At 38.2% G+C, this 68876-nt stretch overlaps 3 protein-coding genes and 1 pseudogene across 10 annotated transcripts in view; 2 read left to right on the plus strand and 2 right to left on the minus strand.

Annotated features, from left to right (window-relative positions):
• The window catches only part of PDCD1LG2 (programmed cell death 1 ligand 2), a 49202-nt gene extending 35406 nt beyond the window's left edge, over nt 1-13796 (minus strand). The window contains exons 1-2 of one of the 2 annotated variants that reach the window (XM_011376644.2): nt 13504-13796; nt 1098-1166 (exon numbers count right to left, since the gene is read on the minus strand). In XM_011376644.2, coding sequence (XP_011374946.1) covers nt 1098-1152 — 55 coding nt within the window. In that variant the 5' untranslated portion in view covers nt 1153-1166; nt 13504-13796. Of the gene's footprint in view, nt 1-1097; nt 1242-13503 lie in introns of both variants that reach the window. The other variant, XM_011376642.2, reaches the window with a different exon arrangement.
• Nucleotides 10679-10797, plus strand: LOC111730113 (annotated as a pseudogene).
• A 21024-nt stretch (nt 13797-34820) lies between the features above and the next one.
• Nucleotides 34821-54927, minus strand: CD274 (CD274 molecule). Of its 3 annotated transcripts, XM_023521269.1 has the most exons (8): nt 54799-54879; nt 50516-50641; nt 49787-49852; nt 47949-48290; nt 41852-42136; nt 40119-40226; nt 38596-38655; nt 34821-37512 (listed from the first exon to the last, which is right to left on the minus strand). In XM_023521269.1, exons 3-8 carry the CDS (start codon nt 49836-49838, stop codon nt 37490-37492), a joined length of 870 nt encoding a protein of 289 aa, XP_023377037.1. In that variant the 5' UTR covers nt 49839-49852; nt 50516-50641; nt 54799-54879; the 3' UTR covers nt 34821-37489. The 3 variants fall into 3 exon arrangements, with proteins under 3 accessions (XP_023377037.1, XP_011374947.1, XP_023377038.1); XM_011376645.2 differs by lacking the exon at nt 50516-50641 and having other exon boundaries at nt 54799-54927; XM_023521270.1 differs by lacking the exons at nt 47949-48290; nt 50516-50641 and having other exon boundaries at nt 54799-54927.
• A 4638-nt stretch (nt 54928-59565) lies between these two features.
• PLGRKT (plasminogen receptor with a C-terminal lysine) overlaps nt 59566-68876 on the plus strand; it is a 30649-nt gene continuing 21338 nt past the window's right edge. Inside the window, exons 1-4 of one of the 5 annotated variants that reach the window (XM_023521272.1) lie at nt 59566-59718; nt 60863-60990; nt 62791-62877; nt 68330-68407. In XM_023521272.1, the coding sequence (XP_023377040.1) occupies nt 68375-68407 (33 nt within the window). In that variant the 5' untranslated portion in view covers nt 59566-59718; nt 60863-60990; nt 62791-62877; nt 68330-68374. Of the gene's footprint in view, nt 59719-59849; nt 59936-60862; nt 60991-62790; nt 62878-68317; nt 68408-68876 lie in introns of those variants that run through there. The other 4 variants (XM_011376646.2, XM_023521271.1, XM_011376647.2 and 1 more) reach the window with 4 other exon arrangements.

Consider the following 68876-nt stretch of genomic DNA (forward strand, 5'->3'; position numbering starts at 1 on the left):
AATCTTTAATGCAGAAATAATTTAAGATATTAAATTAAGTACAATGAAGATATACTTATCAGTGCTTACTAAAACCTACCACCTACCCTAAGAACTGGAACATTACAAATGATATATATCTACTGCCTCCGCCAAAGGTAATCACCATCCTAAATATTGTATTTAGCATTCTCTTGCTTATTTTTTAGCTTTATCATATATACATGTATGCTTAAGCAACATATTGTTTATTAAAAGGACACTGTGCTTATGTCATCCTCTGTGCTTGATTTTTTGTTTTTCCCTCAACATTATGCTGATAAAATTCCTAGATGCAGTTGCATGCTTTTGTAATTAATTTATTTGCATGCTGTATAATACTCTATTCTACGAATACAAGGTATGCATTCTCTTGTTGATGGGCTTTGGGTTATTTTGTTTTTTTGTTTTTTGTTTTGCAATGACTAGCAGTTCTGCTAAGAGCATCATTTTTAAAATTTTAAAATAGAAATTTACACAGAAAGGGTAATAAGGAACTATATTGATCTAATTTGTATATCTTTTTTTCCCCTCTCTTTTTAATGAAGAGTGCAGGTCTAGGCATGCACAAGAACAATTAGAGAAGTGAGGTCATCAGTTTGGTCACCCTGATAGCCATGGCTCCCTTTGGGCACTGGATGCTGTAGCCTGATTATTCTCATGTGCTTTTTAAAAGATACTTACACTTTAAAAATTATATTTTAATTATACAAGTAATATCTCTTGTAGATTTCTTTTAATATGCAAGTAAATGCATACTTCTTATTTAAAAAAACCTAGTAAACATGCTAAATAAGATTTTCCTTTTTATCCTCATCCCAGGTCTCTTACCCTCTCCAAACTGATCTTTAGATCTGTTAGTTGTTTTCTTTTTCTTTCTTTCTTTCTCAGGTAACCTTTATAAAAAATCTTTGAAATTAAAACTCTTTAATGAGGGAGACATATGCTTGTAACAGCCAGTAATCACATTACCTCTTAAAGAAAAATTTCATCCTAAAAACCACATCCTCATCCTTGGCTTCAAGTAGGGACCATCAACTGCTCCTTTTTCACAGGCCCCTCCCTTTGTCTGTTCTTACCTGCTGTCTGTTGAAGCTGCATTCCCAGGCTGAAAATTAGCAGTAGGAGGAACATATTCTGTACCGGATCTGAACGAGAAAATTGAAAGTCTCAGGGCCTTCTGAAATGTTGCTGGGTCTCAGAATTTGGTGATTTGCTCGCTCCTGCAAACAGGGAAATGACTCATAAACAAATCTTTGGGTGAGGCGGTGGACTATGGTAGAGTGGAGCTGGGAAGAAAAGTTATATAGATTGATTGTCTAGAAGAAAGGGAAGATAGGGTGAGAGGAAGCAAGACACTCTTTATCCATATAAATTAGAAGCTCTTCTTCCTTTACTAACGGCCTCTTCTGATTATGAACCAGTCCTCTGAATCATTCACACTGGTGGTTATGTGTGTCTCTTAATCTCTTCCACGAAACCCCCATAGTTTCAGTAGTAGACCGCTGAAAACCAATCTTGTTTGTCAAACGAATAACCCACACTATCCCTTTCAGCTGGACCGGAACTCTGGGCGTCAGATACTCATAATGCTTAGTGGAACAGAGCTAGATTCTCTATAAATACTTGATAAGTTGACCGCGCAGGTAAAGTAATGAAGCTCTTTTGAGTGCTGTGATGAAGTTTGCTCATTACCTGAACTACCTGTTACCAAAAGGTTTAGACAGGGAAAGCAGAGAAATGGCTTTGTTGAGTGGGTGCCCAACCTTAGTCCTGCTCCACCTCCTATGGTCCCTGTTTTTTCCCCACCCAAGAACTTCTCATGGTTGAAGACAAAAGTACAAGATACATGACTGTCACTATTATGTATTCCAAGAGGCTTTCAAAATTGTATTAGCCATGGAACCAATTCATCAAGGGAAATTGACTGGAGTCATACATCTAAGTCAGGTCAAAGAAGAACTGCTCTGAATATAATGGAAAGCGAGTGGAGGATATGGATGAGAATGACATAATCTCATTTACACTTTTAAAAGAAGACTCAGCTTTGGCGTAGACAACAGACTATTGTTGGGAAGGAGAGTGGGTTGGGCTAGATTAGAAGCAGGATGATCAGTGAGAAATGTTTTTGCAGAGATGATGATAGTTTGGATCAGAGTAATAGGGCTAGTGGAGGTAAGAAGTGGGCTGTTCAAGGCTTTTCATATTTTTTTCTTTGTCCTTTAAATTTATTAAATTTTTATGGGCTCTCAATTCTGTTCCATTAGTCTGTGCATCTGTTTTTCTGCCAATACCATGCCGTTTTGATTATTGTTGCTTTGTAATATAATTTGAAGTCAGGCAGTGTGATACCTCTGGCTTTGTTCTTTTTTCTCAGGATTGTGTTGCCTATTTGGGGTCTTTTGTGATTCCATACAAATCTGATGATTTTTTGTTCTATTTCTTCAAAAGCTGCCATTGGTATTTTGATGGAGATTGCATTAAATCTATTTATTGTTTGGGTAATATAGTCAATGATTTTTGACAAAGGAGCCAAAAATATACAATAGAGAAAAGAAAGCCTCTTTGATAAATGGTACTGGGAAAATTGGAAAGCCACATGCAGAACAATGGAACTAGACTGCTATCTGTCACCATTTGCCAAAATTAACTCAAGATGGATCAAAGATCTAAATATAAGACCTGAAACAATAAATTGCATAGAAGAAAACATACATACTAAACTCATAGACCTTTGAGTTAGATAGGATTTTATGAACTTGACCTCAAAGGCAAGGCAAGTAAAAGCAAAAATAAATAAATGGAACTATATCAAACTAAAAAGGTTCTGCACAACAAAAGAAACTATCAACAAAACAAAGAGGCAATCAACTGAATGGGAGATGATATTTCAAACAAAGTCTCTGATAATGAGCTAATATCCAAAATATATAAAGAATTCATGCAACTCAACAACAACAAAAAACAATCCAATAAAAAAATGGGCAGAGGACCTGACCAGACAATTCTCCCAAGAAGACATACAAATAGCCAACAGACATATGAAAAGATGCTCAACTTCACTAGCTATTAGGGAAATGCAAAACAAAATCACAATGAGATACCACCTCACACTTGTTTGAATGACTTTCATCAATAAGATAAGTATTAACAAGGATTGGAGAGGCTGTGGGGAAAAAGGAATCCTCATACACTGCTGGTGAGAATGTAAATTGGTAAAGCTGCTATGGAAAACAGTATGGAGGTTCCTCAAAAAACTAAGAATAGAATTACCATATGACTCAGCAATCCTTCTTCTGGGTTTCTACCTAAAAGTTTTGAAAACATTTGTCTGTAAAGATATATGCACCCCAATGTTCATGGCAGCATCATTCACGATGGTCAAGACATGGAAACAACCAAAGTGCTCTTTGATAGATAACTGGATAAAGAAGATGTGGTACATATGAACAATGGAATATTATTCAGCCATAAGAAAAGATGAAACCCTGCCATTTTTGACAACATAGATAGATCTTGAGATAATCATGCTAAGTGAAATAAGTCAGACAGAAAAAGTTGAAAACCATATGATTTCACTTACATGTGGGATACAAAACTGAAAGTAACAAATGGACGAGACAAAAACCTATAGACACATACAACAGTTTAGTGGTCACCAGAAGGAAAGGGGGGAAATGGGGTGGTAGATAAAGGTAAAAGGGGTCAAATATATGGTGAGAGAAGGAAATTTGACTTTGGGTGGTGAACACACAATGTAATATACAAATGACTGTATTATTGAACTGTACACTTGAAACCTGTATAATTTTATTAAACAATGTCACCCCAATAAACTTAATTTAAAAAAAAAAGGAAAAATCTAGGAAAATTTCTAGGTTTGGGGATTGTGTCATTAGGGCAATGCAGGTACTACTTATTAAAATAGAAAAGACTGAGAGAGAAGCAGATTAGGGAGCAGAAATCAAGGACTGTGTTTGGAATATGTCTGTTTGAGATGCCTATTAGACATCCAAGCGAAAATGTTTAGTAGGCAGTTAGGTAACAAGTGGTCTAGAGTTTGGGGGTAGAGATATGAAATTGGGAGTCATCGAAATATAGTATTACTTAAAGCCATGGGGCTGCATGACATCACCTAAAGAGCGAAAGAGAAGAGAAAGCGTCGAAGGACTGAGATGAGGGGCATTCCAACATTTATTGATTTTTGAGCGGGAGGCCACTAGCAAAGAGGATTGAGAGGAAAAGTAAAAAGGCAAATTAGCTAAGTCCTTTATTTTTCTTTATTCAAATGCTTTGTCATCTGGGGTCTTGCTGACCATGGACGGATTGCCCTCCCAGGATTAAACAATTCCAATCCAGAGTTTACACCTCCAACCACCTTTAATGGACTCTCAACTCTGTGCCACTACCCACCTGCCTTTCATCACCCCAGTGCCAGGTACCAGACAGTAAGGGACAACTCCTATGTCCCAGAGCCTGCTAAATTATTCAATCTAGCCAATTCTAAGCCTGCTCACCCACTTTACCCATTCCTTCCAGTGCAAAACACAATAAAGGCTCCTGCCCAGATTTTCCCCTTCTCCCTCTGTCTCCTGTCTGACTCTGGCGCATCCCTGTATGGCCCCCTGTGGTGTGACATGCCCTTTTCTTTTGGGATCTATGAGTATAAAAAAAATATTTTTTCAATGACAGTCATAGCTAAATAACAATAAAACCTAGAATTTAAGACAAAGTGTTACAGAGGGAGTGGTCAGTGAGCCAAAAGCTCCTGAGAGTCAGACTTAGCAGTATGGAATTCATGGATAATCTGGTTAAGTTGGTATCAGTGGATTTGGTGATAATGAAAGCCTGTGTGGATTCAAAAGAAAATAAGAGGTAAGGATGTGGAAGACAACAGAATATAGGCAATTTTTTAGAGAAGAATGCTAAAAAAGGAGATGAGAAATGTGGCCATAGCTAGAAGAGAAGGCGAGGTCCACAGTGGGCTGTATCCTTGCTTTTATTTTAAGGAGGAAGATATTACAGCAGGTAACAACTGGGAACAGAATCGAGTGCTTTCTATCCAGAAATGCTCAAGGCACACCTTAGCTAGACCTGAAGATCCTCTTTCTTATCAAAAATGCAGATGTATCCAGAAAAGATATCTTAAGTGGCACCTGCAGGCCTAGTACTAGTCTAGCATTCTCATTTCTAGAGCACAAAAGGATAGCATATAATATGTAGTTTTGGCAACAGAAAGGACTTTCAGCTCACCCATCACTGGCATTAACTTCCCCTTCTTCCTTGCCCATCCAAAGGGACTTCCCTTGCACACTGCCCGCTTGAGTCAATTGAGAGACAGACAATGTTGTAAAGGTACTTTCCAACCAGCGGCCTTCTTTCTTCTGGAAATACTGTGCCCCATGCAATGGTTAAGAGCTCAAGCTCTAGAGCCAGAACATCTAAGTTCAAATCCTGGGTCTACAAATTATTAGCCTCTAAATCTTTGGTCAGTTTATGCAAACTCTTTATGCCCCATTTGCCTATAATGACAATAATAACACCTACTTCGAGCCAGAATCGTGGGTGTCATCTTAAACCTACTCAACTCTCATCTTGCAAATCCAGTCCATCCCCCAGTTCTGTTAATTCTACTTCTTGGATGATACTTCCTCTTTCCAAAATCCCACTGCCATTGCCTTAATTCAGCTTCTTGTCATTTCTCTTTATACCATAGCACAGTCTCCTCACTGCCATTTTTACCCTCTAGTTTTGCTTCCCTCTGCTCCATCTTCTGCTTGATGAGGTAGAGAACCTTGGCATCATCCTCAACTCTTTTCTTCTCTCACCTGTATCTGATTCATTAACAAATCCTATAGTCCCTTCCTTTAAATATATATGGAATCTGACCACTTCTCATCACTTCCATATCAGCCTGAGCCATTACCATCTCTTATGCTGATTCCTGTAATAGCCAGATGACTGGACTCTATGATTCTGACCTTGCCTTCCTACAGTTGATCCTCAACACAGTGACCAGAATAATTCTTTAAAAATATAAGTCAAATCATGCTCAAAACCTTTTGATGACTCACTATTTCACTGAGAGTAAAAATTCTGAGTCCTTCCAAAAGCTCAGGTAAGAGGGGCCTATTTGTACACCCACATACTTTCTTTGCTCTTTCTGGTTGAGATTACCTATGTAAAATTGTGACAGACCCACCCCTCCAGCATCCCCAATTCTCTTTACCTGTCTCTCTTTTTCAAAGCATTCTAACATACCACATAAACGTACTTGTTTATTATTTTATTGCCTGCCATCTTCCATAAGAATATAATCACTAAAATCAGGGATCTTTGTCTGTTTTGCTTTCTACTGTGCCTTCAGCCCCTAGAATATTGTCTGGCATTAGGTAAGGACTCTGTTAATATTTGTTAAATAAATTATCCCTTTACTTAGCAGGCAGAATAATCTCCTAAATACTGATTAATCAAATCTCACCATATCACTTCTACTTAAAAGACTTCGGTAGCTCCTGTTATTTACAAGATCAAATTCTCCTTAGTGTGGCCTTCGAAATCTAAATCCTTCTCTTATCTGGCCTCCCCTTGCCTTAGCCACAGAAAAATACATGACCTTTTCATGACTAGGACTTCACAGGGGCTTTGAGAATTCTAATCTCTCACATCCGATCTCATCTTATTTTTTTCTCTATCTCGATCTCTTCATGTGCTTAAAAAAATAGTATCGCCTCTTAAATATCTCCTTAAGTAGCCTCACATTCTTACACATTCAACACAAATGGATAAGAATTTCAGAAGTGTCTTAAGCTGTTCCTTCTACTTCAATTGTATCTGCTACTCACTTCTAGTGTTAGCACTTAACTCATTCCTAGTATGTTAATTTGCTGCATTTCTGTCTTTCCTGCTAAAACGAGAGCTCTTTGTACTTTATTAGGTCCTCATAATGGACAAATGAGTAAGTGCTTGCTTGCACACTTGACAATTTAGCGTCATGCTCAGGAATCTGAGACTACTGGCTTCCAGTTGGCTCCTTTTCTCTACTGGAGAAACAGAAGCCTTATTTTGGTTGTTTATTTTAGCCCCAAATAAGAAAGAAATTTCCATTAGAGCCACTCATAATGGAATGGGCTATTAATAGGGTGGGGAGGTCATCATCCCTGGAATTGTTTAAGCAAACAGAATACTTAGAAGCCAGAGTTTCCACAAGAGGTGGAAGGCGATCCCTTTTTAACGCTAAGATTACGTATAAGGTTATCTACCAAAAGAATGTTTCCACAGGTATCTCAAGCCCCTCACCAACCTCTCTCAAAATGTGACTCAATCTTGATAAGATCCCTGCCCTCTGGGTTCTTTAGGAGAACTCCATTTTCTGAAAGAGCAAGTTCTTGGAAACTTTAATGTTAGGGAAGTATGGACTCTTTATACTCAGGCAGGCAAGACCTGAGAGAGTTTATTTAGAGAACTTACAGAGTGCATTGCCAAAATTAATAACTCAATGCAGCATTTACAGAGTATCCACATGTAAGACACTCCTTCAGCTAAATGAGCATTGCCCTCTACATGAGATGAAATCCAACTGTTCAAACAACCATGCTTCCCCTTTAGTCTTCCCTTTTAAAATTTATCTTTGTTTTGGACATGAATATCTTACTGTCTATGCCTGTATGGCCATTCATTTTTATCTTCATTATATAGTCCTTATGTACATGTTCATTTTTGCTAGTTTCCAGAACAGAGGATGCTCACTGTAGCTACCTTTTATCAGGCAAGGTGATCTTTAATGAATACTTTGGAATGTGAGTAGAAAAGTAGTTTTTTAATCAATGATCAGTAGAGCTGAATTTTTTAAGTTCTGGGTAATTCTTAATGAATTTCTGGGTAATTCTTAGCAATTCTGCCTATGAATACGATATAGTAGTTGTGGTCAAATCATGATCTGAAACAGCAGAATGGCATAGGATATAAGATTGGAGAACCTGTTTTGGAGGCTCCAGGAGGAGCCAAGAAGGGCCCTCTCAAGTCAAGAGATGCTCAGGCTTGAGAGTGAGAAGAAGCAAAAACTATTCTTTTTACATTTATGAAAAGTCCTGCTCAGATTGCTGCCCTGACTTTGCTCTCCCCCAGGCCACTAAGCAAGCTGGAGAAGACTCCGAGCTAAGCATCAGGAAACACTAATTCTAGTCCTTGCTCTATTCCTAATGCTTTGGGAACTCACTCTTCCCTGTCCACAAAAGAAGAAGTGAACTAGGTGATTTCCAAGGTCCCTTCCATGTACCGTGTATGCAACTATTGATCTTCGCAACCAGTCTCAACCATTTCGTTTCAACACAATAGGTAATATTCAAGTATGTAACATCCCAAGATTTTTAATGAACCATGAACATTTTTATTTTCTTAAGATATTAAAGCATGATTCCACTTGTAACTACCACAACTGTTGCTGGCATGCTGGTAACAGTTGATCACTTAAACAGGACTTAAAGTAAATTAACATATATAAGATTTGCCTTATTCTTTTACTCCTCCTCTCTAAAAGGCGTTTTAGAAGGTGAGTGAAAATAATATCATGGAGATAATAAGTGAAATATAAATTCCAACTTATAAATATGTGTATTTATATATGTGTATGTAAATATGAAGCCAAATTTTGATAATTTAAGCACTTTCTTGTTAGTGACACAAAACAATGCAGGGATTTGCATAACCTTTGTTGCCTAGGTTTTGTCAGAGCAAGTGGCCAGAAACGTGACGTTCTGCCGGCCATGTTCTCAGCTAGGGAGGAAAAGATACGGAGAAATCCTCAAGAGTCTATACATATCATCAAGGGGAAGAGTTCTACTTCTATGAACATCTTTTTTTCTTTTTCCTTTGTTTCTCTACACTGACCAAGAGATTAAGTTCCACAAGAGCAGCGATTTCTATCTGTTTTTGTTTCTTGCTATTTCTCAGCACCCTAAACAGCTCCTGATACATGATGGGTCCTCATTAATACTTGTTGAATGACCAAATACTGTTCCTAAGAGTCACAAGTGGCACTTCCGATGTGGTGCTTTGGGAGGGGTGGAAACTGGAAATCATCAAGTTCTCTAATATCTGAAGCTCGTGGCCAAACCGCAGGCAGTGAATAGAATGCTTGTGGGTCCTGGGAGAAGGTATGTGAAAAAATACTTTGTAAATGGAAAGCATTCTTCACATTCATTCTTATCATCATTTATGATGGTGACTGGTGATCTTTGCTCTAAAATTCCATGATTTCTTAACATGACCACTCCTTTCACTACCCATGAAGATCTCACTTGGTAAAAGGCTACCCAATCTTTAAGTCTCACTCAGAGCCACTTCCTTCATAAATCTTTCTTCTGAGCCTCCTAAACAAATGCTTCCTGAACTGTTGTACTTCTTGTCAATTTATATTTAGTACTTCTTGTCAATTTATATTTAATGGTTTATGTCCATCTTTCTCCTTAGTAGATGTTTAGACCTTATTCTGTTTACTTCTATATAAGAAGTACTAATAACAATTTATTCAATGATATTGGGAAGTTGTATCTTTCCAGAAAAATCAAGAAAACTTTTATAATTCTGAGACGTTTGTAAGCAGAAAACAAGGAAAACTTTCCAAAGCAAAATTTGCAAGAGGATCAAAAATCATTGTAGGTACTAGAAATTTCATTTTCTGACAATTCACCTATCTGCCAAAATCTATTTGTGAACTGATAGATGAAATGAAATGTATGGTGCTGCAATAACGTAGAGAAGTTTTCATTACTTCTTTCTTTTTTTTTTTTCCAAAATATTTACTCTATATTTACTATGTGCCAAGCTCTGGTATGCAAAGATAAATATGACAGTCAGAACCAATGCTTACAAGAATTCTCTGATCGTAGAATAACCAAGGCATAGACATTTTATGGAAATATCTCAAGAAATCTAGCAAATAATTCCTTTTTGGAACAATAACCAGCACAAAAGATCGTGTTTGTATAACACTTTATTCTTTGCTGAACATCGTCAGTCTTATCTCATTTGACTCCTCCCTCTCCTTAAGTGTCTAGCACAGCCCTGGGTATCTACAACCTCAATAAATACCAAACTGAGTTGAAATATTTGAATTAATCACTGTTTTTGAAGCAAAGTGTCTAAGAGAGGAACGGTAGTTAGCAATGTTTTAAAAATTTCCATTTGAATGACTTTGGGCAAGTAATGCAGTTTGCCTCAGGTCCTACCACTCCCTATTGTATTACATCCAGCTGGATTCATACATTTTTATTACCTACGAGTCCCTACTGGACATTTGAGTCATATTAGCCATAGTGGCTCTGCTTTCAGAGGTGCATGAGTAACCTTTCAGTATAATTATTGCATCTCTAAACCATCTGCAGCATGGATAAACTACCTGTAGCCTTAAAATGTTATTCGAGTCAATTTAACTTTAGTTCAAATTTAACTTAAATTCACATTGCCTCTCAACTCTTTAGCCAATAAATATTTTACTCTCACTTTTTGCAAGTCTTTGAATTAGACTGGAGAATCAATAGAAGGATTCATCTAAGAAAGAGTCCCTGCCCTTAAAAACATTATAACACAGCCAGACAGTTAAAACTTGTACACAAAAAAAATACTAATAAGTGATGTAAAAAGTTTTGCAAAAACCCTGGTCTATGGCCATGCCACCCTGAACAAGCCCCATCCCATCTGATCTCGGAAGCTAAGCAGGGTTGGGCCTGGTTAATACTTGGATGGGAGACCACTTAGGAACACTAGGTGGTGTAGGCATAAAAAAAATAAATAAAAAATAAGGGATCGTAAACTGACAAGGTCCTTGCAATCTGTGAGGTCAACTAAGGGTTGCCTCACCTAAAAAAATTTTTAAAAGTGCAGAAACCATGAAAGTTGACTGGAAGATGAGAGACTGACCAGATGGGTGGAATTTGAACTGAGTCTTAGAAGCACTGGTAGTATTCACAGAGTTGGAGCTACTCTTGTGGGCACTGCAGATGGCCCAGAAGCAAAGCCTCAGAGGTGCGAACACACAGGGCATATTAAGGGAGAAAATGAACAGCATAATTTGGCTGGAAATATAATTGAGAAGAGAATGTTGAGGGGTTAATGCCAGGTAGAGCTGCCAATAGAGGACAGTGATAGTCACTAAAAAACCAAGTGACAATAATACAGGAGTGTTTGAAAAACATTAACTCTGTTTTTTGTTTTTGTTTTGTTTGTTTTTTAGTATGAATAAAGGGAGAATGGAATTGAAAACCAACCACCCAAATAGGGGCTTATTGTATTCAACCTGCTATTTGATAAAGCCCTTGATATAGAGACAGAAAAAGGGAAGAAAGGGAAAGGAAGGAAAAATTGAATAAAACAATTGACAGAACCACTGACAAAACAATTGATAAGGGATCAGCCATTCAGGAAAGAAAGAGAAACAACAAGTTGACTTGCAATTTTGAGACCAGACTATCAAAACAATATTGCTATCGTGGGGGGCAGGGCAGAAAATACAACAGCAAGAGCTGATGTTTAGAGGAAAGACAATGAGTTGGGTTTGAGTTGTGAAGTAATGCAAGGCCTTCAAGGAAAATGTACGTGTAGAGTTTGGAACAAAATTCAGGGCTAGAGATAAGGATAAAGAAGTTATTCCCACTATGGAGATGGTGGTTGACAATGAGGAATAAATTAACTCTTTGAATGGGGAGAATTTAAAGAGATGAGAAACGAAAGGTCTGAACTTTGAGGAATGCTCCAAAATTTGGAGAGTAAAATTTAGGAAGAAGAGGGCAGAGAAGAATTGGTCCCCCATAACAGTGTCTCTGACCCAAGGGAGGAAAATCCCAAAGAACAGAGGTAGTTGATAATAGAGAGGTCTGGAGAATAAGAACTGGGAATGGTCCCTAGGGGTGTTAGAGAGGATTAGAAGGCATTGAGGTGATTGGATTGGATAATCTTTCACATTCCTTTATCTATCCCGCAGTTCTGTGAGTTGATTTGAAAACTAGGGAAACACAATTAACCTAAAGGAGCCCTGCTGCAGCAGAGCAGGATGTGACAGAATAGGAGGCCAAGCTGCAGCCGTCTCATTATAGGGTAACCCAAGTATGCAGCAGTCGAGGCAAATGTTATATTTGGACATTGCCATATGGAAAAAGTTAATACACAACAATCTATGTATCACTGTCCAATGCATTGTAAAGCAAGTCAACCCTAAAACATGACCTGTAAGAGCATCTCTGAAGATACCTGCACCATCTTCTCAAATCAATCCCCTGTATATTACACAAACTCTACCTCCAGTGATTCACCTGCAGTTTCATCAAATCAATTAATTCGACAATTTAATAAGCACCCAAAGAGCACCTGTGTGTGTTGTGAGGTACTGTGCCAGGCACTAGGGATTCAGAGAACCTAAAAGGTGTGGCCCTTGCCTATGAGGAGCTCGAGTTTGATAGAAAGGCTCACAGACTAGAGAAACCCAGGGAAAAGACCCCTTGAGGTAGCAGACCAGGAAGATCCTGCTGATAGCAAGCGTTCAGGCAATGAAGGTGAATAAACCAGTTCAGAGTGGCAAGAGCAATATGATTCATCTATTCATAGTATCTTAGGCTTGGGAGGGAGCTCAGAGAACACTGGCATATGACTCCTGATACCATTGTGTGTTTACTGCTCACATCGAATATTCTTACTGTGCATTTTGTCAATTTATGTCTATCATTCCCTTCCACCAAACCATAGAATTCCAGGGTTAGAAGACCTTATTAATAGGCAATTTCGCTCAAGCCTCACCTCCCCATTTCAACCCTCTCTCACATGAATCCACTGTTATCTCTTTTCTACCATGTGCACCCAAGTGGGAAGCAATAAATAGCAATAGTTGCAATTTTCCTTCATTTTGCTAATCTTTCTCTTATCATTTTATATTTAAAAAATAAGCCTTTTAGTAGGCCCCAAGTCACACTTTTGTTAAATAATGATTGCCTACGGTATAAGTTAATGTAATTATACTTTTGATTCTTTTTAAAAACAGCTTACCTTAGAGCATAGCTTATAAACACTGGCTAGACTAGAATGTTGACTGTCTGCCAAAAGGATGATCACAAATAGATGTCATATGTAGGAAAAAAAAATTTTTAAGTTTCATTAACCCACCAAAAATTCTAAGCTGAAAGACAATCTCAAAAATAGTCCTTTTTTTTTTTTTTCAGTACACATTTACTTTGTGCAGAAAAAATATCTTACCTCATAAAACTGCCCAACAAGAATAATAAGCATAGGTACGGGCAAGAGAAATCTTACTATTTGGGGGACAGGAAGAAGTTAGCTTATTTGTGCCCCTGAGCACAATTTTTGAGGCAAAATTTCTCCTGCCTCCAATGACGTGGAAAGAAAATGTGCTCCTACTTACCCCACTGTGACAGCCTCCTCATGTTCTAAAATACCAACTCAGAGTACCAGAAAAATCTCAACCCACTCAGTACTTACATCAGGACGTGGCGCTGGTCCTCAGGCAAAGACACAAAAGGAAATAAAACAACAAAAAGTTGCTCTTTAAATCAGATTCCTTTATAGAAGCCAACAAAAACAAACAAGAAAACAAAACAAAAGTAAACTGAAACAAAAATCAAAAATACTCTGCTGCCTAGATCACTGCAACAACCAGTAGCTCCAAGCCAGGATTCCTTTTAGCTGGCAGACGGATATACAAGGATGAATAACGAAAAGACATTGGAGTAAGTACATTAAGCAAGAGAAGAAAAGCTCAGGCTCCCTTGTAACGTGACGGTAATTAAAACCAGAGTTGTGACGGAAGCCCAGCCTGCTGAGACTTTCCTGGTTTTGCTTTCACATTTGCCTCTTAGAATGCAGCTGTTGAACTGTGGGCCAGGGTTTGTTTTTAGGAAGAAGGAGATCCAGGCTCATTTTCTGAAAGAAACTCAGATGAAAGGGAGGTTGTAAGCTACAGATTAAGTACTTTTCCTGCCCCACCTCCCCACCATGTCACTAAATAGGAAAGAAATAACTGGTGAGATGGTTTCTTATTGAGAAAAAAGTTACCGAAGACGCAAAGCTCAAATTTCAGTAAGGCCTAATTCCTCAAGTGGGTCTCTCAGGTGCAGGACTGGGTCAGGAAATGAGAGTGGAGGAGGTGGAGAGTGGGAGAGGTGGAATTGGTCCACCTTAACAACAAACGATAAAAGAGGGGGATTAGGGGTGAGAAGGAGGTTCTGGGGGCCTAGAGGGAACATATGCTGTCCTCTTCTCATCTCATTTGTGGGGAGAAGAGGACGCTGGACACGTGTCCTTGAAGTTTGAGAGTGCCCTCACATAGAGATTACCACCTGCTTCTTGCCTGATGTCTCTGGAGGGGGAAGGTTCACTGGAGCATCCCCTGCCTGGGTGGGGGCTCTTTTCAGGGATGAAGAAAATGGGGGCACCCCTCATCCCAGGCCCTTGAGCCCTCAGTGACCACTGAAGACCTCAACAGTTACTGTGACTTCAGACGCCCCAGAAGGGAGGGAAATCAGAGGCACAAGAGTCCTAGGTCCTTAACAGGACACTGACTTTAGACTGAACCACCTGGAGCCTGGCAGCGGGTGTGTGTGTGTGTGTGTGTGTGTGTGTGTGTGTGTGTGTGTGTGGAGGGGGTGGAGGTGGGTAATAATCTCTTCCCCCACTCCAAGATGGCAGAGCCAAAAGTTTAGCCTGTTCTGAGAGAGGGCAGGAAGATTTGAAAGGGACATATGATTGGACCTTCATGTGAGACTGAACTCGAGCATAAAGTTACTGTATGACCCAGCATTCTACTCCAAAGTATAGAAATAAAAATATATGTCTACACAAAAACCTGTACATGAATGGTTACAGCAGCGTTGTTCATAATAGCCGAAAAGTAGAGAAAGAACTCAACTGTCCAGCCACTTATGAATAAACTTTGGTATATTCATCACAGTGGAAAATAATTCAGCCTTGAAAAGGAATGATGTACTGATACATGCTACATTATAGACAAACCTTAAAAACATTATGCTAAGTAAAAGAAGCCAGTCACAAAGACCACATATTATATCATTCCATTTATATTAAATGTCTGTAATAGACACATGCTATTTGTCTGGGGGTATGGGGTGAGATAGAAGGGTGCCTGATAAAGGGTATGGGGTTTCATTTCGGTATGACGAAAATGTTTTTAAATTGATTGTAGTGATTGTTACACAACTCTGCACATATACCGAAAACCATTGAGTGGTACACTTTAAACGAGTGAATTGTATGGTATGTGAATTATATCTCACAAAGCTATTAGGACACATGGGATTAGACTGGGTCATAACAAGTGACCTGTACATTATAACCTCTACATTATGGACTGAGATAATGATGAAGGTCACTCTCTACCTAGCTGGCCAGGAGCTTTGACAGAATATTGTTGACAATAGTTATTAGAAAAATAAAACAATCAAATTGGTGACATAAGGATGGCTGAGCATTTGAAGTGGGTCTAAGAGATATTAAGTTAGTTACCTCACGTGAGAGAGTGCAGAATGTAACTGTGGGAGCTGATGTGTATGTGGGGAGGCAGAGAGCATCTTCAACCATGTAGCCCAAAGAAGTTAAGAGAGTGCCTGAAGAAAGAAGCAAACGAGAGAGACAGCCCTAACTAGAATCCTGGTCCTTGTTCCAGGCGCTTCTTCAGTCTGGGTTGTGGTCTTAGCCTCAGGTTTAGCTAGATACTTGTGTGGAATTATGCTTTTTGCTCAAGTGGGTCTCTGTTCCTGCAGACAGTTCTAAAACACAAAAAAAAGCATAAGTGTCTGAGATTTATTTATTGCTGCATGCTGACCCAGGCCTGACTTCGTTTTTAAGGTGGATGGGGGGTGGGATGGGGGTGGTGAAGGACAAGGTAGACTCAAGGAACTAAATAATCTATGTACTTCCCAAAGTCTCTTATTTTTCTTGATCCTGGCTCATCTCTGGGAGACAAGACTATTGGACCCAGACATCTGGGCTGGCTGTAAAATGAACCTGGTGTGGTCCTAGCAACTTGGGACTAAAGGATCCCCAGAGTCAGCCTAAAATTCTGCACCCAATTTCAGTGTCTGTGTGTGGGGTGGGTTTTTTCCCACACCAGCCAAACAATTCTAGGACACCAGCTGCATGTCTTACAATTCAAAGTCAACTCATTTCTGACATTATCTTCCTGGAAATACAATCAGATTCTGTAGGTTGAGGACTCAGTGTCACAAGACTGAGTTTTAGATGCTCATCTCTCCAGTTTAGATGCTAATCGCAAATCCAGATTGTGATCTGTGCTTCTGATTGGTCAGCTACAGATAGAAGGTTCTCATGACCACTTGCTTGGGCTCAGTTAATTTGCTAGAGCAGCTGACAGAACTCAGGAAAACTGTTTACTCACTAGATTGTTGATTTATTACAAAGGATACTGAAGGATAAGAATCATCAGCCAAATCAAGAGATACATAGGGCGAGATCCCTAACAAAGGAGCTTCCCAAACAAAGGAGTCTGGGCTCAGCACAGTGGCACAAAGTGTTCTGGTTCCCCAACCTGGAAGCTCTCTGAAACCTTTCCTTTTATGTTTTTGTGGAGGCTTCTTTAATAGGCATGATTGATTAAATCATTGGCTGTTGGTGATTGATCTGATTCAACTTCCCCCTACCTCCTCCCAGGAGGTCAGGGAGGTGGAACTGACAGTTCCAACCCTCTAATCTCTTGGTTGGCTTTCCTGGCAACTAGCCCTCAATCTTTGATGTGTCCAACTGCTACTTCATTAAAATAAGAAAAGACACCTTTATAGCTCTCAGAGGGAATTCCAAGGGCTTTAGGAGCTACATTCTAGAAATGGATAAAAAGACCAAATAATGTATTTTTTACTACAGATCACAATGTCACAGCTGGTTCACCCAGGGACTTCCTTCCTAACGGGGGCTGATCAGGTCAATATGTTCCCAGGACTAAATGGAGGAGGAAGTCTATCTCCTGAAACCTGGACCAATATCCTTTGGTCTTAAGATTTGGGGAAGCAGATGCATTGCTTGGTCCAAGTGGATGGGACATCTGAACTCAGTCTCAGGTAAAGGAAATCAGAGGTTCTCACATTGACTCTTTGGTTTCAACTTGGTTCTTTTTTTAAAAAATGAAATGATGATTCATCTCTTCAAATACAGTCAGAGGAAGGAGACAGCTGACTCATGTTTTGTAGTCAGATTATTGATTCCCAAACGTGCCTGCACATCACAGTCCCCTGGGGAACTTTAAAATATAGACACCACCACAGACTTTCTGATTTAAAATCTCCAGGGGAGGGGCCAAGAAATCTGCATTTTTTAAAACTCTGTAGTAACCACCTGATCCGAGAGAATCCTTTAGGGAATCCCTGGGTTTGATGACGTTGGTCACAGTAATCCTAGTAAAGAAAAGTGAGTAAAAGGGAGAAAAAAAAGGTTAGAACCCAAAGACAAAATAGTGGCTATTTCAATATGTGATTATGTTGGTGATAAAATGCTTGAACTAAGAGAAGGAGTTTGACATGTTATAACTTATATAGAAGGCCTAGAATTTTTTGAATTAGGTAATTAACATAAAATAGGGCCTGCTGGTCCCTTTTGCTTAAGTGACAAGTGTGGACAAAAAAGGGGCTACATACCAAACCTGACAAGCTCAGGGGAGGCCTGCATGGAGGGCCTTGGAAACTCGGAAACCGAAAGTAACCACACAGGATGACCTGAACATAAAAATTCTTAACTAAATCCTAGCCCTGTGGCTTCCTTGACTTAAAAAGGTCACTCTTTAAGTGAGCCTGTGTATTATCTTCTTGTTTCTAAGAGGACCCATCTTTGAAATGTCAGAATAATCTTTTCCAGCCCCTCAGGGCACAACTGCTGCATTAGAGCAAGAGAACTCAGAGCCCCTCATTGTTATCTTGTTCTGTGCACACCATCTCTGTGTGCTGCAAATGTTAATTAGTAACTCTCTTGTACCCACCAATGTAAAAGAAGTCTGTGTTTCTCCATTTCGCCTTTTTATCTAACCCCAGAGATTTCCCTGCTTTGCTTTCTCCCCGCTCCCTTAATCCACCATCAATAGATTTCATGTAACCTCCCCCCCGCACCCGCCGCCCCCAATGTCTCTTCCTTTATTTCTAATGTATAAAATAAGCTGCAAACCTACAATTCTCTGGAGCATTTTCTCAATCCATTAAGATTTTGTTTCCCAGCAACTGTCATCAGTTCGGCTCAAATAAACTAACAAACTCATAAAAATTCTCTACAGGTTTGGGCATTTCTCACGTCAACACATGTTAAAAATCAGTGACTTCTTTCTTTGATAACTATTTTTACTCTAAACTTGTTGCCAGATGAGATGGAAAACAGAAAACAAAAAATAAAGAAATTAATATGAAAGCATTGCTTTCCCTAAATATTACTCTGGAATCATAAGCACATGGCTGTAATTCTCAGTTATTCAGTTCACGAAGGATGTTTATTAACTGAACAACATTATGTTGCAGGCACTGAGGATGCAGAGGTTCACAAGACATTGTCTCTGCCTTGAGGGGCTCATGTCAAGTGTAAGGGGATGACAAATGAACAGAATTATCATACAAAGTGGTAAATGGAGGCACAGAGAATGCCCAACTGTCTTCCAGCCTGCTCTGACACTGGCCCACTGGGGGGCACTGGAGCCTGTCTCTCAGCCTGAGACAGTGGAAGGGGGGCAGTATAGGTGCCACAATACAAGTTAGTATTAGGTCCATGTGTGATGTAGAGAGGGGACTAATTAATTCTAAACTGAGTGGCTTAGAAGGCTTCCTCGTTTTATAAAATAAGAAACTGAAGCTTAGAGGGGTCAAGTAAACAGTTGGCCAGCAGGAGGCTGAAGAGCCTTCAGGAACAGTAGGGAGAAGAGGACCGGGTCCTGCTCCAGTCCCTCCCTTGCTCCTTCTCATACCTTAACCCCTTCCCTGAAGATAAGGAGCAGGCAAAATGTATGTGGAGCAGCGCAGGGGTCATGATCAGAGGCCTCTGTTCAAATCTCTGTTTCATCTTATACCAGCCCTGAGAACTTGAGCAATGGACTCTCTCTTTTGGTGCCTGTTTCATTATCTGTAAATAGAGATCATCAAAGGCCTGCCTCATAGCATCATTGTATAAATAGTTCAAGACATAGAAAGTACTTAGAACAAGGCCTGTTGGCACATAGTAAATGCTCAATAAATGTTAGTTATATTATTTGTATGTTAGTACCTGGTTGGTGTGGCCAAACCCAAAATCTCATTTCCAAAACATGATTAAAACCTAGCTCATCTTTCTCCCAGAATTAAAATATTCGTGGGAGGGCAAGTAGGCCAACGGTCAGTTTGTGGGAAGGCAAATATTTGGAGCCGTCCTGCCAACAGGTTTCAAACATGGTTCTATGCTAGCAGATAAATTTTGAGGCCTAAGAAGGGACTCCGTGAGAAAATGTACTGACCTCTTTGTTAGTCCACCAGTAGTACCCTATCTGGCTTTTCTAGGAAATCCGGTGAGGGAAGTTTAATTGGTTGTAAAATGTTACTTAACTGTCAAATGTTACTTAACTTTGAGGAACCTTCTTTTAAAAATTTTTTTCAATTATAATTGGCATACAATATTATATTAGTTTCAGGTGTATAACATAGTGATTAGACATTTATATAACTTATGAAGAAATCACCCTGATAAATCTAGTATCCATCTGACACTGTGCAGTTAATACAATATTATTCTACATCTAAGTAAAATCATAGGGCATTCATCTTTCTCTATCTGATTTACTCCACTCAGCACAATATCCTCTATGTCCCTCCATGTTGTTGCGGATGTTATTTATTTATTTATATGGCCGAGTAATATTCCATTGTATATATGTACCACCTCTTCTTTATCCATTCATCTATTGATGGACACCAAGGTTGCCTTCATATCTTGGCAATTGTAAACAATGCTGCAACAAACATATGGATGCACATGTTCCTTCAAAGTAGTAGTTTCGGTTTGTTCAGATAAATACTCAGAAATGAGATTACTGGGTCCTTCTTTGTCTCTTGTTATAGCCTTTGTTTTAAAGTCTATTTTGTCTGGTGTAAGTATTGCAACCCCAGATTTTTTTTTTTCATTTCCATTTTCATGAAATATCTTTTTCCATCCCATTACTTTCATTCTCTGTGTGTCTTTCAGTATGAAGTGAGTCTCTTGTAGTCTTATGTAAGAGTCTTGTTTTCTGATCCATTCAGTCACACTATCTTTTGAGTGGAGCATTTAATTTTTTCATTTGAAGCAATTATAGATAGATATGTAGTTGTTGCCATTTTATTATTCATATTTTTGATACATATTTTTATCTTCTTCTTAAAGAAGTTCTTCCAACATTTCTTGTAATATTGGCTTGGTGCCAGGGCAGTTCTAAGTGCTTTATGTGTATTAACTCACTTTATTCTTATAACAATCCTAGGAGGTAGCTATGCTCCTTGGTTCCATTTTATAAAGAGGGAAAGTGAGGCGCAAAGACAGTAGATAATTTGCTGATGATCACGTTGAGTAAATAAGAGAACTGAGATTTAACCCCATCGTCTAGCTCTGGGTTTCCTTTATTTACTATTGTTTCTCTTCATGTCTGTAGTAATGGGCATCTGTGATTATATCTTCAACCAGACACTCCTGAAGTAATGTGTGTGTGTGTGTGTTGGGGTAGCCTTAGAGAAGCTAATGAGAGTTTTTGAGACTGTTGTAAAAAGTGAAACCTCTTAAGAGTGATCAAAAGCTGATAAATAAGAGGATTGAATGAAGCCTCTCCAGGCCTGGGAATGGGAAAGAGAACAACATCTTTAGTGGCAGAACCCTGGGGATTCTAACTGGGAGATTTGTGACATTATCTGACAGAGATATGTTTTGCATTAAAAGTAGGTATGTAAGCATCTTTGCTTTTACTCTTTGTCAACTCTAGTTCCTTTACTTTTTCCCTGTTTCTTCTCTCCCTTCCTCATAGGCTGCAACTGCTTTGCATAGACATACACACGCTCTCTCTCTTGCATGTACATGTTCTGTGTGTATATGTCTATATATTTATATCTAGATCTATCTATGTATACATACATATGTATTTTATACATATATAATTTGTCTCTACAAATTAGTAATTTTCTAAAAATGTTATTAAGTAATCAGATTTGATAAACATTTTACTCTATGTACTCCACATCCAAGTTCATGAAATTATGATCTCATTGCTCAAGAAAACAGAAAAATCGTTGTGTCAAACAAGGTACTAAAGACTGCCAGAGGCCCCGTCAAAAGGTCTGAGCCATAACATGATACAAAGAATGAAGAGACAGGGATGCCAGAAAAAGTGACAGAAAAGTGGACAGAATCAACAAGTCGTCATGCAGTGGATGCAAAGGAAAGAGACTGGGAAGGCTGGAAGGGCTAGCTTGAAGTGGGGTGGGCAGCACATTTCCATTATGGATGTAACAGCCAAGATATTCACTCTCTGTCCATACCTATAACCAGCAGGCAACACCCCTTCTCTCCTAGCAAGAGATTTTAAGGATACTCATGGTACTTTAACTTTCCACAAGCTCACTTGTAAAAGACATTTGTTATGCCTTTTCAATAGGTGTGTGTGCACGCAGGCATATATGTGAAATTACTCATTTCCAGTAACTTCAAGTTCAAACCAGAGCATTTTTATTACCATCCTGATTTTGAGAAAGTCGTCTACTATCTTAAATTCACTCCTTGATTCCGAGTTGTAACTCCTCTCTTCATAGTCACCAAACTCTAGGCTTCCCTGACTGTCCACAGAATTTCCCAGTGTCTCCCTTTCACATAATCCAGGAGAAATATCAAAAAGAAATTTTTTTCAAGCTCTATGACCTACATTCATAAATTGTTCTTAGTAGTAATTTAGATTCTCTGGACCCACTTTCTTCTAAAGTCCCAATTGTCTTCACAACTTAATCCTCTTAATTAATCTACCAAGAAACACCAACCCTCTTGTGAAAAAATAAGAAATAATATCTCTTCTTTTTAGGCAATATAACGAAATCATTTTGGAACAAAGAGGGATCTGTTTCTTTGGATTCTATGACTATCCAAGATATCTAGAAAGGATTTAATGCTATTTACAAGGGTCTCTAACCTATAACAAAAGAGCACAAATGAGAGTGGGCCAAGAAAGGGGAAGGAAATAAAAATAGAGACCAAACCCCAGAGTTTCTTCTTCTTCAGCACACAGCAGGAACATATATGCTCCCTGTCACAAAGCAAGGCAAGAATGTCTGCTCATATCACTTTTATTTGACATTGTATTGGAAGTTCTAGCCAGAGAAATGAGGCAAGAAAAAGAAATAAAAAGTACCAAAATTGGAAAGGAAGAAATAAAATTATCTCTGTTCACAGATGATATAATCTCGTATGTAGAAAACCTTAAAGATTCCACAAAAAAATCCTGTTAAAACTAGCAAATGAGCTCAGCAAAGTAGCAGAATACAAAGTCAATGCACAAAAATTGGTTGCATTTGTATACATTAACAATATACAATCTTAAAAGAAAATCATTTTTAAAAATCCCGTTTACAATAGCATCAAAAAGTATAAAGTATTTAGGAATTAACTTAACCAAGAAGGCGAAAGACTCATACAATTAAAACTACCAAATGTTGCTGAAAGACATGAAAGAAGACATAAATAAATGGAAACACATCCCACTTTCATGGATCAGAAGGCTTAGTATTGTTAAGGTGTCAATACTACCCTAAGTGATCTACGGATTCAATTAAATCTCTATCAAAATCTTGGTGATTTTTTTTTTTTGCGAACTAAAAAAATTTGTCCTAAAATTCAGACAGAATATCAAGGGACCTCAAATAGCCAAGGCAATCATGAAAAAGAAGGACAAAGCTGAAGGATTCAAACTTCCTGATGTCAAAGCTTACTACAAAGCTACAGTAATCAAAACAGTATGGTATAGGAATAAAGGCAGACATGTAGGCCAATTGGATAGAATAGAGAGCCTAGAAATAAACCCTTGCATATATGGTCAAATGAGAAAAAGGACAGTCTTTTTGATAAATAGTGTTGGGGAAACTGGATATCCACATGTAAAGGAATAAATTTGGACACTTACCTAATACTATATACAAAATTAACTCAAAATAGGTATACATTGTTAAATGAAAGAGGTAAAATTATAAAATTCTTAAAAGAAAATAGGGCAAAAGTTTCACAACATTGGATATGGCAGTGATTTCTTGGTTATGACACCAAAGGCACAGACAACAAATTGGACTTTGTGAAAATTTTTAAATTTTGTTCATCAAAAGACAATGTCACAATAGTAACAAGGAAACCCACAGAACAGGAGAAAATATTTGCAAATCATATATTTAATAAAAGACTAATATCTATAACTGCTAAAACTCAACAAGAACAAAACCAACCTGATTAAAAATTGGACAAAGGACTTGAATAGACATTTCTCCAAAGAAGAAAGAGATGGGAGTATCTTTTGCATTGCATAAATACCTACAGGATGGAAGCCTTCGTGGGTGCCATCACATGACTAGGGCTGCAGATAAAAAAATTACAATCTCAAGTGTCCTAGCCCCAAGACGCAAATTTCAAACTCATTGATACTGCTTTAACAAAATTTTCTAGATGTAAAAACAAATGAGCTAATCAATGTAATAGAACAGAGTCCATAGATAAATAGATATAGATAGATAGATAGATAGATAGGTAGATAGATAGATAGATAGATAGATAGATAGATAGATAGATAGATAGATACATTCATACATACATACATACATACATACGTACATACATACATACATATATACAGATTCAGTCACTTGATTTATGTTAAAGGTGACACTTTGATGCAGTGATGGAAAGGATGGCCTTTCTAATAAATGGTGTAGGAACAATTCGTTATTCATGTAAAAAGATGTATTTTTACCCCTACCTCACATGATATGCAAAAAGTTAATTCTGGAAGGATTGCAGGTCTAAATGAAAAAAAATTAAAACAATATAAATTTTAGAAGGAAATATGGAAGAGATTTTCATGACTTTGAAGTAGGCAAAGTTTGCTTAAATGGAACACACAAAAAAGTGCTAGCCATAGAGGGAAAAAATTTTAAATCGAACTATGTAAAATTAAGAACTTTTGTTCGTCAAAAAAATCCACCAAGAGAGGGAATAGACAACCCACAGAGTATAAGATATTTTCAATTCATATATTTGACAAAGGACTTATATCTAGAATCTGTTAAGAATTCCTACAAAATCTATCTTGGTAACCTAATAGAAAAATGGACAAAATGTTTAAAAAGACAATTCGTGAAAGTTTATTGCCAAATGGCTGATGAACATATGAAAAGGAGCTCAACTCTATCTGTCATTAGGGCAATGCAACTTAAAATCATAATATGATACCTCTACAGATCCACCAGAATGCCTAAAACAAAAGAAATAAAATACCAAATGTTGGTGAGAATGTGGGGCAACTGGAATTCCCATCAGTTCCAATTGATGCTGGGAATTCAAATTGCTACATTTTCCAGCAATTTTGCACTACAGTCCAGAAATTCCATTTATATATATATATATATACCAATGATTCAACAATTGAACTTACCAGGTATACGTTGAACAGAAATGAGTTCAAAGATTTCATCACAGATGCATGCTAGAATATCTATAGCACTAGTCAGATTAGCCTCCATTGCTTGGAAAAACAAAAATATACAAGCAAACAAATGTCATATTGCTTCTGGAGTTGTCCAACCCAGGCATCTATCGGTATATACTGTATGACTCCAAAAGCATTAAATTTTGAAACCTCTTAATTATCAGATTCAATCAATTATCAGGTGTAGCGTAGTGTAGAGTTTAAGAGCATGAAGCCAAACTGTGTTTGCATAGCTTACTAGGCACATGATTTTGATCAAATTACCTAAACTTTCTGTTCCTCCATTTCTTTATCTGTCAAGAGTAGATGATTATGACAATATTTTCCTGATAGAGTTTTTAGAAAGACTAAATGAATTAGTAAAGTACTCAAAACATTGCCCAGCATATAGTAAATATTTTTTAAAAATTACTACTATTTATTAAATATCCTCCATATGTTCTAGTGCTGACGTGGCACCAGAGCAGATGGAACTATAAAAGTAACCATATCTGGATTAGAATCAATGAGGCACAGAAATACATGAACTAACTCTTAAGGATTTGATAAAATCTAACTCAAGTAATAGCGAGTGTAGAGATTAAGTTCAAATTGCTTTAATTATTTTTAAATGTTTGTGTCTGTATTTCTGACAAATACTGTTATTAATGTCTTTTGTTTGTTTTGGAAGGAAGAGGAGTTATGCCCATAACTCCTGATAATATGTTTCAATTTTTGTATTTTTAAGGGCAGTGTGAACGTCTGGGTCATCTCTGTATTCCCCATAATGCCTTCAGGGTACGGTAAGTACTCAACGAATGTTCAATAAAAAAAGTAAACTCTCATTTATGGTGTGCTCATTTCTATGTAGTTAGAAACCAAGTTGGGTCATTATTTTGTTATGTTTTATTTTCAAATGACAAAAATTTAATCTGAGGTATAAAAAGGGAAATCCCTTTCCACTAAAAATTGTTTGCTCTGAAATTAGCAAAGAATAAGACATCTTTTTTAAAAAAAAATCAAAAAAACAAAACATGGTTTATCCAAATAAACATTTACTAAGTTGCCCCTAAATAAGTAACGTTATCCTATGTAAATTACTTGTATTTTACATTAACCGACATGAGGGACCCGGATGAATCAAAAAGGATCAATGTCAGAATTTTAAATGTGCAAATAGAAAAAGAAAAAAATTCTTTCTAGTTAATTTGAACACTATGAAAAAATTCCAAAATTATTAAAACTATCAACTTAGACCGTCAACACAGCACAACTTTATTTTTTTATTATTATTATTTTTTACGCCTACAGCACCTGGTCTTCCTAGGTGGTCTCCCATCCAAGTACTAACCAGGCCCAACCCTGCTTAGCTTCTGAAATCAGCATTGATAATATCAATCAATAAATTGATTGCACCATGCATCATTCTAAGCACTTTAGATATGCTGCTTCATTTAGTCTTTATTTTACCCATTAGAAAACAGGCTTAGTGAAGTTAAATTACATACTCCAAATCATAGAGTTAATAAAATTGGAACTTGGGTCTGACCAACTCCAGGTCTTTAAAGCAATCTCCCACTCTTCCCAAATAGATGTACATTTCTCAATACAGCTAGATGTTTTCCCTTTCATTGTCACCTGGAATGAAGCAACTTTTACAGCAGTGGTATGTACAAACAGGTATTTGTTGTTTTGTCTTTTGGGTTTGTTTGTTTGTTTGTTTTCAGTTCTGTATTAGAAGCCTGAATCATTTTAACCATGTTTTAAAGTCCCCAAACACCATTCAATGTCCTAAAAAGAGACTTTTTTTTTTTTTTTTATCTTATATACATTAACATTCACAACTTTCCCCAAGCTTGCTAAGTCATCTGTGTTCAGAAAGGAAAAGAGGTGGTTGACAGATGAAGCCTGCTTTTCAGTCACTTGCTGTTGCTGATGTTTTTTTCCTTCATTATCCAAGCGTGACATGGTGTTTTCTTTAATTTTCACAACAACAAAACTTCTTCTAATCAGTTTCAGTTATGTAAATGTTGTTGTTTATTGAGTAACTTCTCCACAATCTTTCCCTTTTCATTTTTCGTCACTGCAGAGCATTCAGGCGAAAACAGCTTTTTGTGTCTTCTCAAAGGCTTGATGCTTGATCTTGAGATAGACAGCCAGAATTTCCTGTGGAGAAGCCAAGATGCTGAAAGGGGAAGCCTAAGTTTGGGGAATTTTGATAGTCACCAATATCCCCTACAATGCTGACCAAAAGCTTCACCTCGCTCTTATGCAAAAACTTCACGTTACACTCAGTCTTCAGACTGGATAACTAGAAGTTGGGATTGTTTTTGCAAGCTTTCCCAAGGTCTAAATGTTTTAGTTACTTCATATCTATGGAAGCATCTTTCATGTTTTTGGCAGTATAAACAGTGGGTTGACCCTGCCCATTTGTTTGTTTATAATAGTATCATTTCTGTCATATGGATCCAAAACCATAGCTGCTTTCAGAGGCTATAAATGACTGGATCATGCTTCCATATACTAGAGCTATGCTGGGAGTGAGGCCAGTGAAAAATAGGGAAAAAAACAAATGAAAAATATTTTTCAAATCAGTTGGGTTCAAGTCCAGACTGAAATCTAGCAGAGGTTGAATTTAGTTGTTCAAACTTCCGCACGATTGATGTTTGTATTTGGCCTTATACATTAATGAGAGTTATCATTTCCTTTAAAGAATGTGGAAGTCCCTGGAAGGCAAATAATTGAACTCAGACTTCTAAAAACTATAGTTTATTCATTTAGAATAGATAATATATTTACATGATTTCAAACTCAAGAGATAATACCAGTAAAATTCTCCCACTGGAAACCCAATATGCTACCCCAAAGGCAACCAGTTTCACCTGTTTTTTATGTATCCTTTCTCATATATACATTTTGCATATACAAGCAAATATACATCTACATTTTTCCAGTTCAAAGAGTGCAAAATGTTTATCTGGAAGGATACATGGGGTACATAACATACAAATTAAGTGTACATAGCATACATACTAAGTACCTAGTATGCAAAGTAAGTATTCATAGTATACATGTTGCATATATAATATGGTGTACAGTGCATACTGTACTCTGTTCTATACCTTTCTTTTTTATTTAACAATAAATACACCTTGGAGATCTGTTTCATATCAATACAGAAAGAACTTTCTTATTCGTTTATGTGGCTGTCTAATACAATATTCTATTGTTTTGATGTGCCAGCACATTTATTTAACCAGTTCCCTATTGATGGACATTTGGGTTGTTTCCAGTGTTTTGCTATTACAAATATAGCTGTAACAAATATCTTTACACACATGTCATTTTGCACATGTGAGAATATAGCTGTAGGGTTAATTCCTATAAGTGAAATCGCTATGTCACTTATAATTTTAATAGATATTGCCACATTATCCTTTTCAGAGGTTATACTAATTTAGATTTCCACTAGAAATGTAAGGAACCATAGATTTTTTGATCACCAAACTTATCGTTTATGAAAAGAAATAGAGCTGCTTTCTACACTGCTATGGTCTGAATGTTTTGGTCCAATCCTTCCCCCAATTCACGTGTCAAAATCCTAACCGTAGAGATGATGATATTGGGACAATGGGGACTTTGAGAGGTGTTTAGGTCATGAGAGTGGAGCTCTCATGAATGGAATTAGTGTTTTTATGAAAAGACCCCAAAGAGAGCACTTGCCCTTTTCACCATGTGAGGACACATGAACAAGGAAAAAGGTCCTGACCAGAACACAACCATGCTGGCGGCTTGATGTTGGACTTCTCAGTCTCCAAAAAAATGAGAAATATACTTCTGTTGTTTACAGGCCATCTAGTCTGTGGTGTTTTGTTATAGCAGCCTGAGTGAACTAAGACACACATCATCAGAGGTAGGCTCTTCTCCATTTTATTCTCCAGGGTCCAAGTTGAATCTGGCTTCCTTGCTAACATTGCCTATCACCTAGGATTTCCTCCTTCTTCTATTTTACAGCATCTGTTATCCTCTCTTTTCACTGTTTTGAGACATTTTCTTAAAGTTTCATTCTCTAACAATTGAATTATTACTTAATTCTTCATGAACTTATGTTTTGTCTCCTCTGACCATAAAGTCCATGACAGCATGAACCACATTTGCTATTTCTTTAATTTCCCTGCAATGCCCTGTAAATGCTTGGCCTATAGAAGATGCCCAATGGTAACTGTAACCTATTGAGATGTTTGTAATGAATTGTGGGAAACGTGAGTGGAATCTCATGTATTAAAGTGGTACTTTCTCTGTCTCGGTTTTGGCATGGACTGGGGAGGGAAATCAACCCTCACATTACAAAGAGAGAGAGAGCATAGTTGGAGGGAAATACACAGATAAAAATCAGATTAATATATTGAGCTATACTGCAATCCTGCCACAAAGCCTTCTACTGTAAACCCATTTACTTCTTATCTTGAAAATCATCCCCTCTCAAAATGTAGGCACTGGAACACTTCTGAACTGAGTTTTGCCACCATCGTAGTCACCCCCATTTGTGTCAAAGCATTGAATATAGAGAGTGTGATACTTTGGTCCCCAGCCTAGTGATCATGCAAATTTAGAGTTTGGGCGGATATTCACCTCCCTTCACCTCCCCTTCAACCAGGTTGCTGCTGCCCATTTTCTCAGGCCTATCCTTGCAGTGGTGTCCCTTCTGTAGGGGTCAGATCTTAACATTTCTGACCCCTACCCTCACCCCGTCATCCCCTGGTTCGTCATCTGACCTGAAAGGCTCCACAATCCAGACTGCTGCCCACCTCCCCAGCTTGACTCTCTCCTCAATGAAAGATGGGATTTCCTATAGAGGTCACACTGACTAGAAGGAGGAGATAGGGAATCTGTGTTTACTGATAATATTTTCTTGAATGGAAATAGATATTCTGAACTTCCTGTCTACCCAATTGCCTTTTCTACTATAAAATCTGCCATCAGATCATAAATTGCTGGGGAAATGGAACCAAAATATAATAGCTTTACAACAATTAAGAAACTAAGAAGTGTATATTTCAGTCAATGTTTGGTTACTTACTCTACACTCAAAATTAATGTAAACAGTCAAGATGGTGGAATTAGTAAATTCTGTGCTCGCCTCCTCTTATAACCACATCAAAATGACAACTAAACTACAGAACAGCCATCATTGAGAGTTGCCTTAGGTCTAGCTGTACAAAAGTAGTCTTACAACTGGGAACATAAAGAAGAGGCCACCTGGAGACTGGTAGGAAAGGTGGAGACTTGGAATAGACTGGTCCCACACTTGCGTGTGTTAGTTAAGAATCAGTAGGGTTATTTCAGCTGCAGAAGTCCCTCCAGAAGAGCATACCGGACTCCCTAGCCCAGGATTCCAGTGTCAGGAAGAGAAGTTCCCCACAACTTCTGGCTATGAAAACCAGCAAAGGTTGTGGCTGAGACAGAGAGAGGCTAAAGTCTCAGACGTTCCTCTTAAGGGGCCTGGGCATACTCACTTGCTGACAGACTCACGCACTATGAGCTCCAGCGCTGGGAAAGCAGCTTGAAAAGAACCAGGGACATACCAGGAGGAACTGGGTTGTCTGGCTTCAAGGCGAGAGCTAGAGGGGAAGCTTTCTCCTTGACAGGAGTGCTGGCAGAATCCATCATTGTTGAGCTCTCCCAACTCCTGGCACGCAGATGCATGTGGTGCCATATCTGAGTCTCCATCAACCTGGCTAAACTGATTGCTCTGCCTTGGAGATTTCCAGGGACCCCATGCCTCCTAACTTGCCAGCCCACCCAAGCTGCCTTCGGTGACTTTCCTTACAAATGGCCTGTCTTGGCTCATGCTCTGGACTTTCCTAAAATCTGTCAAAGATGCACAAAACCCAAACAAGCAGCATCTGGCCTTGGCATGCCCCATACCTCATACTGAGCAGCACCAAGCCCAACACTAGTGGCAACAAGTCTTGGGTCACAACTTGACCTCTCAAGGCACCTCCAAGCCTGGCTTGGGTGGCTACCATCTGCAGATTGCTTGCTGACTCTTGCCAGATGGCCTCGGGCAGGGTGCCTTCTGAGGCTGAAGTTGGCCTGTGGCAGGGCCCTTCCCAGGAGGCTCTGGTGCCAGCACACCTGGTGACAGGCTTCAGAATGAGCCAGAACACCATCCAGGGCTTCATCCAAGGCCAACACACCCAAAGGGCAGACTGGGAAGGCACTAGAGCCCTGCTAATGTGAATCCTGCTCCAGAAGGTCAGCCCCTTACTGGTCGGTTTTCACAACAAATCTGCCTGAGGGTCAGTTCCACCCATTGACATGCAAACAGCAACCAAGGCTCAACGACACTATGGGGATACACACAACCCATTCAAGGGACACACCTGAAGCACCCAGCTCAGATGACCAGGGAAGACTGCATCACTGGGCCCTACAGGACACTTACTACATAAGGCCACTCTAAGACTGGGAGACATAGCAGCCCTACCTAATACATAGAAACAAACACAGAGAGGCAGCCAAAATGGGGAGATAAAGAAACCTGTATGAAATGAAAGAAAAGAACAAAGCTCTATAAAAAAAAAAAAAAAAAAAAAAAAAACCTAAACAAATTAGAGACAAGCAATCTACCAGATGCAGAGCTCAAAATATTGGTTATAAGGATACTCAATGAACTTAGGGGAAGAGTAGATGGACTCAGTGAAAACTTTAATGAAGAGACAGAAAACATAAAAATGGAAATAGAAAACATAAAAAAAGAATCAGTCGGAAATGAAGAATACAATAACTGAAGTGAAGAATACATTAGAGGTAATCAACAGTACATTAGATGAAGCAGAGGATCAAATCAGAAATTTAGAAGATAAGGTAATCAGAACAGCAACAAGAAAAAGACTCCAAAAAAAATGAGGATGGTTTAAGAGGCCACTGGAACAACATTAAGCACACCAACATTCTCATCAGAAGGGTAACAAAAGGAGAAGAGAAAGCAAGGAATTAAAAACCCATTTGAACTCTGAACAAGCCCGATCCCTTCTGATCTTGGAAGCTAAGCAGGGTCGGGCCTGGTTAGTGCTTGGATGGGAGACCACCTAGGAAGACCAGGTGCTGTAGGCATAAAAAATTTAAAAAAAAGAAAAGAAAAGAAAAGAAAGGATTGTAAACTGACAAGGTTTTTGCAATCTGTGAGGTCAACCAAGGTTTGCCTCACCTAAAAAAAAAAAAAAAAACATTTGAAGAAATAATGATGGAAAACACCCCTATTCTGGCAAAAGGAATAGACATACAAGCCCATGAAGTGCAGAGAATCCCAAACAAGGTGAATCCAAAAAGGCCCACACCAAGACACACCATAATTAAAATGCCGAAGATTAAAGACAAAGAGAGAATCTTAAAAGAAGTAAGAAAAAATCAGTTATGAACAAGGGAACTCCCACAAGACTGTCAATTGATTTCTTAACAAAAATTTTGCAGGCCGAAATGGACTGGCAGGAAAAATTCAAAGTAATGAAAACAAGCACCTACAACCAAGATTACTCTATCCAGCAAAGCTATCATTTAGAATTGAAGGACGGATAAAGAGTTTAATCACCATCAAACCAGTACTACAAGAAATGTTAGAGGGACTTCTTGAAGATGAGAAATATGAATAATATGGCAATAACTACATATCTATCAACAATTACTTTAAATGTAAATGGATTAAATGCTCCAATCAAAAGATAGGTAACTGAATGGATAAGAAAACAAGACCCTCATGCTGCCTACAAGAGACTCACTTCATATTGAAAGACACACAGAGAATGAAAATAAACGGATGGAAAAAGATATTTCATGACAATGGAAACAAACAAAAAAATCTGAGGTAGCAATACCTATACCAGACAAAATAGACCTTAAAACAAAGGCTATACCAAGAGACAAAAAAAGGACCCAGTAATCCCATTTCTGAGTATTTATATTAAAAACCCAAAACACTTGCATCCATATGTTCATTGCAGCATTGTTTACAATAGCCAAGATATGAAGGCAACCTTGGTGTACATCAATGGATGAATGGATAAAGGAGCGGTGGCACATATATACAATAGTATATTAGTTGTTCATAAAAAAGAATGAAATCTTGACATTTGTGACAACATGGGTGGTCCTAGAGGTTATTGTGCTGAGTGAAGTAAGTCAGGCAGAGAAAGACAAATGCCATATGATTTCACTTATGTGTGGAATCTAAAGAACAAAATAAACAAACAAAACAGAAACAAACTCATAGATACAGAGAATATTTTGATGGTTGCTAGATGAGAGAGGGTTGAAGAGGTGGGTAAAAAAAGGGATGGGATTATGGAGTACAAATTGTTAGTTACAAAATAGTCATGGGAATGTAAAATATAGCATAAGGAATATAGTCAATAATATTTTAATAACTATATATGGTGTCAGATGGGTACTAGATTTATTGGGATGATCACTTTATAAGTTATATAAATGTCTAATAACCATGTTGTACACCTGAAACTGATATAATATTGTATGTCAGTTGTAATTAAAAATAAAAAATTATCTTAAAATTTATTGTAGTAATCTTATATATATATTACTTTTAAATGGCTCTTTTATATTTTTCTGTCAAGGGAAAGATGTAAGTAGATAATCAGCAAGAATTACAATTAAAACTCTTTTTTTAAAGCTTCCTAGTAACATCACCGTATTATGCAGTCTTATTTATTTAATGTTGCCCTCTTAATGTTCCAATTTTCCTTGACTTTGTTGATTTGGCAGCTATTCAGGTAAACGTGGTGACCTTGTTTGTTAAACCTCATTGCCAGCCCATGGCATAAAATAAGATCATGTATGTAAATCTTGGTGCCTGGCATAGAGTACATGCTCAATAAATGGTGATTATCATGATTATTAATGATAAGACCCCACCACTAACAATTGCTTCAGTTTGGTCAAATGTTAACTCTTTTAAAATATAAATAATTCTGGAAATATTTAAATTATAGTAGGGGTATGTTTGTTTATTTTCTTGAAAATTTTGGGTCTTAAGGTAGGGAAAAATTATAAAAATGGAATATATCTGTCTTCACAAATTTGGCCAGAGATAGCAATAATGAAAAAGTTAATTTTGAATTCTAAGTTTTAAAATACTAATTTATATGCTTTCTAAAATATTTAGATAAAAATATATTTGGCCCACTGTGGCAGATAGGCACATGCTTTAAAACGAATGGAGTAAAAGTTTAATGAAAACACATTTTCAGGCTAACTTTTCTATAATATGGACCTCTACAATGTCACAAAATTCCAGCTAGAACCATGACCCCAAAAGCCAGCCAGAAAGACTAGTCTGAAAGGTAGAATATCCTGATGCCGAGCACTCATTTTTATTGCTTTGATTGCCAGCACCTGGCATAAGTATTATACCATCATCATTTCTACAGAGATACTGATATTCTTTTTTAAAAAACATGTAAAACCTGACATACATTCTTAGAAATTACCATCACCTTTTGAGAATGTCTGATTCAGAAAAATGATCAAAAGTCTCTTCAAAGTGACCTTGATGACTAAATATTTAAGCTAGATGACACATTAAAAGTTCTACACTTCCTTAAGTGGCAAGTGTTGTCATTTTGTTTTGAAACTATAAATCTTCTTCCAGTCCCACCCTCTACCAGGCCTCAGTCCTCAACTTGGCTTCTTCTAGGTTTCTCACTTCCTTTCCAGAACCTGAAGATTGAAATACATCTAGCCTCATATGCATTGGCTTACATATCCATGTTTACTGATCTGAGAAGAGTACTCTCATAAAGGAAAGCCCCTTCACTTCCCTATACTTCCCTCAATCACTCTTCTTCCACCCTTCCTCCCTCAGATCTTCAATTTAGATGATACAGTTTTGACTTTTTTAATATTGTCCTAAAAGAGGAGAGAATAGAATTTTTCAATACCTTCTTTTAAAAAATAATTCTTTTGCTATTTTTCATCATACAGGATTCAAGAGTACGCTGTGTAAACATAGAAGCTATGAAAAGAAAAGAACTAGAAAGGTGGCTGAAGATATTTCAAGTAACTGTCTCCACTGGGATGTTAAACTTGGAGTGGTTTTATTAAACATGTAGAAAACAAGAAAATGGACATGCTGGTGTGCTGGAAACAAAATAAATAAGAATATTTTCTTTAATTAATGCAGGTGTTAACAATGACAATCAAATACAGAATTAGATATCATCTCTGCCTCTGTCATTTACAATAAAACACAAGACAAAGGGATAAAGTGCCTTACAAATCCAATGCCATGAAAAGGCATTAAGACTTAGGAATGGAGTGAATAGACTGTATCTCTTGCTCAACCAGAATCCTCGCTTGTGCCTCATACAAACAAGGAATATTGTACAGATGAACATGTGCAAAAAGATAACAGAAGACATTCTGTTGGAGATTCTGTTTCTTCAGCCTTGACATGTGACAAAGCAGAGAAGGTTTTCCTTGTCATCAATCAAGGTAACTGGCTAAGAGGGAAGGAATACTCTGGGAGCTCTTGAAAGGCCGTTTGAATCTCAACGCCTTTGGAAAGCAGCATCTTAAGAGGCCTGTGTAGTGATGAAAACTGGCAGGACCAAGAGTTTAAGCACAGCTCATGTACCTTTACTGGCAAGTTGAGGGTCTAGGGTCAAGACACTCTACTGGAATTTCCAAAAAGAGCATGTAATTTTGCAAGTGCAACATCAAAGTCAAGTTTATACTCAAGTAAGAAAGAAAAAAAAAAAACAGTTCCAGACATGATTCTGTCATATAGAATTAGTAATAAAGTCACCCTTTAGGACTAAGTTGACTCAGTGTACCATAGAGAATTCATGGGTCCCACTCCAAGAAACACAAAATAAACCAAATCCAAACTCTGTCATAAAGCAAGTATTCAATGAATGCTGGTTGTCTAGGTGTAGCACATATTTAACATGTACTAAGTCTTATGAAGGTACTAATATTTATAGAAAAGGTGACCCAGAAACAAACAAGACATAGTGCTGACCTTTGGGAACTTCAAATTTGTTTAAGCTTCTACATAAAAAAAAATATATTAAATAAAAAATAGCAAAGTGCACAGCAAGCACATAATTTGTTACCATTTATGTGGAAAAGAAGAAGAAATTAAAAAAATATATTTTTTCATATATTTTCACATCTTTTCATAGAATATCTTCAGAAAAATAATAAAAAGCAAAATGGTTGCTTCTAGAAAGGAAAATTAGATGATTAGGAGGATGTATTTTAAATCGTGGAAAGGTCTTTCAAAATTCAATTGCATTTAAATAAAATGAACTGCTAAACAATACTAGACGGTATATAAATAAGCATCAGATTGTATGGCAAAGACAAACAAATCAGGGATAAAGATAATGATAAAAAAGGAATGCAAGAGTTATTTTCCACAGTTTTTTAAAATATTGACTTCTCATAAATTAAAATTGCTTTATTAAAATATTTAAGTATTTTCAACTGTCTAAGAACACACTGACTGGCCACTCAGAGTGTCCCCTCCTTTTGGCAATATTTCTATACTTTCTTCCTCACACTATCGTTCTTCTCTAATACCTAATGTCTCTAATGTCTATGCTATGACATTGCACTAAATTGTAATAATACATTTTCTCATCAGTCACCCCATCATGATATGAGCTCCTTTAGGGAAGGTACTTTATCTTACATCTTATAGATTCACTGCCTGGAACAGATATTGACATGCAAGGGCATTTCTTAAGTGTTTGTTGAATGAGTAAATTTCTTAAAGTAAAACAAAGCTATAAATTGTATTCTAAAAGGACAGTAGGTGACAGCCTTGGAAATCTGAGGTCTGCTATTTACTAGGTTGGGCAAGTTGCTTTATCTCTCCATTCCCTTTGCTCTGGAATGAATATAATAATAAAGTGTACCACAACACAGTTGTTACAGGGATTAAATGAGATTATGTACATAGGATACCACATAGTTGTAAAGCTGATATTTAAATGTAACAGATACTACGGTAAAGTGTCTTACCTTGAGGTCTGAAAAATAAGATTATTTAATAAGGTAATATCAGATACAAGCTAATGGTTTGTTCTGTATGCTTCCTATGTACCAATAGTTATAGAGGATACAATGCACCTTACAAATACTATACATTTTACTGGATACACACAAGTCATTAAGCAATAAGTTTAGTTTGGTGACAAAATTTTAACTTCTGCTACAATATATCTTCAAAAGAAATCATTTATAACCACATTCATGTTGACAAGACCCTCACAGACTCAAAATAAATAGAAATAACTCATATTTAAATACTGTTGCTACCTTGGGACTCTCAATCACACAGAAGACAGATGGAGACACTGAGAGAACGTAACAGGCACTTCTGTAGGAACTGACCATTAAATCAGAGAATCTTCACTTGTTTTCCCAGGATGAGTGATGGACAATTTGCATGGAGGCTCATTATTCACAAGTGTCCTTTCTCTCTTCTGTAAACACCGGTGAGTCTCCCAGTCATTCTGAAGTACCAAGATTTCCTTCCAGGCTAACCCTTTGTAACTCCACCGTTCTTCGTTCCCTTCTTCTTTCCCAGCTTCCATTTTCAGTGCTTGAGCTTTTTAAGTCCTGCATCATCTACAGTCCACTGGCCCGTTGTGTACCTCTGGTCATGCTTAGCCCTGACAAACTCAAACACAGGCTGAGATTCCCTGCTTTAAGATCAGAGGTTTCAGTGCTGGATTACGTCTCTTCAAATTGTATATCTGAAGAATAATAATGAGAAACATATTATATGTGCTAAATAATATAAATTTGCAAGAAGATAAAGAGGCAGATTATATCTTTGCCCAATTACCTTTACATGATAAAGGGTGACCAACCATCCTGGTTTTCCCTGGGACTGTCCTGGTCTTAAAACTAAGAGTCCCATGTCCTGAGAAACCCCTTAGTCCAGGGCAAATTGGAATGGTTGGTCACTTAGGATGATCCAAATGACATTCATTAATTTATTTTACAACACAAAGGACTACTGCAGACCACATAATGAAATCTGCCTGAGCTTGTCCATGCTAATTAGACTACTGTAAACATGGGCTTCTTATGAAGTTTGATTTCTAATCACATTAAAAAGAATTAAAAACCTTAATATAAATTTCTTCTTAGTTCAATCAGCTGGGTGAGGTCTTTCTGAGCTTTTATAAATGTAGACATTGGTGGCAAAATGGAATTAAGCAGACAAGCTAAGGGTAAATTTCTACGGTCAAGCTAGTGGGCCTCAAAGCCTGAATTTTGTCACCTACCAGCTGTGTGTTTGGGGCAACTGACATTATCTTCTTGGCCCTGTTTTATCTACTATAAAGTGGGGGATGATCTTAATATTTCTCTCTTTGATTTGAAGGGTGGGGGGAATTAAATGAGGTACTGCACAAGAAGCAGTTAACATAGTACCTGACACATAACTTCTTTCTTTCATTCTTTCTTTCTCTCCCTCTCCCTCTCTATGTCTTTCCCATCCATATAAATCAGCTTGGTCCGCTATAGCAGGGAGGAGTTAGGAGACAGAGCAATAGAAACCTAGAAGAGAACCTGTCTCCTCCCCACCTGCAGTACTCCTCCCCCAATACACACGCAAAGCTGCTCATCATTCCTTACTCTCCAGGGCCATCCCTAAATCTGGTGGGAGGGGTTCTTATGTTAGAATTGTGAGGCAAAAAGAAGTCAGCAGTTCCAACAGCTAGCATTCTCTAAAAAGCAAAGGGATTATGGCTGATAGATTTCTCCCTGTTATCGCTTTAACTTTTTGTTTCCTTTTCCTTCAACTTCCCGATCCCTGCTAATATTCTTACCATTTTGTTTCTTCGAGTTCATGTCTTGAGTGCCACATTTTTCCACATCCATCATTCTCACTTGAAAAAGAAAAAAATCATTTTTATTTCCACAAAACACAATTCTACATCCCATACAGTGACTCAAGTTTAAATTCCAGGTTCCTACAAAACATGTTTAACCCCCTAGGAAATCTGGTAGACTTCCTTATTCCACAGGTCCCAAGCCCTGAGGTTGATTCAACAGGTTAGGGCACATACTTTTACTCCTAGATTTTCTTTAGGGATATATACTTTTATTTTTCATCCTTCCCTCTGAGATGGACTGTATTTTGAGATACTTTATTTTGCATTGCTTTTCTAGGCATTTCTAATGCTAATTATATATTACAAGGGAATATTCAAAATGCAACAGTCACTTCCTTGGACAAATCAACTCCATTTCAGAATCTTCCTATCACTGAAACTTGGTATTTGTATTCTGGCTGTCTTTGTTCTGCTGAGTATCTAGTCATTAGCAATAGCAGCCTTCACTCCCTCAGTTACACCATGGCCCTAGATTCACCCACCCCCTTAAGAGGTTGTGGGGAATTTCTCAACCAGTGGAACTCCCTTCCACTTCCCTGTTGACATCAGATAACTCTAGGCACATCAGCGTTGGGTCCCTTGGTATACTTCTCAAAGTTCTGGAGAAATGATTACTCTGAATCATCTTAAAATGGGAGGAAGTTATTTGAATAGGCTTATTTTCCTGGATTTTAATAAGTTGTCATAAGTAAATAGAGAGATAAGCACATGCAAATTATATAACAGTCAGAAATCTGACAAAATACTCTATGGTAAAAGTGTTACAGCTCAACATGAGGAACTATTTTTATAACTTAGGGTGCCCAGAACCAGTTCAATATAACAATGCATCTGATGGAAAACTCAAATTAAATCAAAACCAACAGGTATTTTAGCTTTCTCTTTCCTGTAAGTCTGCGGTTTTTTGCATAATGAAAAGAAACTTATACCTGGTCTTCTTCAACCTCTGGACATACCTATTCTCTCACCCCATCTTGTACCCAGCGACCTTGCTCAGCTTCACTGTAATTGCTATTAAACAGTGGACTGTCTTCATGTCACCTTGCAAAGGCAAGTCATGTTCTCCTGCAGCCATGATCCAACTCTCACCCCCTCAGAAATGCTACTACAGTATTCACTGCTGCCCTCCAATGTAGGTGATGCCACTGAACAGCAAAATGAGCGGGACTGGAGGAAGAGGTGATGCACAGGTTTACATAGCTAAAATGGCATAGCTAAAATCTACTTTGCACAATTGAAAATTGGCCCTAAAAATGAAGGCTAATAGGAAGGCAGCATTTTATAAATCAGTGTTTCCTAGTGGGGGCACCACTAGCATTTAGGGTAGGATGGTTCTCTGTGACACTGCCCTGCAGATTTAGTATCCTTGGCCCTGCCTACTAAGTGCCATTGTGACAACAGCACCCCCATACATTCCCCCACATCCACCGTAGAGACCATTGCAATAAAGGAAATACCATCTCTTTTCAGACAGAAGATGACTGTCAGGGCTACAAATAACAATGGGATGATTCCCAGAATTGCCAAATGAGTCCTCTTGTTTTCTGGAAACTTAAATGACGGTTCTGAAAAACAAAACAGGACAAAACAAAAGACAAATTTTTGATGGGAAGGGGTAAGGAGAATAATCATCCTTGAAGTTTAATTTAGGTTAGCTTTAGGTTAATGTCCTTAAATATCAAAAGTTTCTGGCCAGTTGAGTGGCTGGAATAGTGAAATGCCTCTGATATGAAAATAGGAGCAGCATGGAAAAGTGGAAGAAGCTCAGGCTTTGGACAGATGAACCTGGGGTTAAATTCTGCTGCCTCACACTAGCTTTGACATCTCTGACAAGTCTTTTAACCAGGCTGCAAAATGAAAACGATAACTTTTGCGAAGCTAATGTTTGTCATAATCCCTGACTACGTAGTTCAAGCTTTAAAGACACAATAGCAGTCAACCTTTGTATGGTTTATAAAGCCTGTTCATATCTATTTTATTTGAGTCTCAAAATAACTTTATGACTTAGGTGTGCCTAACTCAATAGGTGTTTTTTTAAAAAAAAATTCCCAGGTTACAGATGAAGAAACAGACTCCAAGCAGTTAGGTGAGTTATCCGAGGTTTCCCACCAACAGGTTGTCATAAAACAGCTTTTAAATGGCAGGAACCCATTAATGCAGTTCCTACCAAAGTGACTCATACCTCAGTCAGAGCATCTTTAATTATCTAAACTTCTTTTGTTCTTTTTCTTCACAGGACCATCCTGGAAAATATTTTACTATTGCTTGACTTGTCTACCCAATGTTTTAGTTGTTTTCTCTGAAGTACCCAAAGCTTTACTGTCAACATCTGTTGGGGGAGGGGTAGGAAGAAGCGCTTCTCAGAGCACCTCCGGCTTTACATTAACATCATGCTCGCCCACCTCACTTTCTCTAAAGGTCTGAGCCTTTCGTCAGACTGTATCCTACCTCACCCACTTTACCCACTCCTGTAGGACGGGGAGACAAAAAGTAGTTAAATCTGTGTAGGCAAGAGTCTCAAATCATTATCATACACTGTAGCTCATTTATACATATGATAACCTTGCTCAGTTGGTTATAACCATATAGGGAATTGAAGCAGGCAGAAGTTGAATAACTTGCCCATGGACACACACAGCCTTATGTCTTATGCACTAAGCAGACTGCCTTGAATTGGAATGTCATAGACTACCTTGGGGGAGGCAGATGGGGAGAAAGGATCTCTCCCATTTGGAATAAGATAGAAAAGTACATTCTATTTGCTTCTTGCCATAGAAACACTGGAGGGAAAGGGGCAGCTCTATGTGCTCAGATTTGGATTCCTGAAACATGGCCTGAGTTGAGTATTCCTCTCAGGTACTCCCCAGATACCCCAGCCACAGGAGCATTTCCAGCATGGATGAGATTGACTGTTTTCTTGTCTGTTTCCTGGAGAGTGTGAACTATCTTATTCTTCTATGAGCCCCCAATGCCTGGCACATAGGCCATAGTCAATAAATATTTGCTGAATGTTTATTAAATAGCAATATGACTTGGATGAATGCAAGTGAGGAAGAGGATGCATTTTGCAAATATAGTGCTGTTCATTCATTTGTTTATTCAACAATGAATGCCTACAATGAGCAGGCATCATGCTAGGTGCCAGGGGACAGCACTAAGCATATTTTAATTGAGACATTCAGAATATTACCTGGGATGACCAACTCAGCTGTACTGTTTTCCTCAAAATCTGATCTTCGAAAAGTGCAGTAGAAAATCTCGTTAGCTGTTGTGTTGATTCTAAGCGTGCTGGTCACATTGAAAAGTTTCTCCTCCCTCTCGGAATTGGCAATGGTGGTTTTGCCACTCAGGACTCGTTGGTCACTGCTTGTCCAGATGACTTCAGCCTCGGGGTAACCCTCAGCCTGACATGTTAGTTCATGTTCAGAGGTGACTGGATCCACAGAAATTATTTGGTTGATTTTGTGGTATGGGGCTAGGTCATGAGCAAAAAGAAGTCAGGGCTTTTGCTTAGCACAGAACTAGATGTGTGTCTACATTAGAAAGATTATCAATCCAAGCTAGTTTTCATAGAAATAAGCATAATGTTCAGCTGTCTCAGCAGTGGGGAACCCCAGTTAGTTCTGCCCCAACTCTTCATACTTAGGCTGAGTTTGGGCTTCCAGGAACAGCTATCTAGCTATATGTATAATATTGCTATTTTTATTGGGTTCGAAGTAAGTAGGTAAACTTTTTTTTTTAAATTGTCGTCTTTAAACCAGTACTCATTCTATCCAAATATAAAACATGTCTGTTCATTTACTCAAGTATTTGTTTGTTTCCCAGTGAAGTTTTATAGTTTTTATATAGGGCACATTTCTTCTTACATTTATTCTTGAATATTTTGTTGTTGTTGTTATAATGCTGTCTTCATAAACATGAATCTCTCCAGCTGGCCAGCACTGTTTCCTTAGACTATTTAATAAACGGAAAATCCAATTTTGATGTGCCATTCACTTTTTCAACTTTATGTCAATGATCATAAATTAGGTATGAAAATAGTATAATGTCATTATAAAAACTGATATATGTTTCTGGATGAAACTTTTTAAAGTTTAAATATAAATATATTTTATTTTAAAATAGTTTTATATTTACAGAAAAGTTGCAAAGATAGTACAGAGTTCCTGCATACCTCTCACCCAGCTTCCCCCATTGTTAGCATCTTATACTACCATGGTACATTGGTTATAACTAAGGAACCAACATTAAACTTCACACTTTGTTCCTTTTCATTAGTTTTTCCCTAATGTCCTTTTTTTGTTCTAGGATCTCATCCAGAACACCATGTTATAACACTTATTTTTAAAACATTTTTATGCTGGCTATTTTAATAAATCACTTAAATAATTATTATATGCAAGGAAGAACGTTTGATTCAATTACAGATTGTTGGTTTGAGAACCTTTTAGGATTAAGATACCCGGTGTATCGACTATTATTTAGTGCAGTCACATCACCTAAGATCTTTACTCATGCTTATTCATTATAAGTATGTTAGCATGTTATTATTCTGTTAGCATTATCTTTATTTTACTCCTAATACTTTGGTGTAAACATTAGTGGTCCACCTAGAACCTTAACTCTGCATTTGCTCACTGAAATCATAACATGGCTTTATGATATATTCACAGAGATTTAACACAAAACAGCCAGGAACAAACAAAACTTAAATAATGATGTGATTTTTTTTGTGCGTGCTCTTATATCAATAAAACCAATAAAAACACTGGGAATCAACATAATCACAATTTGAAAACACATAAATAATGGTTCTTATCACCACATGAGTCCTCAACCTTGCCTCTGTTATGTTTAAGAATCATTAAAAACATGAATACACTGATTATACTTCATGAAATAATATTACCACAACAGGGTCTCATTCATATAGTACATTGCTTGATTTTCAGGCAATTAAAATTTCAAGCCTAAAATCACAATTAATGGTAAATTGTTAAAGATAAAATGTTGGCTTGTTTACCCTTCCATTATCATTTTTAATGGTCTAAGAATAAAGGTTATTTCATGCCTAGGCATTACCATTTTTAATGGTCTAATAATAAAGGTTATTTCATGCCTAGGTATATATATATAAATGTGGTATACCTGTAAGGGCCCAATGAGTGGATTCATTCTGCTTGTTGATTAAATATCCACTATATTAGTCTCTAAAGTGGGAAACATGTATTAGGGTATAGGAAGAAAATATTAGAACTTCCACTTATATGTATTTTTATCATAATGATTAAGAAATAGTCTAAGCTTAATATACTTTACTGATTGACACTGGGCCTCACTCTGTGCCACTCGAGGGTCTTGTGGGAAGCAGTGAGTTTTATAACACCAAAGGGAGGACAGTGACTCGTTTGGGCTTATTATACATTTTCAGATTCTCTTACCTAATTTTAACTAAACTTGCTTTAAAAATAAACAGCTAATCAAAAAGTTTCCCACAAAGAAACTGAGGATTGAAGATAATACTAATAATTCAAGCATAAACCAAAACAAATGTCATTTTACCACTACTTTATGACATTAAAACAGTAAGTAACTAATTGAACCTCAAGGCATTGGTTAAAAAAACCTCAAGATGTCAAGACTATCTCCCTTTGTTAATGATCAGTTTCACCTAAGTTTCATTATACCTTAAATATTAGTTATGATAGTGAAGCATCATAATTAGCAAGAAATTAAAAATATTTATTAGATTTTATTTCATCCTTTTAGATTTCTATTTTTGTACATTTATGGAGTGTATAATATATTGAACCATAAGAAATTGGTGATGTTCAATTTTTTTTGCCTTTTAAAAATGTCAATTTCTTATGCTATAACCTATATATTAGCACAAGTATATTCTTTATAACTACATCACACACACACAGATATACATACATGTTAGTTTAACATGCTTTATTGATGGAGTAGGTAATCAAAAGCACTTGCAGACTCCTGGTGAACTTCATCTAGAGCACACATGGGTTGATGCAACTGTCACATCAAGACTGAGAAGAGCTCATGGCAGTTTTGAAGTCAATGTACAACTTGATACACACTCTGAGAGTACAGATACAGGCAGCAAAACCTGCTTGTTACAGGTACAGACTTCAAAGCCAGATTGCTTACGTTTAGAAGTTGGCTTTGCCACTTAATAGCTGAGTGAACTTGGTCAAAGTACTGAATTTCTTTGGAATTCAGTTTCCTCACCCATAAAATAATAACACCGCATATCATTGCAACTAAGATGCCATCTATTGACAGACAACCTCAGATTTCAGAGACATAAAATGTGAAAAACATGCCTCTTAGACATGATGAAGCTCCTACTCCATAGAGTCATTTGAGGATTAAGTGGGTTAATATAGGTAAAGTGCTTAAGACAGGGCCCGGCACATTAGTACTACGTAAGTGTTCATTTCTACTATTACTACGAGAGCTGCTACTCCTCTACTACTACCGCTGAAATGCATACTCATTAGACAGAACTGATAGTTCCTGTAAATTTTCACATCTTCAAGCCTGTTCATGTTTCAAAATGTTTAGGCTTATTCTATTTGAGGAAATATTACATTCATTCATTCAACAAATACTTTGTGTGTGCGCTTGTTGCACTACTACTTTCACGTGCCAAGTCCGAGGGACACAGCAATGAATAAAACAGACCCAAATCCCTGCCTTTGTGGAGTATGTATTTTAGAAGGAGGAGGGAAACAATAAACAAAATAGATCAGTACATTTATATGATACGTTGCATGTGTTAGATGGGTATAAATGCTACAGAGAAAACTTAAACAGCCCTGACTGGTAAATTTGGGGGAGCGATGGGTTTGGTGGGAAATGATAGCAGATAATCTTTGATCCGCATGAATAAATTAGCTTTATTGGGTTAACTATGCAATATTTGTTCTTTCAGTTGCCTAATCTCATTTAAGATCTTGAAAGTATAAAGGGCACTTCATCTTCCCTGCTATTAGGTCCAATGATTAAGGAAAAACAGTATTTCAGTTTAAAGTCAGATGCCGGAGAATCTGGTATTTAAACTAAAAAACAGGAAATGTGGAATAATACTCAAAGTGTTAATAACAATTGAGTTAATCCAAAACCAAACTCTTTCAAATTTCAGTTTCAAAATGCTTCATCTTTAAATTTCCATGGTGAGTAAACTCCCTGTGGGGAAGCTGTGTTACCACATGTTAGCAGTGATGGGAAGAGAAGCCTATGTGTTACTGTGAAATCATTTGCATACTAAGGGAACTTGGGAGTTCTATGTCTTTGAGACGTGTAGTTAGCTCACAGGAGGTGGACACCAAACTTCTACTGGAGACACAGCCTCAGTGCAATTGAAACCTGGTGCCTGACTTACTTTCAGTGCAGTGCAATTCAATGCCTAAGATCATTGTAGGTAAATGACAACAAGCTGGATTGGGAACATAATGCCAAGTTAGTACTTTACTACACAAAATGCAATAGTCAAACAAATCAAATGTTGGTCATCTGTTTTGCTTTATCAGGGATCCCTCCTTGGAATAACCATCAGAGCCAGAGACTTCTTAATGTTTCCAAAAGGGACATTACAGAGCCCAGGTGGCCTGAAAGAATATCTTTTCTCACTACATGGACAGCTGTCCCACTCTGCTACTCCCTACAGGTCAATGAGAGACCTTTTCTGGAAACAGAAACTTACTCTATATACTTCTTTCTACCTGACTGCCAAGCTTAATGCTCTTCCTCTCCCCCCAAGATCCAGCAATTTTGGCTGTTTATAGAGTTAAGTCTTGGTAATTTCTTTCATGCCTTGAAACAAAGTAGGTGCTTGATATTTGCTGATGGACTGAAGAAAAGTTGAAAATCTTAACATGGGATCTCACTATTTTGCTTTGATGACTATCACTGCTCTGGAGAAGCATATGATAAAATATAATTAAAATTAAATCTATTTCACGGCACAAGTAACTTTTTCTTGACGACAGTAGCATCAATTGAGCCAGAATCAGAGACCCAGTAATGAAATACAAAATAAATGCATTTCTCCTAACTTCTATATAATTTTGATTTTGAGTTTATAATGATCAGTTATCCCTTTAGAATAAATGTAAACTTTTTCTACTTATATGATTGACTTTCAGACTGATAGTAGTTAGTCTAGGAATGGAAAGGCCAAGGGATGATGATTTAATTCTAGTTACATATTAAAAGGTCATCATGTGAAAAAAAGGAGCAGGCAGATAATTTCAAAACTAAAAGTAGAGAGGGCAGATTTCAGCTCAATATCAGTAAGTAATTTCAATAGGCTATGGAAGGGAGATCCAAATGACAGGGGTGTCATTATGGGAAGTATATAAGCAGAAGATTCTTCGGGGGATTTCTGTTCTTTGGGAGTTTGGATTAGCTTCTCTTGCCTGGGATCCTTTCAGCTCTCAATTCTAGGAATCTTAACAGTGAAAGTGGAGATGGTCAGCTAAGGTGTTTTCCTTCACTTAGCTAGTGAGCACCCAAAACTTTGAATCCAGATGACTTGATGACATATTTATAGGTTAGTATCCAGGAATCTGACACTCACAGTTCCTTTTTAACACTCTATGACAACATTGGTATAGATTTTCAAGATGAATGTATGACCACTGAGCATAGTTTATATCATCTCTAAGGAAGAATAGTTTCCTCTATATTTGATATAATTATTTTTTGCCTTCATAGATTAACTTCAAGTCTCTTTGAATGTGAACCTTACAGTAGGTTTGTTTTTAATATATTTATTAGGGTTTGACATAGAGAGGTTCTAATGAAGGAAATGCTGGCAGACCTAATAAAATTAAAAAAATAGCAGTTGGATAAAAAAAAAAAAAAATCCTGGAGGGACACACAAATAGCAGCTACCTAGTTATCTTTGCATGCCATGGAAGATTCCTGGTGTAGGGAGGAGGGACACTTTTGTAATTCATTTTATTCCTTTCCATAGCATATGATTTATTTGCAAGTATATGTATTACTTTTATAATAATAATAAAAAGTAAAGACTAGGAATTTAGTTTTAGGAAAACTGAACATACTATAGAATACGGTCCTATCATGTTTGGCCCTGGATCACTAGGGATTCTCAAATAGGAGGTGCTCAAGTGAGTAAGTGTGTAAATGAACAGACTGCTGCTATGGAGAGGAAGGCTGGACTTTCAAGAATGAAAAGTTCACAACACAGGATATGATTTTAATGAAGGTTGGGCCTCTTTAGCTATAATAATTCTTACCATGGACTTTCAAAGTAATCCGCTTGTAGTCAGCGCCGCCATAGCCGATCAAGCAGAAGTAAACCCCTGCATCCTGCAATTTCACATCTGTGATCTGAAGTGCAGCCTTTCCCAAGAAGAGCTGGTCTTTCAACAGCTGGGCCCTCTGGCTGTAGCTACTGTGCTGAACCTTTAGGTCCTCCTTCCCGTTTATAAACTGAATAATTTTCTTATCCTCCATTTCCCAGTAGACAATTAATGCAAACAGGTTTAATTGCTCTTCTACTGGGAATTTGCATTCCATTGTCACATTGCTGCCATACTCTACCACGTACAGATCCTTGGTAACTGTGATAATAAATGCTGAAAAGAAAGATGACCAGTCTTCAGAAAGTGGAAAATTCCTCAAAAAGATGATAGAATGAGTACACTGTTTATAAACACTTTATCCGGTCACTATGTGATAACTACATGTAAGGACTTACTTTCCTAAAAAACATATTTTATCCAGTGGGCTTGCAACATGTTTTGGGGTACTATATCTCATCCCTAAGTTAGCTAGTAAAATTGGCTAAACAAGTTGTTGTCCCAAAATTCATAAACATACATTGCTGTAGAAATACTATATGGTGATGGGGTACTTATAACCAGAAGACTTTGTTTCATGTGGACATCCCCAGAATGTCCTTTGACTGGACACCTATTTGCCTTCTGCATAGTCTGAACGACAGACTCCAAGATAGTCATATGCTGCTTAACAATGAGGACATGTTCTGAGAAATGTGTTGTTAGGTGATTTTGTTGTGCAAACATCATAGAGTATACTTACGCAAACCTGGATAGTACAGACTACTACACACCTAGGCTATATGTTGTAGGCTATTGCTCCCACACTACAAATCTGTACAACATATTACTGTACAAAACAACATGAGTTTGAATCAAGCATAAGAGAAAATGATGCAGTCAAGAGACATGGTAAACACAAGACCTAAGGCTACAATCAGCATAACATGGCATAATGTTTAATAGTAAACTTTTTTTATAAGTAGGAAGAGTACACTCTAAAATGATGATAAAAAGTATAGCTTAGCAAACACATAAACCAGTAACACATTCATTTGTTATCAGTATCAAGCATTATGTACTGTACAATAATTGTCTGTGCCATGTTTTTACACGACTGGCAGCACAGTGGGTTTGTTTATACTAGCCTCACCACAAACAGGTGAGTAATGTGTTGCACTATAATTTTACCATGACTGCAACATCACCAAGAGAAAAAATTTTCAGCTTCATTATAATCTTATGGGACCATCATGATATATGAGGTCATCGTTGACCAAAATATTTTTACGCAGCACTTGACTGTAGTCCGCTCTTTTTGCTGCCCTAAACTCCTGATCAGTTGTCTCGTCAGAGGTATATGGGTCTAAAGATTTAAGGAGAGTCTCAGGATGATGCCAGTACTGTATTACCCTGGCATGTTCCATGGCACTATAATTCTTCCTTAGAACGTGCTCTTTGGGAAAAAGCAGGTCACAGAGCAAGATGAGTAAAATGATCCTGCCCTTGTTTAAAACAAACAAATGAAAGTATACACATAGGCCATTTTTCAAGATATTTTCAATATTTATATCTAGGAAATGGATAGCGAGTTAATTTTGTTTCTTTCAATTCATCCATATTGCCTGTATCTTTGTCCAATGATATGAGTTTATAAAATGTTTTTGAAATAAAGAAGGGAAAATAGAACATCCTATCTATTAAAAAATACATCCATTTTAAATTATTTTAATTTTTAACTTCTGGTTAAAATATTTAAAATATAGAAACTAATAAAAAGATTGGTGTCTTACCTTTCAGCAGATGACAGTAGGCCATGAATGTAAAACCACTAAATGTCCTCATTTTTCTGAAATGACCTAATTATGGGAAGTACAAAAAGAAAACTGCTTTACTCAATAATTGAATACCCAGACATTATGGAACTTAGCAGTTCTAATTGAAATAGTCTTCTGATAACCAGATAATGACTGACTTCTAAGTATGGAAATGCAGTAGAGGATTCAGAAGTTCAATACCATTACTTAATATCCCAGAGCCATATAAAGCCAAACTTTAAAAAGCTACTATGATGAGAATTTTAAAATTTAATTACAAGACCCGAAAAAAAACTTGTACATTCAAAAAAAGAAGAAAATATTACAGCAAAATCTTCTCAACTATTTCATGTTTTTTTTTTCTGCAGTATAACATATCTAGAAATCTAAACCTGCCTATGCAAAATTTCAAAGCAAGGAGAATCTGACTTCCACATCTTCCACCTCTCAATGCTCTCCCACCCTAGCAGCTGAATACTTTCATTGTACCCTTTAACTAGTCAAGCCTTCCACTTCACTATTCCATCCATGCCAGCTCTCCCTCAGGTGCTATCCTTCAAAAATCTCCTCTTCTGTCCAGATAATAAATTTATTATTACAGATAATAAATCCTATTTCTGCAATAAACTGATTCCATTAGTAGCAGGGGGAGTGAGAAGAAACAGCTGGATTTGACTAATTCATACTAAGATGTGAATGACTCACAGCCACTCTTCAGGAGTATCTGCCTACATTCTCTTCTTCATTTTGTCATCCTGTTGAAATTCTCCCAATTCTTTCTCAGCAAACATCAATTGAGCATATTTTCTGTGCCAGGCACTACTTTAGGCACTGGGGATACAGCAGTGAACAGGAAAGAAAACTCACTTTTCTCTTGGAGCTTATATTCAAGTAGGAAAGTAAATAAAGAAGATTTGTACTATATTTCAGCCAATACATTTATTTAATAAGACATTTTCCCTCTGATTACACATACATTTATACACTTTGAGAAGAAAATTAGCTTTTCCTCTAAGGTCTCTTCGACCTCAGTATATACACAAAAACTCACAAATGATCAACTAATCAATGTTACACATATATAAGGCAGAAAATTAATGCTCCTAATATATACATAGTTCCTAAAAATCAATAAGAGAACTACACACAACCCAAAATGAAAATGAGCAAAAGATTCTAATATACAGTTCAGAGAATAAGAAATACAAATGATGTCCAAACAGGAAAGAATGCTCAATCTAACCAATAAAAAAAGTATAAATTTAAGACAGGGGATACCATTTTTCACTTATTAGAGTGACCAAAATTACAAAGATCCCTAATATATAGTTTTAGAGGATAATAACAAATGAGTTTTCTCATCCACTAATAATCGGAATATAAAGTTGTATAACCTTTTTTGGAGAGCAATTTGGTAATCTCTATTAAAAATGTAAATGCATATGTCATTTGAGCTTTCACTTCCTCTCCTGGAAATACATCCTACAAAAACTAAAACATGTACTTATAACAATAAAGAGATGGAACTTCTAATATTAACCGAAAATTGGGACTACCCTAGATAACCTAAGTGGTTAAGTAAATTTTGGTATATTCATACAATGTAATATCATTAAGGACAGAATAAAGTACATGTATATGTATTGATTTTGCAGAGGTGTAGAAAGTAAGTTGCAGAACAGAAATCTACTTTAGTTAAAAAAGAAAAAGAAAAATGTGTGTGTATATAAAAATAGATGTCAAGAAAAATCCATACCAAGATACTGACAGTGATTATCTCTAGGAGTGAATTAGAGAGAGGATAGGTAGGTTTTCACCTCACTACAGTTTTTTTGTTTGTTTGTTTTTTGTTTTTTGTTTTAATGAAGAAAGGACAAAAGAAAGAAAAAGAAAAAAAGGGGAGATGAGATTGTAAACGATTCCTTTGGAGTTTTTCTGTGTCCAAATTTTCAAATGAACATATATGTTTTACTTTTATTATCAGAAAAAGCAAAAACAAAATTTCACGAACCATTTCACCTTGCCAAGCTGCAGAATATCTGGCAGACAGAGTAGCAGAGTAGAACCTAAAACATCTGAACTGAGGTAGAATAATGACATTTGTTTACATTTTTCTTCATTATCTTCATTATTAAAATAACTTAAACACATTACAGAAAATGAGAAAAGAAGGGGAAAACTACCTACTAGTTTATCACTTTAACCAAGGTAATGTCTGAAAACATTTTTGGTTATCAAAATGGGGTGAGGAGGTAGGTTGCTATTATCTAGTGGGTAGAAGCCAGAGATGCTGCTAAACATCTTAAAATGCACAGAACAGCCCCCATAGCAAAGACATATTCTGGCCCCAAATGTCAATAGTGTCAATGCTGAGAAAACTTGCAACCACAGTGATTATTTTAGCATATGTTTTTCTCTAGTCTTTTCCCCCTAAGAATCTTTAAAACAGTAATTACAACCTTATATATTTAATACCCATTTTTTAATTTAATATTAGGACAAATATTTTCCATTTTAGTGTGTGATATTCATAATTATCTTATTTAGTAGTCCCACAATGTTTAGTTCCTTTATTGGGAGGTATAAGATTGTTTCCAACTTTAAAAATGTCAAAAGTATATGTGTATTCAGCAAATATTTGTTAGGTGCCACTTTGTGTCAGGCACCAGACTAGGCCCTCAGTATAGATTTCCCTAAATATTGATCAAGGAGAAAGAACATTTTCCTGGTTCTTGATGCATGCGGATAATTAGTACCAGTTACATTGTACCTTCATCCAGCACTAGGTATTGTTTTTAAAATATGTCTTCTAAGTTGATTATTTAAAGAGTAAAACTTGAAAAAAATAGTTGTCCATTATTAGCACAAGAAGTAATCAGCGAAGGCAGAAATTACCTAAAAAAAGAAATAAAACTTGAATTTTTCACGTGTTTGTTGATTGTTTTAGTTCTTTTGTGAATTTTCTGATTAGTTTTTGGCCTATTTATATTATTGGTTTCTTATCAACCTGCATGAATCCTTCATGTTCACATGCATATGCATATACAAAAAGGGTAAATAAAAAGAGTTATCATCTTCTTGCTAGTGTGAGGTGCATTATTCTTATTACTCTCCTTATCTGCTCTGTAGATGCGGATAATGATGGCATTCAGACCTGTGAGAACACAAAGGTTATTGAAATGAGGCTACTGCAGCAGCTATCTGGCTGTTCTTTCCTTGGGCTAGAATTAATATACCACAATTATAAAATACGAATGCAACGTTATAAACACAAATACACTTATTGGGCAGAAGAAAACTTAAGCAGAAGAAAATTTAAAGCAAAGAACTGTTGAATGAATCAGAGGGACATTAAATCCACTAATGGATTACAACTAATTTGGGCAATGTATATCTGAATTCCCAGACAAGAACTGAGACAAAGAGCAAGGAAATGTGAACAAGGGAAGAAATCACAGTTCATTCAGGATAGAGAAGCAGGTTTGTCCCTGGGGGAACCCAGTATATAACTATGGGACTGATACTACTTTTCTATTTCCTAAGCGTAGAATAGATAGGAAGAAGAGACAGGAAAATAATTTAAGTTTTGTTTCTTAAAAGTAGGAGCAAGGAGTGTCTTGATATCTGCTGGTTTAGGGTTTCCTTTTATTTTTACCTGTTGTCTATCAATTATAATTTGATTTCAAAAAAAAAATTCTTAGAGTTCAATAATGTGTCTCCAAGTGAGCTGAAAACTCATTCCATTAATAGATCAAGAGAGTTGATCTGTTAAATAGCTACTAAACTATCAAACTATATTAAACTCAACTAAATCCTGTGCCCAAACTCCTTCCACTCAGTGACCCTGAGAAACACGTGTACATTTCCCAGGTGTGACTTTGATTCCCTACACTACTTCTTTGGCTTCCTTTAAAACAACACTCAAATTGCTGTCCTTTAACCTCCGCTTATAACCCTCTTCCAATGAAAACAGGTTAATTTTTTTCTTCAGAGTATCATAGTCCTTAAAATCTTCTGGCAACTGTCAATGTAAACTGGCACAATCTTTCTGGAAGGCAATTCTCAATTTGCATCAAAAGGCCTTTAAAATATTCAGACTCTTTGCCTAAGTAGTTATGCTTCTAAGAGGTTACCTGAAGGAAATAATCAGCAGTGTCCCAGAGAGTTATATGAATAATGTTCAGTGAATGGCTAAGGTAGTGACCCACTGTAAATAACCTTTATGCCCAGCAGAGGAAATTAATTTTGTTTAGTTATCTAGCACCATGGAATAGTCATTCTTTTAGAAATCACATTTTAGAAGCCATTTAATCCATAGAAAATCATCCACCATATGTATATACATTTATTTTAGGTGCGAAAAACAAAGTGGAACAATGGTACTTGAAGTATTCCTTGTGTTATATGAGAAACCCAAACTGTGCTTTGACATGAGCCAAGGCCAATGTGTCTAAGAAATATTTTAACATTTTTTCCCCCTTAGGCTCCTCTCTTCCTCCTTTAGGACTCCTTTAGGTCCCAAAAGCAGACAGAGCAAAGAGATCACGTTCCAGGATCCTGGATCTTACAGCACGAAAGGACCTTAGGAGATGCTGCAGGCACGCTGACTTACCCAGAGCATACTGCTAGTGAGTGACTGAAGATGGACTTGGACCGAGGTGTCCCAATCTCCAGCCTAGAAATTTCCCTCTAGACCTGCTACCTACCTCAGGACCATATTAATGAACGCGCAGAAACATATAATTACAAGACTGACATTAAGCAAAACTGAATCCCGCCTGGAGAAAGCACAACGGGTTACCTGCTCTTATTAACCTCGATCAGTAATTGGCTCTATTGCCCCCCAAACCACAGATTCCCTTTTCCTTTCTCCTTTCTCCATCTCAAAGAAGTGGATGGGTCTATAGACCATATATTTTTCAAATACCGAGTGAGATGGCCAGAGATTCCGGCCAGCGGGCGAATCACGGGGGAAGAACGCTCCCTACCTGAGAGCGGGTAGACTCGCCTGGAGCGGAGATGAGTAGCGGAACCCAGATGAGCAGCGAAGCCCTGGACTTAGAAAGCTCCGCGAACTACGAGCTCGCTCCGCCCAGGGGATGAGGTCCCGCCCATCCCTGACGGACAGTCTTGCTACTGGCTGACTTGGAATGAAAAAAATATATACGTCCAGAAACCAAAACTGAAACCTAACTACTGAGGTTTCTCGTAAATAAGACTTTTCAAAAGGGAATCTTCAAGAAGCAAAACATCTTTGTTTTAAACAAAAGTTTAAACAAAGCAGCTTCCGAAATCATCGCAAAGTTTTCAGATGTTGGTTTTACCTTCAGAATCCAGACACCTTAAATTCTGCCATCAGGTTTCCTTACTTTTTGATAAAAGCTTTTGCAAGAAGACAGAACATCTTGGCATAACTTGATATAATTCTGCAACATATAGAAAGTAAAATGATATGCCAATATGGCTTTGGTTTTTATTCTAGAAAGTAGGTGTGTGTGTATATTAGGAAATGTATTTTTAAACGGTGTATTGTGAGACTTTCTCGAAGTTCCTCGACATAATGAAACTTCAATTGCCTTGTCATTAAAAGAACTTCCCATCATGAGTTACACCTGGTAAGAATGCTCTGGCTCCCTGCTATCTTGCCATCCTTGGTATGTAGAGAGTGGGGTAGTACATTCTAGATGAGGGTTAAGAAAACCCTTCTGGTAACTCTAATCAACAGATGAGCCCAAGCTGAAACCATGTGACTTACACAAACAGTAGTGGCATAATTTACTTGAGCATTCCTCACTATTGTACTTCTAGGTGCCTCTTTTTCTCCTTCCCTACTTCCTTCATCGTTCTTTCTTTGTAATTTTAAATTTATATATTGAATACTTCGTTGTCAATTCAAAATACTGCATAATGAATGAATACTGAGATGTCCATTGGCTTGGTTATGGCATTCAAGTAAGTATTTTCACATTCTCAGAATAGCACTTATTTTTATATTTTAACTTGGAAAAATACTGAAGATGAGATTGCCTTGAAAATCTGGTGGGGAATGTGAAATTCTCTTTAGCCTCAATAAATTGTAATAGGCTAGAAGATTTAGCTCAGGAGCTCCCTATTGCAAATCTCTCTTGAGGCCACATAGTGGAATAGAGCAGTGTTTTCTCAAATTTAGTTCCTCTAATATTTTCTATTTAATCTGTTTTACTTTCCCTAAAAATGACAGTCAAGACCCAGGACATATAGCTAATGACCTGCTAGTGTGGTCGTATAACTGTCAAGTCAGAAAAATTGAACTCTAGAGCTACCTACCACTAACTAGTTGAGTAATTTGGGAAAAATAATTTACTGAGTAGTCAGGATTAGATGGCCTTGACGATCTATGAATGATTTTTCTAAACTGGGAGGAAATGTTTAGTTTTATTGTTTGTTTGTTTTACCAAAGTAATGTTCAGGGCCTGTATAATGATCAATAGAAAAAGCAGGAGGCAAATGGAATTTGCCTTCCCCTGAAGTTGTTGATGAGAATGGAAGGTTTTTGTTCATCTTGGGGCTCAGTGATTTACATGTTAGTAATCTGAGGATTTGCGATATTGTTCATCTCACCCACCTGTTTCCAGCCTTCAGCCATTCATTTTCTCCACACAGTTTATCAAGCTTCTCAATGAAGTTTTTCATGTACTCTAAAAAGAGAAACACTGGATGTGTTTAGAAAGAAAAAAAAAGAGGTTTTATCACTTAAAAAATATATGAAAATCAAAACAGTCAGGGTCATTAGTACCAAAACCACATGTGAGTTTTGAGATTTGAGTGAAGTAGATGGAGAAGTGCTGAGATAGGAGAAGAGCAGTGGAAGCCAGAGCCGAAGAACTGGACACTCCGATCATCTCCAGGATTGCCATTTCCCATTCATGCCCCTCTTTGTTCATTTTTAGGAGTAAAAACTCATCACTGCCTGTGTGCTGTTTCTGAGTGTTTCTGAGTATCACTTGCATCACAGTTGACTTGTGCTGGGTGTTTAAATACAGATTTTAGGGCTCTAACACAGACCTGCTGAATCGTTTTCTGGAGCGTGGTCCTGGGAGTCTACATTTCAACACCAACCTAAGGTGATTCATGTACACGCTGAAGTTTTAAAATCTGATTGTATAATGTTTACAGAAAAAAAAAAATGAACCAAGAAGTTATAACTCCCCTTCCTCCATCTAATTTGGTTAATTGGTATCAATACCACCCTTCACTCTACCTCTGCTCATTCCACTTCTTCTTTTGCCCTAAAACAAGAGAGGTGATTCTCATTTGTCCTGATCTTAAAAGGATAGATTCTAGGGTCCTACAACTGTGCATAAAGTGATGCTAGCAATTTCCTGGTGAAGAAGCAATTTCCAGTAAGCTGTTTTGATCATCAGAAACAGGAAATAAAGATACTCAAAACAAAAAATATTGACAAACTGCTTTATTTGCGTTTAATATTTTAAAATGCATTGTATTAATATATAAGGACAATATCCACAGTCAACAGAAGCCAAATATCTGTGGTGAGCCTCTACAAACAATAAGGACATTAACATATCTTAAAGTCATGCTCACAACCATTTCTAACACAATTTTTTCATGGTAAAGAATTCAATTTAGCTTTGAGGGCATCAGTAAAGCCTGTATGTTTTTCTTGTCATTTTTAATAATATATGTATACTTTTTAATTAAAATCCTTGCAAATTAAAAGCTACTGCTCTCAAATTATATATACAAACAATTTGTCCCCATGTTCTATTTTTGATTGAATAGGGTTGTGAACCACCGCCGCATGTTATGCCCATTTCTCTCTCTATCTCTCTCCAATCACCAGCTCCTACTTTCTGTTGCCTCTACTTTTGCCATCTATTCATATTCCCATAGACTGGTGCTAAACAGACTTCATGGAGCAGAACAATTTGCCCTGGTAATACGACTCTTTAAAATACAGGGGAAATTAAATTTGTGGATGGCCAGAGGGTAGCAGCTGTCATCATTTGATGCCCATGCTCAGATGCTTCTCTCACTTAGACCGTATTTGTCTCCTTCCTTCCTATCCTGAGCTGGAGAAGAGCTGGCCAAGTGACAAGTTCTTGCCTTCGAAGGGCAGCTTTCATGCTGTGGGTACTTTAAAACAAAGATGAAGCCTCAACAATGTCCCCTGACCTCAAGGAATTCATGAATCCAGACATAAATAATTATGACTCAGATAAACAATGTGGGAACTTGGGAACACTCTATGATAAATAATTTAATTTCAAAGAATCTCAATAAATAAACTGAAGGCCACTAAAACTAGAGTTTGCAGCTGGGAGATCCCCTTTCAGAGGATACTGGAAAATATTTTTTTGATTTAATAAATATCCTAGAACTAAATAACCTAAGTGGATGGTGTAGAAATGAAACAGTCCTCCTGTGAGTCATTTTACTTGGTTTAAGGACATGATTTAGTTCAAATGTCTCTTGTGGAATTGCCTCCAGGAGAATTATTTTTTACCCACATGTGGTTTTAAACTAAGAACAATATGAGTTCTAAAACTCTTCGAAATCCCTACTTGTAAGGGAACAACTGATTTTTGTTTCCTGGTATGAATAAGTGGTTATTCAAAGACTGATTATAATCACATCCAGGTTAACTGGCTCGAGAACCTAATTAATCTGCCATTCTTGATAATAGACTCATCATAAAAGAATGAGTAGTTTTTTTCTTTTCTCCACCTTTTCCTGAAAGGATATCAAAGCCTTTCCGTTCTGAGAGATTCCAAGCATAAATTAGTAAACGGAAATTTCAGTTACTGAAAAGTCCTACTTAAAAGAAGAAAAGAAAGGTGGGACAATATGGTAGAATATCTAGTGTAGTTAGCTTCCTCTCAAACAAAATCATTGGTTATTCATCACTGTATTTCACATATAATCCTCATTTGCTTCATTTTGGTAAAGGAGATAGTTAATGCCTGCTGTAACCACAAAAAAATTTAACCTAATTAATGCATCCTTTTTCCTGTGTTCTTGGAGGGCAAGAGGAAGGTGGGGAGTTGACATGGGGTAGAATAAATTCTAAAATTGGCATACTTGTTGCCAGATTTCCTTGGAAGAAACTTGATGGACACTGCGAGGACAAGCTGTGCAGCACTTCCAGGGATGCTTGCCATAGGAGCAGGAGAAAAAGAATGAACACTGAGATCTGAGTTTGTTTGTTTGTTTTTTTAATGTCCTTGGGTGGCACAAACAGATGTTGTATCTTGTGAAGAGCTGCAAAGGAAAGGGGCTATATAATAAGGTCATTTTATTCATCAGAGTTCAGAGACCGTTTCCCTTTGTCTTTTCTTTCTTTCTTTCTTTCTTTCTTTTTTTTTTTTAAGACACTCAGTGTAGGAGACCAGGCTGAATTTCTTAAAGAGGTGCAGGAGGCTGAGAGTCACCGTGAGATAGCTCATTAAAGTCTATGGAGGCTTAGCGAGGCTCAGGAGCATGAAGTCTCACGTACTTGGGTGACTGACAAAGCTCACTGAGGCCTTTAAGTGAGATTGTCCTCGTGCTTCTTCTACCTTCCCTCAAAATCTTACAGCTGAGTCGCTGCGGTTTTGAATTTTTTTTTAAATAGACTTGTCATTTCCTTTCTATTTTTAAATTAAGTTTATTAGGTAACATCAGTTAATACAATTAGCGGTTTTGAATTTGCCTCTTTGACCCGCCCTTGCCCGGCACCCGGCGTAGAGCACAGTAGGCTTTAGTCCGCCGCGCGGCCCCTTTAAGGAAGCCAAGGGCTGCGCTGACTGGCTGGGGCGGTCAGCCAATCAACGAGGCGAGGCCCGGTTCCTGCTCCATTCTGCGGTCCCAGAGCTTGAAGGCCTCTGCCACGGTCACCGTGACCCCGCGCTTCTGCCGCCCCCCGGCAGGTGAGTGAGCGGCAGCCTTGCGGGCCGGTGCGGCCCCGGGTGGCGAGGGCGCGTGCCCCGCCGCGCTGGGCGCACGTTCCTGGTGAGCGCCTACCCTTGGCTCTCGTCCTGCCCCGAGGGCTGACGGGTAGTGCCCCTCTCGTCCTTCAGAAAGGTTCCTTTCCAGGCCAAGGACTCCTGGCTTTTCCCGTAACATTGTAATGGAGTTGGGGGAAAAGTAAGAGCATTGTCAACGGAAATCAGCACATTATGCAGGAAGTACCCAAGTTATAGTAATTGGGTTTAGGCAGCGTGGGTGGGGTTCAATCAGGAAAAACCGCCCAGAAACTGTGTGTTCCGGAGGTGGAATTTGCAAGGGAAGTGGCCTAGTTTGAATGGAACGCAAAGACTTTTTTAAAAATGGTTGTACTTATGCAACCAGTCATAAATGCAGGAAGTTAACGTATAATTTGATCATATAATGAGTCAGCGCAGAAATTTGGATGACACAGGTCATGGGATTTTCCTTTCTATATTTGCTTTTTAAACTAAAATCAAATCCAGGTTCCCAGTGGTGACCCGAGGAAGGCTGCCTGGAACTTGCAGCCCCAACACTCCTCAGAAATACCTCTTCGATTGTAATCTATAGCACAGCTGAGGCAGGGCTGGAGCATCAAGGGCCCTTTTTAAGGTCTCAGGAGTAATCAAAGTTAAAAGGAAGGAAGAAGGGACTCAAATCAGCATTCTCATCCCTCTGAAACACACTGGTGTCTAAGTTATAAGTATCAAGACATTTGTCACCAATGATAAAGTGTTGGGATTTTTGAAAGACCTTATACAATACAGTGACTTTAAAGTTATTCCTCTTGCAAGATTACTCTTGCTTATTTTCTCCCCCCCCACCCCAGTTTTATTGAGAAGTAACAGATATACATCACTATATACGTTTAAGGCATACAACATGATGATTTGTATATCTCATAACAGCAATATTAACTATAGTCATCATTTCTGATATCTATTTTGTGAGTGGGAGAGTGGAGACTGAGTATTCTGGACACTCTAACGAACCTCCCAGGCTTTGGAAAATGGTTTTATTAGGGTGCGGAAGGTTGAAAATACTGGACTTCAGGGTGTAGTTTACAAGATGTACACTCATTTTCAGGTGTGATCTCCCCTGAGGACCACAGGGAAGCTCATCTCCCTGCTTGGCTTCTACCTTTAACTCTTGGGAGCATCCCCTAACACATCCAAACTACAATCCAGACCCAAGAGGGCAAAGTCCAGAAAGAGGTAAGCTTAAATCTTAACTTTCTGGATAGTTTTCCTTTCCTATATGGCTGACATGAGGACTGTCCTTGCACTTCATGGGAGATCTCACCCCTTCATAAATAGGAGCACTGTTAGAGACACAGCTCTGTGACATAGGGGAAGAGGGAGAGAGGGAGAGAGAGAGAGGGAGAGAGAGAGAGAAGGAATGGAGTTTGAGGACAATTGTTTATAAATGTTTGCAGCGTATGTAAAAATTCAGTTGTCCACTCCTATATGCAGAAGAAAAATAAGAAATGGCAAGTGGCCTGAGCTGTGCTTTCTCTTGTATCACTCACTGCTTTCTGCAAACTTTTATGAGAAAGACACCATGGGGACTGCCAAGATAGATAATATATTGCTTTTGCCTTCAGGCAAGTCCTGGCTTGCTGATAGAAACAGTTGACATGAGACTGTCTGAGTTTGCATAAAGGAGAGAACTTAAGCTAGATCTCCCCACTCCCAGTGGGTGGCTTCCAACTCTTGTCACAGAATAGAGTGGGGCAGTGGCAGAGGGGAAGGGAAAACCTCATGACCTCCCTGACCTGTTCAAGGCCTCTTCTCTCTGATGTGTGATTTGGCCTCCTGTGCCCAACATTAAAGCTGATTCTGATCAGAAGCCCCTGTAATTCTAGGGTGTGTCTTTGGCTGGAATATAGGAAGCCACTGAAGTCCAGCTTGCAGTTCCCACTCACCTGGAGCCCCATTTGCAGGGATAACCCATTCCACCTGTCATGAAATGCCTCCGCCCCAACTTCTCCCCAGTTAGCCAGAACTCAAGATTTTCTGATAAGGATATGGAAACTAGAAGCTCTTCTGGCTTCCCACAGAATATTGTGAATCTTGGGTAGAAAGCATTAAGACTGGCCACTTTGGCCCGAGCTTCACAACCTTGCTCAACAGCCTGTCAAACAGAATCAGCAGCATTGTTGAGGAGGGTAGAGCAGTTGTAATTTCCTTGAGTTTTGTGTTCTTCTGAACATAAAATCAACTGAAGTTCATCTGTATCTACCAGCTGGATTAAGAACAAAAACTGGAGTTCTGTTCTACCTAGAATTGACAGCCCACTTAAGAACTTCTTAGGTGAGATAAATAAAATAGACAATACCATATATTCATTTAAAAATTGTGTTTCCCGGGACATTTAATTATCCTTATGTTTTTTCCCTTTTGAGAACTTCAGTAGTAGCCTGAAGAGAACAAATGTGAAGCTGGAGGAGGATGGCTGAGGGATGTCAGCAGTGAGTAAATGGAAATAGGGGGTGTGTAGGAGAGGGGCAAGGAGTACAGGGAGAGTATAGCGACTTCGAGACACCTAAAACTTCCTAAACACAACTGCAAGGAGCACAGAGAAATCTGCCCTCAAGGTGCACAATGCATCTTCTCAATCACCCCTCTATCATCCAGCTGTACAGAAGGTAAAAGGATGGATGGTATCCTCCCTGTCCCTCACAAAAGAGAGTTCTTTTCTGTTTTTGTTTTTTGTTTTTAAATATTCAGTTCTTTAAGATTTGGGGAAGCAAAATCAGAAAACAAAGAGCAGATTTTAGAAATTATCTAGTTCAATCAGCTGGTCTTAGGTGAGTAAATGATGACCAAGTCAGTTAAGTTTGTACAAGATCAGACAGCTAGTTAGGAGCAAGGACTAGAATCCACACTGTGTTCCCAGGTCAGAGTTTTTTCTTATTTTTACGTTGTGACAAGCTCACGATAGCCCAAAGCAGAGCATACGAGGATGCATGTAGAATATACTGTTTTAAGCCTCTTTGCTTTTTTATATTTTAGGTCAAGATGGGGTTTATATTTTCAAAAGCTATGAATGAAAACATGAAAAACCAACAGGAGTTTGCGTTAATGAATGCTCGACTTCAGGTACACTTTTAAATAATTAAGCTTTCATGTAGTTACAGTGGTTAAAGTTTCTAACACATGTGTTCCATCAGTATGTTCTCTTTGAACCCCAAAGGGTAAAATCTCTTGGAGCTTCATCCTCAAAGCCAAGATGAAATGGATTATTAATTATCTAGTGGATGGGCTTGTTTAAATCTCCAGTCCTGATCCCCTGTGACTATTTTTCTTTACATGGCAAAAGGGACTTTGCAATATGATTAAGTTAAGGAGCTTGAGATGGAGAAGATCCTGGATTATCTGGTTGGGCCCAGTATAATCACAATGGTCCTTATAAAGGAAAGAGGGAGGCAAGAAGACTAGAAGTGGGAAGGGGGATGAGAGAGAGGACCAGAAGTAAGAAGTGGGAAAGTGGGTGAGAGAGGGAGGGAGAGAGGGCAAGAGAGAGAGAGAGAGAGTTTGAAGATGCTATGCTGCTGGCTTTAAAGATGGGATAAAGGGCCATAGGCCAAGGAATTCGGACAGCCTCTAGAAACTGGAAAAGGCAAGGCTACAGATTCTCTCCAGAGGGAATGCAGTCCCACCAACCCGTTTGGGCTTCTGACCTCCAGAACTGTAAGATAATAAATTTGCGTTATTTTAAACCACTGAGTTTGGTAATTTGTTATATAGCAATAAGAAATTAATACAGAGTATGAAAACCTAAGGCTGGATAGAAAAGATCAAAACAAAGTAGAAGATTGCCTAATTGCCTAATATAGGTTGTCAGAAAGTATTTTAAAATAAATCAAGTGTTAAAGTTTTGACTAGAATTGTCTTCCTAAAATGTCAAAGATCTCATGGCCCTGGGAGTAGAAGGTCCTGTCCTGCTGTGCGTCAGTACAGTGAGTGGTTAAAAGTGAGGACTAAAGACAGACGGCCTGAGTTTGAATCCCATCTCTACCCCTGACTGACTGTATGAATTGTGCCTCAGTCAGTCTCCTCATCTGTAAATGGAGGTGATAGTATCTCCATCAGGGGGTTATTTTGAGGAGTAAAATGGTAGTGTATAGAAAGTAAACAGAACAATGCTTCAAGTCTTTAGAACAGTGTCTCTCTGTAAATATTAGTTGTTGCTGTGGTTATTATTGCTATTAAAGAGTGATAAGAGTGGCTTGTGCAGGTTAATAACTTTTAGGGGAATGAAACAATTGAAAGAATAGGCAACTAAATTATTGTAACAGCCAAATGACTTAGGGGAGGACCAGATATTAGGCATACAAACCAGCCAAGAATGTCACATACTCAGTCCCTGTCCAAGACCTGTGGAAACTATAGGGCTTTGGCTCTTACATCAGTCCCCATAAAGTCAGGGTCTGTAAAGGATCTGGGATTTTGCCCTACTTGCAAGCTAACAAATTAGCCTGTTAACTCTTTTGTGGATGCTAGCAGAATTCAGAAGACACCTATGTCAGAGACAGAGGACTTTATTACTCATAGCTCAGCAAGCAGTGTAAGCATGAGGTTGGTGTCAATTCCCCATGCTCCTCAAATCTCACAGAGGTGACAAAGATGGGTTTAAATTGGTGCTGTGCATTCAGTGGGTTTGTGGCACATTTGAGAAACATTGAGCTTGGGGGGATCTACTGTTTTATAGTGAGTGGTGAGCTTGTGGAATTGGGGAAGGTTACCTCACTTCTCAAGGTTTTTCACTGCAAACATAACCCAGAGAAATGGCCTCAACAGTTTGGGCCTTGCCCTCTTGGCCTATCTTGCAAGACTGTGCCAGGTCATTCAGCGTCTATGGCAGATGGCCCCTCCTGACAACATGCCCCTCTGCCCAACTGACCAGAACTTTTAGAACAACCTCAACTTCTGCCCACTGATCCCAGCAACCACCACAGCTAGTGCTGAGGTCACACTGTCAGGAGCACTATCAGCAACATCATTTTTCAGATTGGCTGAATCAAAGGTGGACCAGGCCCAGGCATTTAGGAGAATCTCTGTGACTCCAAGAATCTCTGAGCCAGTAGCTATGCTTCAGGTGACAGAATTGGGGATAAAGTTTTTCCCCAAAGGGTAGCTACTACTTTATGCAAAATTGAGATAACAATAGGGTCAGCCATGCCCTCAAACATATTTTAATTTGACCAGCAAATGGACCCTTTCTTTGTAGTTATCTTATTCTAGTTAACTCACTCCCAAATGGGGATGTCAGGCCTGAGAATCACAAGACCTCCAATAGTCAGATATTCTTTTTAATAAGAGCTCAGTAGTAATCCGAGGGTTGCCTTACATTTTTGAAGGGGGTATGTTACAGGTTGAATTGTGGTCCCCCACCCCCATTCATATGTTGAAATCCTAACCCCCACTACCTCAGAATGTGACCTTATTTGGAGGCAGAATCTTTATAGAGGTGATCAAGCTAAAGTGAGGTCATTAGGGCAGGCCTTAGTCCAGTATGAGTGGTATCCTTATAAAAAGGGGAAATTCAGACATAGAGACATGCATACAGGGAGAATGCCATGTGAATATGAAGTTGGCCATTTACAAACCAAGGAGGCCTCACGACCCTCACAAGGAACCAATCCTGCTGACACCTTAATTATGGACTTCCAGCCTCCAGAACTGAGATGATAAATTTCTGTCGCTTAAACCACTCAATCTGTAGAACTGTTACAGCAGCCCTAGAAACTAATACAGGATGTATTTAGTGCTTGTGTCCAGCAGGTGGCGCCGATGTACTGGGCAATGGCCTCTGGAGATAGGCTGTGCTTTTCTTTCTCTTTGGGATTCTATATTGTTTCTACTAGATCAGCGGTCCTCACCCTTTTTGGCACCAGGGACCAGTGGTCCTATAAGAATCTAATGCCTAATGATCCGAGGCCGAGCTGAGGCGGGGATGCTAGTGCTGGGGAGAGGCTGCAAATACAGATGAGGCTTCATTTGCTAGCCCACCGCTCACCTGCTGTGTGGCCCAGTTCCTAACAGGCCACAGACCTGTACTGGTCCAGGGCCCTGTATTAGACAAATAGAAGGGGTCAGGGAATCCCTGAATGGGAGGGTATCCTCTCATCACTATAAATATTTGCAATATAAGCAAGTAACACATCAATTTCATTATACATTTATAGGTGGGAGGCAAAACTGCAGTATCTTGAAGCAGCTCGAAGGCCACTTTAATTTCCCTTCCTCACGGCGAACTTAATTCAGACTCTATCAGTTGAATTCCAGTGTGTTTTTCCCCTATGGGAACACATTTAACATAGGTACTTCAGGGGTTATCTTAACAGTTTCAGGAGATTATGTTATCTCTCAGGTGGGGCAGACTGGGGAGGGCAAAGGGGCAAGGATAGCTTTTTGCCCTTTGGCCCCTTATCCCAGAATAGGTGCTGCTTCCTCCCCTATGCACCCTCCCCCTCTGGAGAGCACTGGAGTTCAGAGGCATCATTCCTTACCCTCCACTGGTGCTATCGCTCAGCCCTATGTTGACGTAAGGAATATCCAAACATGTAGAGAATATCGATGAGTTTATTTAAACCAAACTGACAACAGTTTCCTGGAAGCCAAATCTCAACGGATTGAGAAAATGCTCCAGAGAATGGCAGGTTTGTAGGTTATTTTACACATCAGAATAAAAAGAAGAGACATAAAGGGGCTTACATGAAATCCATTGGTGGTAGGTCAGCGAGTAGGAGAAGACAAAGCAGGGAGATCTCTGGAATTAGATAAAAAGGCAAAATAGAGAAATACATACTTCTTTACATTGGTGGGTACAGGAGAGTTAAAAATTAACATTTACAGCACACAGAGATGGTATGCATGGAACAAGATAACAATGAGGAGTTCTGTGGTCCCATGCTCTAGAGCAGTAGTTGTGCCATGAGGGGCTGGAAAAGATTATTCTGAGATTTCAAAGGTATTTTATCTTAGATACTAAAAGATAATAGGCATGCTCACTTAAGGTAAAGATTGACCTTTGTCAAAGGAGCCATAGGCCTACGACGTGACTACCTACCATGACCCGCTTTTAGTTAGGAATTTTTATGTTCAGGCTATCCTGTGTGGTAACTTTTGGTCTCTGAGTTTGTAGGCCCGCCATGCAGGCTTCCCCTGACCTTATCAGGTTTAGTTTGTGGCCCCTTTTTCGTCCACACTTGTATCCTCAGCACTTTGTTCCAACCTGGTGTTTAGCTCACCCTCCAGCTACATGGGACCAAGTAGATTTGGGTACCTGCATCCAACAGAGCCATAAACATTTAAGTCCCACCTCTTGCCTCCCTGAAGTTCTTCCAGCACACTCATCCTTCTTCCTTAAAGCAACTGAAGTTGGGGAAGAGATGGAGGGAGCAAGCAGAAGCCTTTGTATCTACTTTCAGTTTCAAGGGGCCTCCCACCACTGGGTTCAACAAGCAAGTTTCCGATGCTTTTTGACTACCCAGAGTTCTGTAACCTCAATGCTGACACCATTATTTCAGCTTTGGGACCCCTTGACGCATCAGCCACAGCCATATTGCATATCTTTTGGCTGGGGTGTGGGGCTTGTTGCCCCACGGTGATAACATCCTTCCTCCCTCCCCAGAGGAGAATGTGTCATATCTGGGTGACCTTTCGTCGCTCTGCCTCATTTAACACATAGGACAGTAAGAGACCCTTACTCGACCCTCCCACCCTCACCACCACCTAGCCGAGAGCTTTTCCTACTGGATCTCAGGAAGTCTTTTCATATCCAATAACCCACCAATGAGGGCTCTTATCCTTTCTCTTTCAGAATGCCATGGCTCTCTCTATCAGTATCACGTCTTTGTCACCAAAACAGGCAGGCCTTATGAAGAGTCTGGGATTTTACCTTACTCGCAAGTTAGCTTGTTACTGTTTCACAAATGGTGGTTGAAGACTTTGTTACTCACACCATAGCAAGCAGCATGAGCATGCTTATGATGAGCATGAGAGTTTTCTATGTGCCCCACATCCCATGGAGGAGGTGGAGGTGGGCCTACTTGGATGCTGAAGTGGATGCAGTGAGTTGCTGACTTAATTGAGGAATAGCGAGCTAGGGAATCTACCACTTTTATGGTGAGTGGTTACTTTATCCCTCAAGGTTGCTCACTGCAAACACAACCCTGAGAAATGGCCCAGGTAAAGGCGGTCAGGGCCTTCATCCTTGGTCTACCTAGCAAGAAAGTACAGGAATGTTCAGAGCCTGTGCGGATTGGTCTGCCAACATGTGCATTGGTTAAGATTAGTTTTTCCTTGTCGATCAGGATGTACTTTATTATTCATCTTCTCATTTCAAGGAAGGAGACAAAGGGAATATAGATCAACATGGTTGAAGCAGCTTTGCAACTCTAGAACTACTTGAATTCTGTTCCTAGAACTCAGCTGGTTCAAGGGAAGCCTAGAGGAAAACATACTCATCTGTAGCCATTTTGAAAGATCGGGTTGGTTCTTGAATGATCCCCATTTAAAGGAATTAAATTTCTAGCATCATTTTTAGGGTTTAGAGCCCTGAGGACTGGGCAAGACTCTGCAAATAGAAGAAATGGGCCACTGGGATGGAAGACAACACATCTTTGTAAGTCCTTCAAAGGGAAGATTTTTTTAAATCCCGATTAAACACCATGCCTACTAATATCTTTAACCTGCTCTGCTCTTTGGCTCTTTTTCTCAATAAATGGCACCACAATGAAAAGGATAAATAGAAGAAATAAAGCAAGAAAATACAGTGTTTGCTTTATAGAGAATCCTGTGGTAACAAGGGACCCAAAATGTAGAGTAGATAGTGAAGAGGATAGGAAAGCAACCATGTCTATAGCTATATGTGGAAGGATAAGCAACTGAGAGTTGGTTTAAGAACTAGAAGTGTCAGGGGACTTAACCAGGAAGTGCCTTGAATAAAAGAGGTAGAATGACCAATATAAGTGCGAGGAAACCTACATTGGCCTAACGCTGGTGCTTGGTTTTATAGTCATCTTCCCCATCTCTGCTACCTGCTCTTAGCCTCCCCATATACCTCACCTATAATCATTCTCCTGAGGCTCATT

Source organism: Pteropus vampyrus, unplaced genomic scaffold (assembly GCF_000151845.1).
Source record: "Pteropus vampyrus isolate Shadow unplaced genomic scaffold, Pvam_2.0 Scaffold301, whole genome shotgun sequence".
Taxonomy (NCBI): Eukaryota; Metazoa; Chordata; class Mammalia; order Chiroptera; family Pteropodidae; genus Pteropus; species Pteropus vampyrus.

Coding starts and splice junctions, on each gene's coding strand:
- CD274 (XM_011376645.2), bottom strand. CDS start 49,838: ATGAGGACATTTAGTGGTTTTACATTCATGGCCTACTGTCATCTGCTG. Junction 48,291..49,786: donor CTACTGTCATCTGCTGAAAG/GTAAGACACCAA, acceptor CTTTCTTTTCAG/CATTTATTATCACAGTTACC. Junction 42,137..47,948: donor GATTACTTTGAAAGTCCATG/GTAAGAATTATT, acceptor CTCATGACCTAG/CCCCATACCACAAAATCAAC.